Source organism: Zootoca vivipara, chromosome 17, assembly GCF_963506605.1.
Source record: "Zootoca vivipara chromosome 17, rZooViv1.1, whole genome shotgun sequence".
Taxonomy (NCBI): domain Eukaryota; kingdom Metazoa; phylum Chordata; class Lepidosauria; order Squamata; family Lacertidae; genus Zootoca; species Zootoca vivipara.
This window is the reverse complement of record NC_083292.1, coordinates 39,645,521-39,714,651: the sequence shown is the minus strand read 5'-3', so window position 1 is coordinate 39,714,651 and position 69,131 is coordinate 39,645,521. Positions and strand designations below refer to the sequence as shown.

Sequence of the window (69,131 nt, the reverse complement as noted above, 5' to 3'; positions counted from 1 at the left end):
AACAGCCCAAACCCTCCTCTATCCTCCTGGACACTGGTACAGATGGGGGGAAGGGGGGAGAGAGAAGGGGGAGGAAAGGGGGGCCTAGGGGAGCTCTTGCTCTGGGGATGCTCCCCCTCAAACCTAGAGCCATTGCAAAAAGGTGGCATGCACTGGAAAGTATGCTAACAATAAGGGCATCCCAGAGATCTTCTGGGCTGTCCACTGCTGGAAGCAGGAAGCTGGACTTGAGATGACTACCTGTTCTGATTAAGCAGGTCTCTCCTTCTTCTCTTATTGGCATGATTTTTAGGAACGGAACACCCATGTATAGGTGCAGTATGCCCCTGAAATTCAAGTGCCAGGGGGCAGCTCAGGCCGCCTGCCCTGCTTGAGGGCTGCCCTGGAGGCATCTGTCTGGCCTCTGTGAGGAGTCAAAATGCTAGACATGGCAATCTGAGCTGGCAGGACTGCTGGCCTGGAATGGGATATAATCATGGAATTGGAAGGGACCCAGAGGGTCATCTAGTTCAACCCCCTGCAATGATGTTCTCAGGCATGTGGTTGCGATGGCGTGAAAAGTGCTGTTGTGCATGGGCTATGATGGCATAGATTGAAACTGGTTTTCTCCAATCAGAAGTGGCCTAGATCAAGCAGTAGATTTTGGGGGGGGGGGCACTCATTTACACCAGCTGACCAGGAGACCCCTAGAGCCTGCCCCACCAGGGTAGAGGGAGCATGGTCAACCCAGATTCTCCTGCGCCACCTTCGGTGAACAGAGTAAGCAGTTCAGATGGCTTTAAAAGGGGATTCAGCAAACACATGGAGGAAGACAGATTTGTCCTTTGCTATTACAGCCAGGAGAGGGATGCGGGTGGCGCTGTGGTCTAAACCACAGAGCCTAGGGCTTCCTGATCAGAAGGTTGGTGGTTCGAATCCCCGCGACAGGGTGAGCTCCCATTGCTCAGTCCCAGCTCCTGCCCACCTAGCAGATTAAAAGCACGTCAAAGTGCAAGTAGATAAATAGGTACCACTCCAGCGGGAAGGTAAACGGCGTTTCTGTGCACCAGAAGCGGCTTAGTCATGCTGGCCACATGACCCGGAAGCTGTCTGCAGACAAACAGCAGCTCCCTCAGCCTATAGAGCGAGATAAGTGTTGCAACCCCAGAGTTGTCCGCGACTGGACCTAATGGTCAGGGGTCCCTTTACCTTTACCTTTATTACAGCCAGGAGGGCTGAATACCTCTAAATGCCAATTGCCAGGAAGGAAGAGCAGCCGAAGGTTGTGTGTGAGCTTTTCCCAGGCATCTGGTTGGCCTCTGATCTAGCCTATCTTTTCCTAAGCCTGATCCATTTTGTGCAGGAGATCTTCTCACTGTCTTTGTGGCCACATGCCCAGGGAGGCCCAAAACAGCCACAGGGAGCTGTTTTGGTTTTATGTCTCCAGACCAATATATTGGGTTCTCCCATATCTGTGTATTACCCCCCCCCCTCCGCCGCCGCCACCCAAGACCCAAAGGCTTTACCCTTTCTTTGCAGAAAAGGTGCAGACAAGTCTTCTAATCTTTGAGATATACAACAGGCAGGTCGGCATCCTACCTTCCAAGGTGGTTTTCAGATTAGAGGCCTAGGGAGTTGTGCAAGCATGAAATGCCACAGAGACATCCTTATACAAGGAGAGGGCAGGGAATACTGGGAACAATACTTGGACATATTTTCTAAAAGAAAAATAGATGTCCGGACTTGTAAAAGTCACACTAACTGTGCCACCAATTTTTTTTTAAAAAAACAATATGTAAGTTTTTAAGCACCCCACAACTCTTCCACCATCTAGACTGAGAGAAGAACTCTGGAGGACCCAGAAACTTGCTCCTAATTTTCTAAAGTATTGCCTTAACGTAGATTTTTGATTTCGTCTGGCTGATTTTTGTTGTTGTTGTTCTTTGTGTGACTGGCTGCCTTGAAAACCTACCTCAGGAACCACAGAATCTGCCTCTGTACTGAGTCAGCCATTGGGGTCCGTGTAGCTCAGCAATGTCAACATTGCCCAACAGTGATTCTCTAGGGATTCTGAGAGGGTGCCTTCCCAGTCCATTCTGGAGATGCCAAGAATTGAACCTTCTGCAAGCTAAGCAAGTTGTCCACTGTAGACATGAGATCCTTGCCCTGACAACAAAGCAAGCCTCCAGTCCTCACGGCTCTGAACAAAGGGCACAGGAGGAAGCTCCCTTCTACTGCATCAACCCCATGGTCCATTAGTTCAGTATGGTCAGCACGAATTGACACTTTTCTGTATTTGGGTAAATTTTTTATTGTTCTAATTCTACTAGAGTTTAATTACTTTATAATTATCTTTTAATCTTTTTTTATTTTGTCTATGCTTTAATCTGTGCAAGCCACCTTGAGACCCTGTCTGGGGGAAAGCTGGATTGTTGTTGTTGTCGTCGTCGTCGTCGTCATTTGGCAGTGGCTCTCCAGGGTTTAAGGCAGGGGTCTCTTTCAGCCTTTCCAGATCCCTGAAGCATAAGGCGGGCTGCTTTTTGAAAGCAAGCCTCTTTGCATATGCTCAGAGGCACTCTCTTTGTGTGTAATATACATATATATATATCCTGGTGCTGGGGGTGGCGGAAGGTTCCAGGGTGAGCGCAGGAGCCGGTTACGCCCCAAGTCTCGTGCCTGTGCGAATGGATAGAATAGAATCGTATGCATATGAGAGAGAAGAGGTGGGCAGAGGTTTGGCTGCTCGCACAGCCTTTTCTCCCCCTCCCTCCGTCCCTCTTTCTTTCTCTCTGCCTCCCTCCATAGCGAGCGAGAGGGGGGTGGGTTGCTCCAGCCTCCTTCCCTCCGGTCCATTTCCTGCCCGTCCTCCCCAAGGTAGGGCTTTCTTCTAATTGTGATCAGGCCAGCTGTGTTTCAGCACCGAGGACAGCTCCATAGCCGAACAATGGGGCAGTGCGATGGAGGCGGCTTAGGGATGCTCAACAAATTCCTAGCCGGCAGCAAAGGAGAGGAAAACTTTAGGCAAGTCAGTTGCGTTTAATGTAGGGTGGGGTAGAAAGAGAGGGGTGCGCTTTCTCCCTCTTCCTGGCGTGGGTCTGGCTGTCCATGTCCTGGCTTCCTCCAGGGACTGAAGGGAAATGGGCCTTGTGTTGAAGCTTGCTTATTTATTTATTTATTTATTTAAATTATTTCTAGTCCACCTTTTTCTTCAAGGGGCTTGAGGTGGTGCACATGGCTTTATGCCTACATAGCATAGTTAAACTCGCTGCCACAGGGAACAGTGCCCCTTGGTTCCAAATTATCAGAAAACCGCAGGAGAGGAAAGTGTTATTGTGCTCTAATTCTGCTTGTGGGCTTCCCCCATGGGGCATCTGCTTGGCCAGTGTGAGAACAGGGATTCTGGACTAGATGGGCTGTTAGGCTGACCCAGCCAGCTCTTCTTACATTTCTCATTTATTCTCCACAGCAACCCTGTGAGGTAGCTTTGGCTGAGAAGCAAGGACTGGCCCAAGGTCACACCCAGTGAGCTTCATGGCCAAGTGTGGATCTGAACCCTGTTCTTTCCCAGGTCCTAGTCCAGCTCTCTCACCACTACCCACAGTGGCTCTTTGGCCTCATCTTCCATGAATTTGTCCAGTCTTCATTAAAAACCATCCAAGATGGTGGCCATGAATGTCTTGTGCAGAAGTTCCAGAGTATCTGCTGTGTTAAAAAAGTACTTTCTTCTATCCATCTTTTATCACATTGTGGATCAAGTTTGCACTGTCTATGCACAGATTCACCTATTTGGTTCTGGATTTCTACGGTGGGTTCTTTTTCCCTGCAGTGTATTTGAATGCCCCCATTGTCTTATAATATACAGACACAGGCAGGATGCCTGTAAGGACGGAAGAGGCTGAGCGTCATTGTAAACCCTGAGCACGGTGATGGAAGCCACCCACTGGTAGGGTGGAATGCAGGGAGCCCAACAGCAGGAGGCGCCAGAGCTAATGGAAGGCAGGGCCAACTCATTCTGGTTCTGTCTTCATCCTCCTCCCTGCTCAATTCTAAAGAGGCAACACTGAGATCAAGGAGGAGGAAGATGGCAGCCAGTGTCACCACCCGCTGGACGGGTTGCAAGAAGACAGACAGGTGGTGACTGGTAGACAACAGACATGAGTTTGGCAGGGCACAGTCCCATTCACCCTAATGAACCAGCCTCCAGGGTCTGAGCGTTCTTTATATGCTAATGAAATGCTGTTATCCAAATGGTCTGAAATTTTGGGCAGAGCACCCAGGCGCCGTGCGTTAGAACTGTGCCAAATCTCAGAGACACATTTATCAAGATTTTTAAAAGCTTTGCGTGTACGTTTTTCCTATCGAAAGCATCCAAAAAATCTGGGAGGGAAAGAGCTTGAATACAGGAAATCTGTTATGCATCAAATTTGTAAACTGTAGAGAAATTGAATGGGGAGACACTCCTCTTCACTCATTGTACTGGTGGCGCAATGGGTCAGTGTGTCTCTCTGTTAAGCAGAAGGTTGGTGGTTCTAGCCCATCCAGGGATGGCTGTGGTCAGGATTCCTGCATTGCAGTGGGTTGGACTAGATAACTCTTCGGGTCCCTTCCAACTCTACAGTTCTGTGATTCTATGATACTTGAACTCAGGGCCATCAAACGAAGAAGAAGTAATGCTTTTCAATACCCGTTGCTGGAAGCCACAGCAGGCGAGAGTACTCTTGCACTCAGATTCTGCTTGTAGGCTTCCCAGAAGAGGCATTTAGGGGGCCCCTGTGAGAATAGGATGCTGGCCTAGATGGGCCCTTGGCCTGATCCAGTGGGCTCTCCTTGTCCTCTTATGTTCTTAGCAATTTTAGGAGAGACAGGACTCACACAAGGGAGAGACCTCTTCACAAAGTGCATAGTCTAAACTTTGGAATTCTCTCCCACAAGTTGTAGGGTGGTCTACCAACCTGGATGGCTTTAAAGCAGGATTAGACACATCGATAGGGGAATAGGCTACCTGTGGCTATTGGCCATGCTGCCTATGTTCCACCTCCACAACCAGTGGCTGTAAATGCTTCTGAGTGCTGGTTGCTGGGAAGTGCAGGTGGGGAGAGCTGCTTTTGCACTCAGGTCCCATTTGTGGGCTTCTCACTGGGGCATCTGGTTGGCCACTGTGAGAACAAAGTGCTGCACTAGATGTGCCTTTTGGCCTCATCCAGCAGACAGGCCCTTCTGATGTTCTTAAGGTTTTAAAACCTCTGTGTAAGCCAATTAATTTTTCACTAAGGGCTGTGCGGGTGAGCTGCGCTTAGTAGATCTGATGGGCAGGTGTGTGTTCCGTGTGTGTGTGTGTGTGTGTGTGTGTGTGTGTAACTGTATTTATATCTGTCTTCCTGGACCAGTCCATCCCCAACTTGATGCCCGCCAGCCCCTCAGCCAGCTAAATGCCTGCCAATTTCCAGTTTAAACATCAGCACTGAAAATAAGTTCTGGGGCCAGGATGTCTCCAATGAAACCCTGATTTTAATCACTCCTTTGCTCATCCCATGAGCAGGAGTAATTAGCAGTCGTGAGCTGGATTGGATGCATGCATTTTGGGCTCCCTTGACACATTTGAATGACAGACATTATCCTTTGTTTAACCTATGCTGCAGTAGCAAAGGATTGTATCCATTGCTAGGCCTACTCAGAGCACATCCATTGAAATTCATGGGCAAGACTAACTCATTAATTTCAGTGGGTCTACTCTGATGATAATTTAGTACAACTCATTGGCATTCATGGGCATGACTAACGTTGATCCACTTATTTCAGTGTCCGTCTACTTTGCACATTGTTTAGCTGGATACCAACCCAAAGAGTTTTGGGTTAATTTACCTGGTGTCAGATTCTTGTTGATTATTATCGGAGGACGTTTGTGACAATCTTTCTATAAGATCCGAGGACAAAAAGGGGTTTTTCCAGCCCCTTTCTATAAGCTGGAGAGGGGAAGAGAAACAACATCTCTTTTTTGAGGATTCCCATTTGGCAAATAAAATAAAAATGGGGAAAGCATCCTGAGGGTTATCTTCAGGAAGTTCCCCAAAACATCAAGGGATGTTTCCAATCTTTGGGTTTCTGGGGTGGCTAGCTTAGATGGCTTTCAAATAAGATTGCACAAAGTCATGGACGAAAGGCTAGTGAATGCTGCTAACCACAGTAACTATGCTCTGGCACCACGGTGAGAGCCAGTTGTTGTTTCCATCCATCTGTCTTGAGAGACAATGGAGTGTGCCTCTGGGGGTGAAGTCAAACCGCTGAAGAATCACAATGGCTGCAGAGACCAGGTGTGATGGCCTGGGACTCAGGCTTGGGTTTGGAGCCAGAGGAATCGCAGCCTGTACTGGACCCTCTGCCTGGGACATCGGCTGAACTTAGTCTGGGGCCTATTCCTGAAGAGCCTCAGTCTGCTCAGGTTCCCCTGCAACAAGCACCAGCTGGGCTGAGTCAGGGGCCTGATCCTGTCCTGGCTCCAGGTGCTGAGAATACCTCATTGCCAACAGCTGTTCCACTACCGGCTGGGTCAGGAGATGGGTCCAGTAACCCTCCAGTGTCTCCTGAGCTGCAGAGACTCAGGGCTGAGAGACCTGAGTACTCGCAGGAGGAGTGCTCGTCTTCAGAGATCAGGACTGGCCATTACCTCATCAGAGATAAAAGGCGGTCAGACCCAGGTTGTGGGAGCAACATTGCTGCTTGCCAGATCCTGCTCCTGACCTCACCTAGTTTCCTGCCCTGCACCCTGCCTCAGCTTCATTGGACTGACCCCTTGTTGATTCATTAGACTTTGGACCGGCCCTGGACCTCGCCTCTCAGATTACCCTTGGACCAGCAAACCCATAACCCCTGTCTCCTGCGTTGTTTTTGCTGCGTTAGTCTCACCAGTGATCCCTCGGGGGGGGGCAAGCCTGGGCAGTGTGCATGGAGGTCCTGGGCTGCCCAGATGACGAGACACCAGCCGGTCTCACTGATGTGGTCCAAAGGAAGGCAGAGCAATACATTTGGTTTTATACAAACTTTTATACAACTTGGCTGCAGGAGTTTCCAGGAGGGAACGCACAAGACAGCACTGAACCGTCTTAGGGACTCCACTCCAGATTTGTGTAGGGTTTATTCCTTAGCCTGCTTCCAAATACTAGTTGCTGAGAACTGCAGGAGGGGGAGAGGGCTCTTGTGTTCGAATCCTGCTTGCAGGTATCCCACAGGGATCTGGGTGGCCACTGTGAGAACGGGATGCTGGACTAGATGGGCCACTGGCCTGATCCAGAAAACCCTTCCTTGGTTCTTATGACTACAGGGAGCGAATTAGACGGGGAAGTCCTATGTCATACACGAGGCATGAAAATAACTTGTGGATTTCACTACTGCAAGATGTATACAGAGGGGCTTCACAGACGTCTTTCCCCTGGTCTCTCAATCTGAACCATTGAGTTGTTGTTTAAATGGAACTGTTTGATTGCCTGTTTTTTTATTCTGTCCATGTTCTGACAGAGGGGTTGGGAACTAGATCCAGCCAGTTCTTCACCCCTCCTGCCTTCTGCCTGGATGGGGCCACCCACCTGTCAATCATTATGACACCAGGGGACCGCTTGAAAAGGCAGCTTGCAACATGAGAAGATTTACGTAATAACAAAAGTATAACAAAAGTAGTCATAAGCACTAAATAAAAAAAACGTATCAAAACAAACACAGGGAAATTACACAATCCCCACGTGAGTCATAATAAAATCTAAAAAACACAGTGAAACCCGATAGGATTCGGAGGGAGACCAAAAGAAACCAGCAGAGCTGGGGGAATATTATGTTTCTTATTGTTTATTTGTTTTTTGCATTGTTCTTGGAACTGTTTTGTATCACTTTAATAAAAAAATCCCAATAAAGGTTATTACCAAACAAATTTTGACCAAACTGCGGGAGGCAGTGCAAGACAGGAGTGCCTGGCATGCTATGGTCCATGGGGTCACGAAGAGTCGGACATGACTAAATGACTAAACAACAACAACAACCAAACAAATAAGATCTGAAAATTGTTGTGTCCGACTCTTCGTGACCCCATGGACCATAGCACGCCAGGCACTCCTGTCTTGCACTGCCTCCCGCAGTTTGGTCAAACTCATGTTCGTAGCTTCGAGAACACTGTCCAACCATCTCGTCCTCTGTCCTTCATGGATCAATGCCTTGTTGTGGCGAAGGGGCTTGAATAACTCAGAGAAGCTATGAGCTATGCCATGCAGGGCCACCCAAGGTGGAAAGGTCATAGTGGAGAGTTTTGACTAAACATGATCCACCTGGAGAAGGAACTGGCAAGCCACTCCAGTATCCCTGCCAAGAAAACTCCATGGACAAAGACAACAGGCATATCTGAAAATTAAGAGGCAACAAATGAGTATCAATAACAGGAACATTAACACCTCCAAAATTAAATCTCGACCCGGACAACAGCCCCTAAGCAATATCCCATCCCAGTATCCCACAGAAATAAGGTGGGCCCTGGGAGGGAGGCGTTATTTGCCCCCGGGTGGTTCTGCAAAGTTTCCAGGTCACTCTTTGAAAGCAGGCAAAGAGCTGCTTTCTCAGCGCTTGCGATTTTTTTGCATGGCTCCCCTCTCAGCCCGAGCGCTGTTCTCCTCTCTCCCGAGCCGGTAATTTGTTGCCGGTCCCTTACTCTGACATGATTATTAGTCAGGGGGGGGAAGGAGGAGGGGCTGCCAGGGCTCTGTGTGCTGCTGGAGGTTTTGTTGGTAAAGAAAAAGATTTGAAACAGAGCTCAAGATCCATTAAAGGAAGGGACCGTCAAACCCGAAAAAGCAGCCGAAATCGCGCTCTTGAGGTGGGGCTGGGGGGGAGGGAAGGAAGGAAATTTTAAAGGGGTGGGAGGGAGGGAAAGAGCCGGCAGGGTGCGAAAATGAATCAATAAGCGAGGAAAAGAGAGGGGGGAAGGAGGAGGAGAAGAAGAAGGGGAGGAAATCACAAGAAACCCCAGAATCTCAACCGCGCCACGGAAAGTTAATCAATAAACTAATTAACTGCTTGCAAGCTTTGTAATTGTTTGATCAGAAGAATTAGAATGAGGGTCTGGGGGCTGCCCACGACCCTTGGATAAGGCCGGATCGTAGAACTCTTTGCATTTTTTAAAAAAAGAATTATTATTTTATTTTTATCTTTTAAATAGGAATTTTATTGTATTTTTTGGCACGCGGGGGAAAAAAGGAAGGGAAATCTCTGTCCCTCTCTTTCTCGTCCCCCCACCACACTTCCTCATCCTTTTTTGTTTGCTTGTTTTTAAAGAAAATAATAATAATTGAAGGATTTGGGAGAGAAGCGAGGCAGACGGAAATGCCGTTCAATTAAAGCGAGATTGGAGGGAAATTTTGTCTCCCAAACTGCTGCCGGCTTTTGATCTCTTTGTTTCCACACACACACACGACGAAGACGACCAAGTCCAGCTTGGGATTTTCTGCTCTTTTTTCCTTTCCTTTTTTCTTTGTTTTGTTCCGGCGCGATTCCCCCCTTTTCTTTCTCTCCCCCCCCCTTTTTGGTTAACATTCTGAATTCGAGGCTCGCTCCTGCTCGCTCCTTTTTGGACCAATGAAGGAACCAGACGCCATCAAACTTTTCATTGGACAAATCCCCCGGAATTTAGAGGAGAAGGACCTTAAGCCTATCTTCGAGCAGTTCGGCAAAATCTACGAGTTGACAGTCATTAAGGATAAATACACCGGCATGCATAAAGGTAAGGCGCTCGTTCCGCGCAACCACGAAGCGCTGCGCCCCGGTACCGTCGCGCGTTGGATGCGCTGGTGGCAGCGGTGGGATTGAATAGGCGAAGTACAACAAAGCCGGAGGGGACAGTACTTGGGGGGGGGGAGAGAGAGAGAGAGAAGAAAGAGGAAGAGAAGAAGAAATTCTGAGCTCAAAGTATCGCCTGGAATTGTACTACCGGGGGTGGGGGTGGGGCACAGAAAAGACAGCTTTAAGCGAGGAGATAAATTCGTCTTTCAGAAAGCACCGCCCGGCTCGTCACTGGCGAGCGTTACGCGTGGAGTTTGTAGGCTTAGGGAGGGCTGTCAGAGCAAGGCATTTGAGGGTAAGCGGTTTTTCCAGGAGGAGGGGGGCGGGAGATGGTAACAGATGGCCGGAGGTAGAGAGCCAGTAGATTTCTTCCCCCTCCCCTCGCGTCCCCCCTCCAAAAGGGCACCATGAATAGGACTCTGGATGTCTAAGCATCCCACAGGATGGGGTTAGACTCGCTTGCCTGTGTCAATGGGATGGAGGGTGGGCATCTAGGTTCTGATTTCTTGAAGTCATGTGGAGAAAGGTTCGGAAGCCAGAGGGCTCTAAGTTAGCAGGGGAGCAGGAATCGTTTAGCGGGGAGGGTATTTTGAGCAGATTTCCACTGGCTTTGAGCTTGTGTGTGTGAGAGAGAGGGGGGGGGAGAGAGGGAGAGGGAGGCGGGGGCAAAAGATAGCAGACCCTTTCTCCAGTTCATTTCCTCTTTTATGTTTTCTTTTTGGAGTTGAAAAGAGGGAGGGGTCAAGCCACCTTTTTCAGAAGGGGCTTCAGTGCCGCCTCTCCTCTTAAAGTGTAGCTAAATAAATCCACAGTGTTATTTTTATACCTGTGACAGTAGAGCTTCTGAATTTTTGTAACCTAATTGCTTATCAAGTTTTGCCCTTTCTTTAAAAAAAAGGAAATTAAAATAAAAGCCACCTTTTTGAAGAGGAAACAAATGTGTAATTTTAGCTGAAGCTCAGTGCTGGGTGACACAATTGCAGCGCCTGGAATGATTTCCAGGTTTAAACATGCCTGTACAACAGAACTCTGGAGACCTCTTGGTTTTCAGGACAAGAAAGCTTTCATCTTTCTTGGGTGGTTTTTATTATTTTTGCCGGATCATTCCCCCTCCAAATTCCCCAGCAAAACTGCCCCTCCTTGTGGCTGCCTCCCCTTCCCAGGCCTTTATTTCTCAGCTGTGTAAGAGAGTAGCCAGCTCTGAAATTATTTTGTTTAAATTGTCTTTAAAACCACATTTCAAGACGCATCAAACTTTTGTAGGTGAGTGGCAGGAAAAGTTGCCATATAGGATTATTATTATTATTATTCCCTGTGATGCCGGCTCGTAAACACTGCTTTGCCCTCAAGTGCCACTTTAGAGCGAAGAGAAAGCAGAGCAAAATCCATTTAGCAGACCCTGAAGTAACACAAGGAAGGGAATGGAGTATAATTAAGAACATTAAGAGGTTTGGGGTTTGGGGGGTGTCTTTTTTAAAGTGGCAAAAATTCATGAGGTCCAGCTTCCCTTAATTTTGAGATTTCATCAGCATCCAAATTTTGGCAACTGATAGAGCAGGAGGCAAGAGGCGTCTCGTATGTGTCTGGGCTTACTGATCCAAAACGCTGATTAATGGACGTAGTTTGGCAGGTATTTGTGGCACCGTTCTGTGAAAAATTGTTTTGGCTTCGTAAACTGCTGGGAGAGGGGGCAATAAGAAAACGAAGTGACATTTGCTGAGCCCATTTGAAGCTGCTCTTGTCTCTGAAGTCTAGGAAAACAGAACTGATCACCCATCAGGCCATCCGGGAACACAATTACTAGGTGTGAGGCTATTGGGTTGGTTGGTTGGTTGGTTTCTATTGGTTTTACTGCAAATGGTATTTGGTAGGTATCGCGCAGACGAGGAAGTTGCCAGCTTTTTGCGATCAACCTTTGTTTCTGTGACTCGGACAAGGGTTCAGTTTACAAGGGGACCAGCCATGAAAAAAATATCTCTCCCCCCTCACCTGCCACCCCAAGTTCCAATGAATTGAGCTGCTATTAAAGGCAGAGGAGCAAGGGCAGAAAAAGGAATTGGTAAGCTTTGTGAGAAGGGAAATGAGTCGAGATTGAGGCCTGGAGTCTGAGTATGTTGGAATTTGTAGGGTGTAGTATATTTCTCACCCCACCCCACCCCCAAAATAATAATAAACAGGATGTTTGAGCAGGAGTTAAAGTTTCATGTTTGGTGGTATTGCACATTTGGTGTTGCAAAACACTGGCAATAAAATAAGATCAATTAACAAACTAATCCCATCAGATTTTCCATGCAGGGCTTGGGGGCTGAGGACAAACCTCCAGGTCTGGAAAAACACAAGCATATTCTAAATCTGCAATATGATGCAGTTTGAATATTATTATTTTTGGTTAGAATTCATTGAGTAGCTTCAGTTTCACAGGAGCTGAACAAGGGGAAAGGTTGGGTGTTCTGCAGATCAGTGTGTGGTTGTTTCCCACCACCACCACATCTGACCAGCCTTCTCAGGGGGTCCACACCCAGCAGCCAGTGCAGCAACAGGCAAGGAGGATGGGAGTTGTAGTCCAGCAAGATTTGGAGGGCAGCACATTGCTACCCTTGCTCAGAGGATCAGGCTTGTCCTCATGGAGGGGCACCGTTATGACTGGCTGCTAGCTGCAATGGCTATGCCAACGGAGGCAGGATGCTCGTCCTCGGTTTCCTGGGCACATTCTGTGTTCCTGGCCCTGGCCCCAGGCAAATCGTTGTCCCTCCTTCCTCCCCCAGTACTTTTTCTTCATGTTTGTGGATGCCTTGAACCACCTGTGCTGTGGTGGTAAGCTAGGGTTCTAGAACTCCATTCAGCCAATGGGTGCGACATTGGGACTATTCTCTGTTTCTCAGCCTAACCTCCCTTGCAAGGTTGTTGCGAGGGTAAAGCAGGGAGAGGGAGAACCATGTATGTTGCCTTGAGCTCTTTGGAGGAAAGGTGGGTAATGAATGTAATCAATGCATAACAATTAGCTGGTGTGAGTTTGTAGCAGAGTCCAAGAACCCTCGACCCTGCCAAGGAATCTTTAGAAGGGAAATCTCTCCATGGGAAAACAAATGCACCTCATTGCTTTAGCGCACATGAGTGCTAAGGTGTTAGGTTCCTGTTTCACACACCCTGCATCTAGAAAGGCTGATCCTAACCCACCACCATCCTAATCTAAAGAGCTAAACACCTCTGTGGCTTTTAAATCGATAGAAAACAGGATTTCATCAGAGCTGGTGTATCAAACCAGGTGGGAAAGACCCTTCAGCAGGCTTCCTCAACCTCGGCCCTCCAGATGTTTTTGGCCTACAACTCCCATGATCCCTAGCTAGCAGGACCAGTGGTCCGGGATAATGGGAATTGTAGTCTCAAAATATCTGGAGGGCCGAGGTTGAGGAAGCCTGGCCTTCAGTATAACTAAGGTTTTTGAGGTTTAAAGAGCAGCAAAGGGTTGCTTGCAAATGTGCTTTTGAAACAGCGCGTGCTGCGCTTCGAAGTCCCGACCGTTGGGGCGCAGCAGCATCTGATGTCGAAGTGATGTCAGATGATTGACAGGTGATTGGTCCCACCCACCTGTCAAATTTGGCCTGGCATGGCTGGGGAGAGAAAGATCTGGTCTGACGGCATAGAAGTAAGAAGTATATATAATATCCACCTAACAACCACAAAGCTTTGGCAATGAGCTTGCCCTTCTTCTTCCTTGCTCACCAATTCCAAAAGCCTAATTGCCAGAGATGAAGGAAGTCCAACGAGTTATTGTTCACATAACCCAGAACTGAATGGTCTCTCCCTTTCCATTATACGGGGGGGGGGGGGGACACAGGGAGGTTTGAATCCATTCTACAGTACCTGTATACTTACCTGGGAACAAGCCCTGTTGAATGCAGTGAGACTTCCTTTTGAATCAACCTGTGTGGGATGGTTCTCCCAGCTGACATTCCTAAACTGTGCTCACTCTGAAGCAAGCTTCACCAGGACCTGAGAGGCTTGCTTCTGAGTAAACATGCTCACGGGGGTCTCCTTCTGTCTTGCACCCTTAATCTTTAGTCACTGGTGGTTGGTGCCCATGGTGGCGTGGAAGGCAGGGAGGCCCACAGTAGGTGGAACTAGAGCCAACTCATTCTCGATTGCCCCCAACCTCCTCCCTGCTGTGTTCTACTAGGACAAAATTGAAGCTCGGGGCTAAGAAGATGACAGGGAGGGCCAAACCACAGGCTGGTTGAAAGTCAGAAGGCAGGGAGCCTCCAGCATGTTTAGGATCTACCTACCGATCTTGTCCGATCACAAAATGCCGAAATCTACAGCAAAGTCCATTGCACTTATAGAGCGTAGTGGCGTTTGCGGACGAGCCTGAAAGAAATCTGGGAGGGGGTGGGCAGTGAGTTAGGATGAGTCACAGGGCGTGCCTAGAGTTGATTGACAGCCACTTCTAACTTAACGACCACGTTCCTTTCGGTTTCTCATTCTTTTGAAAAGCTTGCGTACCTCCAATCCCTTGGGGTGTTTACTTGACTTACCAACCCCTAGGTAAGTCGGAGCTGGTCCTGACCCAAATGGTCAGATGGAATTGGTCCTGCCCAATGGGGCAGATGGTATGGTCCTGACCCAATGGTCAGATGGAAATGGTCCTGTCCCTTAGAGTGGACAGAAGGATTAACCAAAGCCTAAGCCAACACTCAGAATTAAATTGTATTTTAAATAAAGTTGTGGCCAAAATAATGCCCAAAAACCAAACCTAAAATATTGTGTCAGTTGTGAGTTATTGGGATTTCTTGGGGGCTTTGTCACGCAAACAGCCCCAAGTTCCGGGCACCACAGGGCAGGGAGATGGGACAACAGGGGCTCTGGTAACTTATTCCACCCTGTCTTTATATAACTTGCAATATTTTTAACAATTCAAGGGGCAAAGTCGGCCTCCTTTTCCAGGATGATTTGGGCAGCTGTCCTTCGTGTGCCGAGATAAATCAAAAATAAAATCTGGAATGATTGTGGGGCTTTTATTTCCTTGGTCTGTCTGTTTACACCCCCTAAAATAAGGGAAGGACTCCTTAAAGCACAGCTGATGGTGGTTTTCTTTTAAAAGGAAAGATAGGGCCGGCTTTGCCAAACTGGAGCCCCCCAAGTGTTTTGGACCACAATTCCTATCGGCCACAGCCACCTGTACAACATTGCACGTTTTTTAAGATAACTCTTTGAGAAGGATCTTTGGGAAATGATGAAGGAGGCTTTTATTTCGCTAGTTCAGGTGGCTGCTTGTGGTGTGTGTGTGTGCTGCAGAATCTCAGGGGTGGCTAGCTAATAAGGAAACTCCTGTAGGGGGAGAAGAACCCCACTTGTGCCTGGTCTCCTGCCCCCGCCCTGCCCCGGTAGCCCACCTCTCTCTCATTCTATAAAATTGGTGCAGAAGATTCAACTCTGCTGCTCTTTGTTGCTTAGGTTGAGTTTGGTACAGCAAGATCTGAGGAAGAGGGGCATTGGGGGGGTGGGGGATAGATATGAAATTAATTTTGCCCAGGGCAGTGTGATATCTGGTTCTGCTCAACCCCCAATTTGGGGCTGGGGTGGGGGGAGGGATACGGAAATTGCCAAATCAGAGCGAACAGGAACAGCTGCCAAATTTAATCTCTTAATTGCCCCAACGGGAATGGCTCATTATAATGTAGGAGCATATTAACTAACTAAGCAAACAAGGAGAGACAGGTAGATGGGCTTGAAGATAGACAGGCCTCCCCCTTCTCTCTTGGCCTGGGAGAGTTTCAAGGACCGCTGCTGGATCAAGCCCAAGGGAGGCCCATTTAGACCCAACACACTGTTTCCGTTGCAACGGACTGCTGGATCCTTCCGGTAAGCCAAAAGGATCCTACCCCCATTGCCTGTTCCGGCACAACTAGCATTTTATTCGTTCGCTTATTTGCCAATTTATAATCCACTTTCTCAAGGTGGCTTACAACATGTCGAAAACACTAGGTAGCCACGTTTATAAATATCCATAAAAAATAATTTGGAAATGTCAATAGAACCTCGGTGGATGGTGGGAAAGAGAAGCTCGTCTTGGGAAGGCCTGTCTAAGCAGTATTCAGTTTTCAAAAGACAGCTGAAAGAAGTCAGGAGTGGTTCCATCTGAACCTCTAGAGGCAGGGAGTTCCACAGGGCAGAGCCCGCTGCATTAAAGAGTCAGTTAAGGCCAGCTGAACCCCTGGGGCCTGGGGGAGAACCACCAGAAGTGGCCCATCAGACGATCTTGTCAATCGAGGTAGAATCAGGCAGTCCCCTAGTAACTTTAGAACCAAGTTTCTTAGGGCTTTGTGAACTATTTGTTTATTTATTTCTTAAGATTTATGTACCACTTGGTTGAAAAAAGAAAAAGACCCAAAACATTGTTCCCAAAGGCCTAGCCTGGACCATCTGCCAAAAAATGGAATCTGATTAGATGTTTGGGAGCCCTGCTCTGCAAAAAAAAACCAAAAAAAGAACCACGCCCCCCCCCCAAACCGCAACAAGCTAATGCTTTTCTAGGCTGCATCAACAGAAGCGGACCATTTGGATCCCTTCCAGTCGGGATTCAGGCCTCATCATGGGACTGAAACCGCCTTGGTCGCGCTGGTTGATGATCTCCAGCGGGCTAGAGATAAAGGTGAGAGCTGTTTCCCAGTTCTGCTGGATCTCTCAGTGGCTTTTGACACCATTGACCATAACATCCTTCTGGACCGTCTAGAGGGGTTGGGAGCTGGGGGCATTGTTATACAGTGGTTCTGCTCCTTCCTCCTGGGCCGTGTTCAGAAAGTGGTGCTGGGGGATGAGTGTTCAGACCCCTGGGCTCTCACTTGTGGGGTGCCTCAGGGTTCCGTCCTCTCCCCCATGCTTTTTAACATCTATATGAAGCCGCTGGGAGAGATCATCAGGGGGTTTGGGCTGGGTGTTCATCAGTATGCGGTTGATACCCAGCTCTACCTCTCTTTTAAATCAGAACCAGTGAAGGCGGTGAAGGTCCTGTGTGAGTGCCTGGAGGCAGGTGGAGGTTGGATAGTGGCTAACAGGAGGCAGGCAGGTGTGGAGGACTCCCTGGTCCTGAATGGGGTAACTGTGCCCCTGAAGGACCAGCTGCGCAGCCTGGGAGTCATTTTGGGCTCACAGCTGTCCATGGAGGCACAGGTTAATTCTGTGTGCAGGGCAGCTGTTTATCAGCTCCATCTGGTACGCAGGCTGAGACCCTACCTGCCCACGGACTGTCTCGCCAGAGTGGTGCATGCTCTAGTTATCTCTCGCTTGGACTACTGCAATGCGCTCTATGTGGGGCTACCTTTGAAGGTGACCCGGAAACTACAACTAACCCAGAAAACGGCTGCTAGACTGGTGACTGGGAACGGCCGCTGAGACCACATAACACTGGTCCTGAAAGACCTACATTGGCTCCCAGTACGTTTCCGAGCACAATTCAAAGTGTTGGTGCTGACCTTTAAAGCCCTAAACGGCCTCGGTCCAGTATACCTGAAGGAGCGTTTCCACCCCCATCGTTCTGCCCGGACACTGAGGTCCAGCGCCGAGGGCCTTCTGGCGGTTCCCTCGCTACGAGAAGCCAAGTTACAGGGAACCAGGCAGAGGGCCTTCTCGGTAGTGGCACCCACCCTGTGGAACGCCCTCCCACCAGAGGTCAAAGAGAACAACAATTACCAGACCTTTAGAAGGCATCTCAAGGCAGCCCTGTTTAGGGAAGCTTTTAATGTTTGATGGATTTCTGTATTTTAATATTTTGTTGGAAGCCGCCCAGAGTGGCTGGGGGAACCTGGCCAGATGAGCGGGGTATAAATAATAATATTAGTAGTAGTAGTAGTAGTAGTAGTAGTAGTAGTAGTACAGTGTCAGATCAAGGGAACTAATAGTGCCACTATATTCTGCCTTGGTCAGAGCACACCTGGAATCTGTCCAGTTCTGGGTGCCACTATTTAAGGAGGATAGTATTGTCGAGCTGGAAGGTGTGCAGATGAGGGAGACCAAAATGATCAAGGATCTGGAAACCAAGGCTTATGAGGAACGGCTGAGGGAGTTGGGTATGATTAGTGTGGAAAAGAGGAGACTGAGAGGAGATGTGTTAGCCATATTCAGATGTCTCTCACATGGAAGATGTTTTCTCATGCTCGAGGACCCAAATCAATGGATTCAAATTACAAAAGAGGAGGTTTCAACTAAACATCAAGAAGAACTTCCTGGTTGTAGGAGATGTTTGGCAGTGGAACAGTCTCCCTCGGGAGGTGGTGAACTCTCCTTCCATGGAGGTTTTTAACTAGAGGTTGGATGGCCATCTGTCATGGGTGCTCTAGCTGAGACCCCTGCATTGCAGGGGGTTGGACTGGATGACCTTTGGGGTCCCTTTCAACTCTACAGTTCTATGATTCCTCTAGAAAGACCACAGCTCAGTGGGAAAGCATCTCCTTGACAAGACTCCTGTCCAAACCCCAGAGAGCCTCTGCTGGTCAGTGTCAACAGCAGGAAGCTGGCTGGACCCAAGGGTCTGCCTTGGTATGAGGCTGCTTCCTCAGCTGCTGTTACGGTTGACCCCACCAGCAACCCTCAGATCTGAACGGCCGAAAGGGTTGCGTCTGCATGCAGTGGTTTGCTACCCATCAGACAACTGACGTAACACAGAGCTTCAGGGTGTGATTTAGATTGTGCCTGGTTTAAATCTCACCTCGACAGGCTCGCCAGCTTCTTGGACCGGCCTCTTGCTCCTGAGACTTGAAGTAACAGCAAGCAGAGCTGACCCTACATTATTTCCATGCTGCAAAGGGTTTCACTTCCTACTTTCCTGCAAATCAGCCTGCTGAAATGGGTGCAGGAGCAGACTGGCGTGGGCTTTTCATGGTCAGTTGGCATCCCCTTGTCTGAGAGATGGGGGATAGGTTAGGCCCGGTGCAAATGAAGTCCTGGGCCTTGCAGAGCTGAATAAATGAGAGGGGCATCAGTTGGGACAGATTTCTTAGACTGGCGTGACAAAATCAAACTTATGAAAATTCCCTGTAAATGGTACCGGAGGCCAATAGACCTCACCTGGCACACAGAAATCTTTGGAATGCCTCTAGATAATTTGCTGTCGCTCATGGGATAGGGAGAGAAATTCGAGTTCTCATTTAAAGGCAAAAACCTACTAAATTCACACTTTCCAAAACAATGCACGGACTGAAATGCGGCCCTCCTGCAAAACTCGCACCCCTTCGAATTTTGCAATGCAGTTCTCCACCCAAGGGATGTGTACATAAATGCATATACTGTGGTAAAGTGTGCATAAGAATGCATATAATGTACAAATACATGTTGTATTAGGGAGAACTGCTTTGCTAAAATATGTGTCTTACGGTACACTAAAACTGCATGCGAGCATGTGGATATTAGGAGAAAATTGCACTAAAATAACAGTGAATTTTCTTGAGAACCTTTAAAAAAAAAGATTTGCAACCTGAGGTGTAAGTGTGGAGAACTGAACTTCAGATTGGGAAAATGAGAAACTGAAAACTGACACACCTGCCCATCCCTAATCCCAACCCTCCCCAAAATTGTAACATATGGGTAACAAATGGGGTCTGCAACAAAATGTTGCAGCATGGAACACTCCTGCCAAGGCTTCCAGTTGGCCAAGATACCCTATTCTGTTCCCCCCCTTGCTTGTTTTTTCCAAGTTTTTCTGCCCTCCTCAACACACACACTTTTTGATCTCCCCTGCAAGTGTTTTTTTTTAATACATTAAATTTCTTAAGAGTTCCCCGAAGCCTGCAACTACTTCTCTCTTAATGCATGTCACTTGGATAATTAAGGTGGGCCTGTAGTATTGTATCCTCATAGCAAAACTTAAGTTGCTGCTGTGAAGTTTACTGAGATGATCTCTCCGTGAGTTGAACCATGTGAATCTGATTTCATTGAAACCAGAGAGCTCTTACAGGCTGTGGCTGTAGAGGGTTTGTACAGGTGTGTGTGTGTTTCTTCTTTTGTTCAGTTGATCTGGTTTAGGGGACAAATGGACAAAAGTGCAATTTTTTCCTGCTATTTTGCCATGCTCTGTGATTTCATCCGGAACCTCATTCGTCTCCCTCTCTCTGACCTTAGTCCCCCCAAAGAGTATCCTGAGCTGGCTTTGCAAACAGATACGTAGATGCGACCATCATTTAAAAGAGAGGGGGGAAATTGTGTTTTGCAAACAGACAGGCATTCTCAGCAAAATACTCTAGTGTTCAGGGGTAGAAGTGGAAGTTTGCGGTGAAGGCAGGCTGGGATCGAGATGGAGCCTCAGAAGCCAGTACCATAGAATCAGGGAACACACACAGAGAGATAGTGTATATTAGAAGGGTTTCCAGACCTTCAGGTCCCACCTGAAGTTTCCCGGTTCACCTGGCCTCCTCCAGGTGGCAGGTAGAGATGAGAGGGCCTTGAATAATAACAGCAAGAAATTATTAAGGAGACAGTGCCTGCAGCTTGCAAGCTTCAGTATTGCAGGAGCTGTTTGCAAATTTTAGTATAGACACTCAGAGTGCTGGAACTCTCCTCTCCCAATTAACTTCCATCTCCAGGAACCGCCCCTGGATACCACCAGGGCCGCCTCTGTGTCTCAGGTTTGGGCTCTCAAATCTCAGGTTCTAGGATGCTGTTGACCTGGCAAGCCTAATACACGCAAACACACACCTTTTCTGGAGTAAGGTGAAACAGTTTTTCTCACCCCAAAATGAGAAGGATAGGGCCTATGGATTTTGTTTCATGTTTGTTTGTTTATTTCATTAAAAAACGATACTGCTTGATTGTTAAAAGCAACAGCCTCAAAGCAGTTTGCGAAAAGAATAAAGCAGTGAAACACTCATTTTTAAAAAAGAAAAACAGCCTTGGGCATTATTTTCATTTCAAAGGGGTGCTTCCCCCTCCCATACTGAAAGCGAATTGTCCCCGCTTTCAAACACCAATCCCCACTGATTTTTAGGCAGAAATTCACATGCAAATGTGTGTGCTTTTTGGCCTCCCAAGTCTTTCCTCCCCAAATGAAAGCCACCTCTTCCTAGGTGTGAAGCAGTTTCCAAGACTGCAAATTCCTGTTTAGAGTGAGAGATAAAAATATATTCAGCACATCTCAGGTTCTTCGAATGCTCTTGCTCTTAAAAATAGAAAGAAAAAGAAAGCTGGGAATCTGGGGAGTAGGGTTCGTTTTGGGGGCACACACACATATATATTGATGGCCTTTGCCACCTTCCTTTTTAACCATGGGTGGGGCTGGAAAGCGGGGTTCAGCTCTCCAGACACCCCACTCCACTGCCTTGCCTGGTCTTTCCCCACAATGAATTGTATCCAGTGTGAATCCTGTTGTTGTTGTTTAGTTGTTCGTGTCCGACTCTTCGTGACCCCATGGACCATAGCACGCCAGGCACTCCTGTCTTGCACTGCCTCCCGCAGTTTGGTCAAACTCATGTTCGTAGCTTCGAGAACACTGTCCAACCATCTCATCCTCTGTCGTCCCCTTCTCCTAGTGCCCTCAATCTTTCCCAACATCAGGGTCTTTTCCAAGGATTCTTCTCTTCTCATGAGGTGGCCAAAGTATTGGAGCCTGGGTGAATCCTACCCAGGGCAAATCAATGGCATCAGAACTCTGGACCATCTAGTCCAGCCTCCTGTTCTCACAGTGACTGACCAGATGCTTATGGGAAACCTGCAAGCAGGATCCGAGCATTTCCCCCTCCTGCAGTTTCCAGGAACTAGCATTCAGAAGCATTGCTCCCTCCAACTGGGGGGACAGAGCTGAGCTGTCCTGGCTAGGAGCTACCAGCAGACTTTTCCTCCATGAGTTTGCCCAACAACCCTCTTTTAGGCCATCCAAGGTGGTGCTCACTACTGCCTCCTGAGGCAGTGAGTTCCATAGTTTAACTAGGTGCTGTGTGAAATACTTCCTTTTATCTGCCTTCCAACGCACTTCTTTCTTCCAAAGTTACTCCAATGGTTCGGACTAACTTAGGTTCAGTGACCAGGGGTCAGAAAACTTTTTCAGCAGGGGGCTGGTCCACTGTCCCTCAGACCTTGTGGAGGGGCCGGACTATATTTTGAAGAAGAAAAAATGAACGAATCCCTATGCCCCACAAATAACCCAGGGGTGCATTTTAAATAAAAGGACACATTCTACTCATGTAAAAATACGCTGATTCCCGAACCATCCAAGGGCCGGATTGAGAAGGCTATTGGGCCAGATCTGGCCCCCGGCCTTAGTTTGCCTACCCATGGTTCAGTCACTTCAATGCTCAGTCAGATAAAATCTAATGCCTCTTCACTCAACATGGGTGCCCCAGATTTTTTTGTCTGCTTGCTGGCCGTGGGGGGGGGGCATTGCCTCCTTTTTTGTCTTTGTTACATTTGTTTTCGGGTGCATGTAGGTGAGTCTCCTCTTTGGGCTTTAACGTTCCTAAGTGTGATCACTTTTTTCTTCTTTGAAATAGGTTTTGTGGTGCCCACGGCTGTTTCTTAAATTTTCAAACGGGCCTCCCGAAGGTTGGAGAGCTCCTGTTCTATCCTTATAGCAGAGTTACAACAGGCCAAAAATAAAAATAAAATTTGACAGGCAGCTATAGGACCAGTGCACCAGTTGAATTTCTGTCTGCTATGCACCCTCTAAGGGCCCAGCAGGGCTTAAGCATCTGTTTTCTGAATGTCAGGATTCCACCACGGAAAATATGAAGGAGCAATCACAGAGGCCTCACTCTGTGTGTGTACAAAGTGTGTTTTCCCCCTCAGGGCTCCCTTTCAAGTCCCTGTAGCGTCTGAGCACTCATGTTCCAGCAACCGAGGTTTCCACGCCTGCTTGGCGGAGGAAGAAACAGAATAGATTATGCAAAGAGCAGTCCATTTGCATAATTCATGCAAGCGACAAACTCTGCCATTTATCGGCACAGGCTTTTTAAAATTCATTTTCGATATTTGCCAGGGCAACAGTGACCCACAATCCCTCCCTTCGCTGATCTTAATCCCTTGAGCCCGACATGTGCTATGCTTGTCTGTTGGACGGTGTACCTAAAAAAAAAGTCAGGTTGATAAGTTGTTTGCATTTTATTAATTGAAATTTCTTCTTACCCGCGTCTTTGGTGTTAAATATTTATTCCCCCCCCCTCTTTTGGGGGGTGGGGTGGGGAGCATTGCAAGCCCTTCATAGGTGTTCTCTTGAAGAACCTTAAGGCTTCAGTCAGGATCTTAGAGACCTGGGCAGCATTAGAGGAGTGTTGGGGTGTCTTGGGGGGGGGCAGACATTTACTTATTTATTATTTATTTCCCGCCCATCTGGCTGAGTTTCCCCAGCCACTGTGGGCAGCTCCCAATCGAGTATTAAAAACAGTACAGCAATAAAGCCATGGAGCTTAAAAGCGCCAATTCAAAGAGGAGGGCTGCCCACTGCCTCTCTGGATGAGTCCTCGTTCTAGGCGTCCCTCCTTCCCATCAGCCTCTGCAGGAGGGCAGAAGTTTCTGCTACACCTCTGCACTGGGTGCGACTTTTGCCTTCGTTCACTTTTGGTGCGGAGACTCGGAGAAATTCCTGTCCATGGAGGACTGTGCCTGTCGTGTCTCTGTATGATTTGCTGTTTATGGGCAAGATGAAATTTGATGCAGGGACTTCCAGACTTCCAGTTTGCAGCACACTGGTTTGCGGGGACGGGGACCAATCCACCTCTTTTGCCAATGGCCTGGTCACTTGCAGGCAGTTTTTTCCTACTCAGCCCAGGGGAGCAGCAACTGGCGAGGCTGCACAGAGCCACCTTCTCGTCCTGCTTGCACCCCCTCCCCCTCTCCCCCAGGAAAGCTACTGCCGGCGGCTTGTCCGCTCAGCTGACGTGGCGCCGCAAGATGGGTCCGCTGGAGTGTGACGGCTTTTGCTTTTCCGCCTCGCTGCTCCTTGCGACAGGCTCGCTGGCAGGGAATCTAAATATAGAACCCGGCACTGCAGCTTGGAAGAAAAGGAACATATTTTGCTCATGAATTTTTGAAAAAGGGTGGCGGGGGGAGGGAGGGGGGAATGGGGGCGAACAGAATCACTCTGGAGCAAGTTTTTCCGCCTTTCAAACTACGCAGGAACTCCACAGTGGCGAGCTGGGAATGACAGGAAGGAAGGACAAGGATCCCCAGGAAAACGTGATCGCCTGGCCTGGCACTCGGTTCGCCATAGGGCTGTGCTATGTGGGTTTTTGTTCTGTATATAGGTCGGATCTCTTGTGTGTGGCTCCTCTTTGCCTAGCTGCCCGAAATGTTTGCGTCTGTAAAAAAATATTGTCTCTGTGGAATCTAACCAGCGATCTAGTCCTGCCTCCTGTCCCCCCTTCCCCGCAAGCAGGAGCTGAGCTCTGTGCAGGGATCCTGCTTTTTCCAGGCCGTTCTCTGCAATGAATGCACTGGCAAAGCAGCAGGATTGAACCCTGCCCATCGGATGGTGATGTCAGTTGATTGACTGGTGGGTGTGGTTTGGGGAAATGGTCTCATTGGCCAAACTGAACTCCCTCCCCACCCACCCGGTGGACCAAGATTGGCCCATGGGCTGGGAAATTCCCCACCCTGCTAGAGAAGCGGCTCTGGCCCTGTGCTCATTTTGGCCTGCCCTTTTCGACAAATTTCCCTCTCCCCTTCCTAGCACAATAGCCCTGTTTGCACATGCACTCATTAAGTGATGGGCAGGCATGTGTGAATCAGCTCTGCGCATTTCCGCCCTGCCTCAGATATAAGGAGGCTGCATGATCAAGGAAGCCGTTCTTGGTGTAGATTCTCACGCTTGCATCTTGACTTGCTTTGCACAGAAAAGTCCCAGGCAACACCAGCTCTTTGATAGGTCTGCTTTGAGGCACAGTTTGTGGTGTGTGTGTCTGTGCACCTGTGTGCAGATAAACATATGAAGTGTCTTCTGGATCAGTCCAACAGCCCATCCAGTCCAGTATCCTATCCTCACAGTGGCCAACCAGATGTCTGTGGGAAACTCGCAAGCAGGATTCAAGCACAAGAGCAGCTCTTTCCCCTCCTGGGGTTTCCAGGAACCGGTGTCCAGAGGAATCGCTGCCCCAACTGTGGAGGCAAAGCATAACCATCATGGCTAATGGCCATCGATAGTCCTCTCCACCTCTGTGAATTTGTCCAATCCTCTTTTAAGCTGTCTAGCTTGGTGGCCATCGTTGCCTCCTTTGGGAGCCAGTTACATAGTTTCACTATGTGTTACATGAAAACAACTGAAATAAATACAATTTATTTATTTATTTTTAAAAAATGTCCAGTAGTACCTTAGAGCAGTGTTTCCCAACCAGTGTGCCTCCAGATGTTTTGGGACTACAACTCCCATCATTCCTGACCACTGGTCTTGCTAGCTAGGGATGATGGGAGTTGTAGTCCCAAAACATCTGGAGGCACACTGGTTGGGAAACACTGCCTTAGAGATCAACTAAGTTTGTTCTGCGTATAAGCTTTCGTGTGCATGTACACTTCTTCAGATACACTGAAATAGAAGTGGGGTGGGGTGGTGTTTTTTCTCAGAAGGGTAGTAGGAGATGGGTGATTAACTCAATGGGTAGGTAAACCTGTTGACACTGTTAATGACTGCAATTAGTCCTACAGGAAAAAGCAAGGGATAGTATGCAAATGACGGAAAATAACTTTAGCATGGTCTATCCTGAAGTGCATGCAAGGTTGGTGAAAGTTGTGTCAGTGGTCCATGTGTAGGATAGCAAAGTAATCACTGGTGAGGGGAAGACTCAGAGATACCTTCATTAAATGACATCCCTCTTTCTTTGAAAAAAGATTCATGCCTCTGATATGCATAGAAATCCACAGCCTTTTTTCCACTGTGGCGAAGGATTACCATTTAAATAAATAGACTCATTTTCATTGTGGGGAATGAGAGATGCTCCGTTAGGTAAAGTAAATGTAAAGGGACCCCTGACCATTAGGTCCAGTCATGAATGACTTGGGTTGCGGAGCTCATCTCGCTTTACTGGCCGAGGGAGCCAGTGTTTGTCCGCAGACAGCTTCCGGGTCTTGTGTCCAACATGACTAAGCCGCTTCTGGCGAACCAGAGCAGCGCACAGAAACGCCGTTTACCTTCCCGCCGGAGCAGTACCTATTTATCTACTTGCACTTTGACATGCTTTCGAACTGCTGGGTTGGCAGGAGCTGGGACAAACCCGCAAGTAAAACACTGATTGCGGCTTTCCCTCTTTGATCCTCTTTGTCCTGTAATTCAGGAGTTTTCAGTGCAGCAATGACGGTCTCTGCCCATTTGCTATCTCACTGTCACCTGGAGACACACCTGGTTTGCTCTCCAGGTAACGTCAACGATGACTGAATTCATTTACAACATGCACGCACTGTTTAATCATTCGTGTTTCTAAGAATAGAAATAAACCGACAGACGTCATAAAGCCCAAACATAAACCCGAACAGTACCTTATATTTCCTCTGAGTCTTGCCCTCCGATGGTTCCCTTCATGGGCCATCTCTGGGCTCTGGCCTCTGCTCATGACCCACCCGGCTAGTTCTCTGCCCAGCTGGCTTGGCTCCTTAGCATAACTCAATCCAAGGGGTTTCTGTGCAACTTTGGCAAAGTTTAACCAAACCTTGATCCATTATAACTTCATTACATCATAACACATTTAGGGGGATCTGCCCCCTCTCCAAACTCATAGTGCTGTTTGGGGTTTTTAAATTTTTCATTTGGGGTTTTTAAAATAATTGCACAATGCTTAGAAGCTTTTTTAAAAATTAAGAGGTTTATAAATGCTTCTAACTGCATGGTTATTTCGGAGCCAAGGTGCGAGGGTACGGGGGTCTTTAGGTTTCAGAACATCTGCTGGTAATAATTACAAAATTTCTTATTTCGGTATTCTATTTATACCCCACCTTTGCTCCAAGGAGCTCAAAGAGGCCTGCATAGTTCTCCTCTGCCTCCATTTTATCCTCACAACGACCCTGTGAGGTAGGTTCGGCTGAGAGACAATAGCCACCCCAAGGCCTCCCAGTGAGCTTCGTGGTCAAGTGGGGTCTTGAACCCACGTTTCACAGGGCCTAGACTGACACCCACCGCAGCATTTCTGCCCGCCACCCAGTGTCAACTGGTGCCTGTCGGGCCTGGCAGGACGCAAGGCAGAGAACTTGGCAGTGGCTGGAGCCAGAGCCAAGGAGAGGCGGAGCCAACTCATTCCAGTTTTCTCCCTATCCTTCCCCCCTGTGCTAAGTTCTGCCGAGGAGCAACACCAAAATGGGGGAGGAGGAAGCTGGCAGGCAGAGTCGCCCCATGGGTGGGTTGTGTGATATAGGGCAGGCAGGTAAGCCTCAGATAGGTCAGTCAGTTGAGCATGAGATGCTGAATCTCAGGGTCGTGGGTTCGAGCCCCATGTTGGGCAAAAGATTCCTCCATTGCAGGGGGCTGGACTAGATGACCCTCAGGGTCCCTTTCAGCTCACGCTTTTATTCTCTGCAAGGTGGAGGTTGGCTGAGGCTGGTGGGTCACTGTCCCTCTCTCTGACATTCCTGTTATAAATCCGACCCCCCTCAGTTTGGATGAATTTCCAACTTCACGGTGGCCCCAATTATTGTGGTTTCAAAACGTAGATACGTCCTATGCTTTGGGTGAGGACGCCGAGTGGTTGATCCATGTGGAAAATTCTCCTGTGAGAATATCTTCAGGGAAGTTCCTGCCTTTCCGTCTCACGCTCTGCATCAACAGATATATTTTTAGCTTTTTTCTTTTGGGCTGCTGGAAAGATGTTAAGACGATTCGGCCCAGGTGAGAAATCATATCGTTTTGGGCTGTGTGCTTTTATTTAAAAGAATCTATTAAGGTGGAGTTAAAATTTGATTTGGAGTTCAGAGACAGCAGGCGAGGTGGGGTGACTTGAATTTCCACCCCATTATCTAGCAGCCCCAAATTCTTTTTACAGCGGGTCCCAGCGTTCATATCCCAGAGATGAGAAACCTCTTCCTTCCCAGAGGCCGCATTCCATTCTGGGTAGCCTTGCAAGGGCCACACAGCCTCCCTTCTAAGTAGTGAAACTGGTGGCGCTCACATATGAGGCAGATCTGCGCATTTTGCAAAATTGTAAGCAAAAAAAAAGTGTCCGTTGGGAGAAATTCGCCCTAAAACACTGATGAATTTTCAGAAGCACTTTTACAAAATCTGATTGCAAACATGTAGAAAAGGGGAGAATGAGGCTTTATCAGTGGCTACTAGAACTTGGCGAAAATGTTCCTCTTTGACCAGGCCTTTGGCTGATTGACATCCGCTGCCCTTTTAAAATTTGTTGTGGAAGGTGGGGATTATTAGGTTGTTTTAGTTTTTATTAGTATTTTGTGGTTTGTTTGTTTTTATATTGTGATTTTATGTTGAGATCTATGGGTATAGGGTGGTATACAAATTTGGCAAATAATAAAAATGATAGTGCCTGTGATCTGCCCCCACAGTTGGGAGGCATCGGTGTTTCTGAAAACCCAGCTGCTGCAAACCACATGCGTGGGGATGCTCTTGCGTTCGAATCCTGCTTGCAGGCTTCCCATCGGGGCAGCTGGTTGGCCACTGTGAGAACAGGATGCTGGGCTAGATGGGCCATTGGCCTGGTCCTACACGCTCCTCCTGTGTTCGCAGTGGCCAACCAGATGCCTCAAAGAGAAGCCCAAAACCAGGACCCAATCCATCTGAAAGTAGAGGGGGGATGTGGCCGCCATGGCAAGGAGCCACCATGGCCTCGTGAATCTGCCTGATCCTCTTTCAAAAGGCACCCAGTTTGGTGGCCCTCACTGCCTCTAGTCTGAGCATACTCCAGCCGTGCTGTATGGGATACAAAGCTGGTTCCCCATAGGTTTGACTTCCAACTCCCCCAAGAAAAAAGAAGACCTCCTTTGCTCTTTTAAATTGGCAGAGGATAAGCTGTCGGCGTACAAATGACTATAGCACAGAGAGAGAGAGAGAGAGAGAGAGAGAGAGAGCGCAAAGGCTTCGGCAGCGTGCAATAATAATAATAACCCTGGCAGTGGTGCTCACTGCCACAATGGGGGCGTTTTCAAAATGTCCCCGTTTCTTCTCTGAGACGTGGAACGGGACTTCGAGCAGGCGCAATGTCAGCTTTCGGCCTGGTTTCAAAACCCTTTCACGGTTTCTTTTTCTTTTCAAGTTATTACCTTCTAAAATGCGTTTCCCGTTTCTTTGAATGGAAGATTTTGAACTGTCCTGGGCGTGCAGTGGGACAAGGGTGTCCCTTTGAGAGTTAAAAGCTGGGATATATAAATAATATGGGTTGCTTGCTTGTTTGCTTACTTAATGGGTTTGGATCCTACCTTTATCCCGAGCTGGGATTCAAGGCAGCTTACGGCATTTTGAAAGCATGGTTCAAAAATGCAAACAAACGTGTTAATAACAATAGTTAAAACGTTTTAAGAACCAGCAATTAAAATCCAGCTTGACCTGACAGCAGCAGCCTAATGATCAGCCTAGTCCGTGCCTTAATTTCCAAAGGCCTGTCTGGACAGGAAAGTTTTAGCCAGCAGGCAGAAAGATAACAAAGAGGGAGACAGCCTGACACCTTTGGGGAGGGAATTCCACAACCCGGGAGCAGTCACAGAAAAGGCTCTCTTTCTCTTTCTCTCATGTGACCACCACCCATGCCTTGAATACGGATGGGATCAAGAGAAGGTGCTCACCCAAGGATCATAGCACCTGCTGGGCAGGTTTGTTTAGGGAGATAATTTTTTCAGGTATGTTACTTTTGTAGCCCACCTTTCCTTCAAAGAGCTCGAGGTGGAGTACACAGCTCTCCCCACGCTCCTTTCAACCTCACAAGAAGTCTATGGGGTAGGTCAGGCTGAGAAAGGCAGGATCTGGCCCAGGGTCACCCGGTGACCTTCATGGCTGGGTGAGAATTTCAACCCTGGTGCCCCAGGTGATAGTTTGAAACACGTGTCAGAGGATGGCAGAAGATTGTGATGCCCTTTTGCAGTGGCCGCCTTTAACATCTTTGGAGAGGAGCTTTGCTGTCTCATCTTGTTCTGGACACAAGAGTCAAAGGAAGACGCTCACTGCATAGGTTTGTTGAGAAATGGGAGTCTGCAAACGATTGAAAACTATAAAACCCAGGGTTACACCTGTATATATTGTGCAACGCTGCATAAGGTGGTTTTTCAGAGAATTGTATGGTGTTGCTGATTTTGATACTTTATTGCTGCAATAAAAATTAAATTAAAAGCAATAAAAAGAAGTAAACAACGTGTGAGTGTGGCGTTTGCAGTGGCAGCAAAGTGAGGCATCGGAGCCTTGGAGGGGAAGTCAGGAGACGGGAGCTGACAATGCGAAGCCCTCCCAGATTCTGCTGGAATCCAACTCCCAGTGGCCAGCATTCCTAATGGTCTCTGCTTTAACTATTTCTATGTGCGTTTATCCTGCATTTTTATCTTGTGAGCCGCCCTGAGATCTTCAGCTGACGGGCCATATATAAATGAGATTGGTGGATGGATCAGTAGATTTTGGAGCTCACTGACTGGTTGTGCCAACCTCCACTTCTGAGATTGTGGGTTACTTCCATATGGATAAATCAGATACTATGGATAAATCAGATACTATTAGTGTGTGGGTGAATCAATCCACATGGGGCCCGTCTAGTCCCCATGTCCTCTTTTCACAGGGGCCATGCCTCGATGGGAAGCCCCCGAGCAGGCCTTCAGCACAGCCCCTCTTCTTCCCCACCCAGGTTTCCTAGCAAGTGGGATTCAAGAGGCATGCTGTCTCCCCGACAATCACTGAGACATCATGGTTAGGAGTAGCCCCTGGCAGCCGCCTTCTCCTCCTCCTCCACGAATTTGTCTAATTCCCTTTTAAAGCTGGTGGATGCTGCTACCTCTTTCTGGGGCAAATACCACTGTCTGAGGATTACATTCCCACCTCTTTTTCTTCCAGGATGCGCCTTCCTGACTTACTGCGCCCGCGAGTCAGCTCTCAAGGCCCAAAGTGCTCTTCACGAGCAGAAGACGTTACCCGGGGTAAGTTGGACGGCGCCGTTTGCCGCTTCACCTCGACGTCCGTCACCTTCCTGGTCACCTGCCGTAAAAGCTGTTAATGCACAACTCTCTCTCTCTGTCTGTCTGTCTCTCTTGCAATAACCACATGGCCATTTCTCTCTGTTTGGAGCCGGTTGGGGAATGGGCTCTCCCTGAGATTTCGCCCCTGGCCCCCTTGCATTCAGGCTCAGTTGTCTCCCCCGAAAGACCACTCAAACCCTCTCTCTTTCCCTCTCTCTCTCTCACACAGACCTCTTCACTTAGTCAAGGAGAGCTTGTCTGCGGGAGCGCTGTCCTTCGAAATCCTGCCAAGGGTTTGGTTTGGCTGCGGCTTAAGTTATACAGTTAGTTAGTTGCATATTACCTTGTACTGTATATACGTTAGTCTGAATCGCCAATGCCTTTTTGTGGAGCCTGATTCCAGAGGTCCAAGGTTCAAACTGGCAAACACACGTGGCGTCAGAAGTGGGATGGATTTGAACCCGCACCTCTGCCCCCAAGGTCCTTTGAGAAGGCTGTGAAGCCTGTTCCCCCACAGGGAGGTTTAAGAGGCAATGCATATAACAGTCTCAGAAGGGCATTTGACATTTTATCATCTTGCTTTTCCTACTATGAAATCCCTCAAGGCATAATAATAATAATAATAATAATAATAATAATAATAATAAACAGATGGGTGCTAATAACAACATTATATAGGGAATATAGGGAAATGTATTTTAATGTTTTGTTGGAAGCCGACCAGAGTGGCTGGGGGAACCTGGCCAGATGGGCGGGGTATAAATAATAAATTATTATTATTATTATTATTATTATTATTATTATTATTATTATTAATTAAGAGACTATAAAATCAGCAATGCAGTGAGACTCGATCCCTGTTAATTGCTCAGGTGAGTAGTCCAGACTTCATTTTAAGTTTCAAAGAGGGCGGAGGTGGTTCCAGGGGAATATGCCTCGAGAGGAAGTTTCCCAGCTTGGAAGCCTTTCCAGAAAAAAACCCTCTCTTGCTTACCTGTCCTAAGTGGGGAGGGGGCATTTAGAGAAGGTCTTTCTTGGTAAGTAGGTTCGCAAGCAGGAAGGCGGTCCTTTAGGTAAAGGCCACTGGTAAATGTCTGTTGGAAACCAAGGGGCTAGTCTTTAAGATTGCTGCCTAAAGAGGGGAGCTGTAGCTCAGCGGCAGAGTGTGTGCCTGGCATATGGGGTCGGAGGAATGCCTCTGCCGCGTTATAAACCATGTGGAGAGAAGGGCATTTGCCCCCTACTTATGTCTGATAATACTCAGGGTCTTACTTAATTAAACCAATTTGCAATCAGATTTCAGGACAAGCAGGGGAAAGGAGTTGTCCACTCGTTGCATCCTTGAATGAATTTACTTCAGTGGGAGATGGGGGTGGCGACAGCAGAGGCTCGGAAGAGGGGCCAGTCCTTGGCACATGTACAGTCACCCCACTTCTGCATCTGGTTAAGCAGCTTTTTGTAGCAATGTGCAATCTGTCTGAGCTGTTTGACCAGAGGCAACAATGCCTTTTATTTTTAAGTTTTTTTGTAAACTGCAGCGCCTATCCAGAGCAGTTTGCCACAACTTAACAAAAGGAAGAGAAATGTAAAAATATGAAATGCTAAACGTAAAAAAAGGGCAGCCGAAAATATGGACATGTACATGCTGAACACCGACACACACACACACACACACACACACACACACACACACACAAACTTTCAGCAGGATTGTGGATGCACAATGTACTTTGGCAATCACACTGCCCAGCTGCAGAACCCAGCATCCTGATAACCTTACGTTTCTGTTTTGTTTGGAAAATATCAAGTGCCTAGTCCTTATGACTACGGAGAATTGATGCTGCAAAAAGAGTGTCAGACTTGGACCAGGACAGGTGGGCAGTGGAGAAGATATTCCCTCCCCAGACCTGACTCTCACTCTGCCCTCTGGATGTGTCACTAATTCTCGATCTAGCCTACCTCGCAGGGTTGTTATGAGGATGGAATGGGGTAACTCTCATGTTCTCTACCCTGAGCTTATTGGATAAAGGGTGAGATGTTGATGGGATTGTTAAACAGGATAATTTTTGCCGGTGTCCAGCAAAATTTCATGTGCCAGGAAAGGTTTGTCTGGGCAGAACTAGCAGAGATCTCGGGGCAGAGGAGAGGAAGGGCGGGGTTTTAATCACAGGAACCTAGGAAGCTGCCTTAAAATGAATCAGGCCATTGGTCCATCAAACTCAGTATTGTCTACACTGATTGGCAACAGCTCTCCAGAGTTTTGGGCTGGGGACATTCCCATATCTACATGGAGATGCCAGGGACTTGAACCCAAGACCCTCTGCATGAAAAGCGACGCTTCCCCTTAGATTGTAAACCTGCAGACAGGACCCAATTTTATGTTTACAGTAATTTCTTGGCAGCACCTAGTGACTTAAGGCACCTTTATAAATAATAAACAGTGATTCTTATTCCGTAGGGAAAGATGTTTACCCTGCTTTTCTGTACATCCCCCGAGGCAGCTAAGAATAATAAAACTCATCAAGATATTGGGTCATTAGGCTTTTTTTCATTATTATTTTAAAAAGCCCAAATAACTAAGGAGACTGAAAATGAAAGCAGTTATCCAGTGAAGCCTCATCAAACACACCTGATAAAACATTAACAATAAGTAATGGGTCATTTTTATTTTTTTAAAAAGCAAGGATTCCGGCAAACGGAAGTGCTTCTTCCCACAGCGCTAGGAACGGGCAAATTGGTCAATTTCATTTTCTCTCACTTTGCCAGGGTTAAGTTCAGTTCTCCAAATTTCCACTGCCAGTTTATGATTTTCTTTAAAAGCCCTCATGAACATTCAACTGCATTTCAATGCAAATTTCTCCAGTCATGGATGCTTTAGCTAAGATTCCTGCATTGCAGGGGGTTGGACTGGATGACCCTTGGGGTCCCTTCCAACTCAACAGTTCTATGATTCTATGGTGCATTTGGATACGTTGTTTTCACACACAAACCCTACGGATGCATACATGTTATTCATACACGACTGGAGAACTGCATTGCAAAATTCAGAGAAGCACAAATTTCCAAGGCCATGGCTGCACTTCAGTTCCCGCATTATTTCGAAAAGGGTGAATTAGGTTGCCTTCGTGTGCAAACTGGCCCCAATATCTCCCTCTATCTCCCCCATCCATCACCTTAATCAGAGAAACACCCCTTCCAAAAAAAAGAAAGCAAAAAAAAAACCCCACCCCAGTATCCTTAAGGATCTCACTTCCATTTTGTTGCCCCCCCCCAAAAAAATAGCCCCTTCTCCATCCTCTTTTTCTCCTTTCCCCCTCCATGGCCAAATGCACAACAGCAGAATTAAAATGGCACGAGGAATGGTGGGAGACCTAAAGCCTTCTTTCCTTTCCTTTCCTTGCTTCCCTTGTGGGTGTGCAGAGCAGATGTTTCTGACTGGAAGGCCCCCTCTTTGTCTGTGGGGAACAGGGTTTTGTTTTGTACCCTCCTTCTGCCCCCTCCAGCCCCCCACCACCACCTGCTTTCACTTTCCAGAGTTTGTTCTTCAGTAAAATGCTGCTTGTTGCTATTGATTTTTATTTTATTTTGGGGGAGTGGGGATTAGGGACAGACAGTGTGCCGGACAGAAATGTCTGCTCCTCACCTCAGAACGCCTCGTTTTTCCAGTTTTGCTCATTGGATATGGGAAGTTGCGAAGGAGAAATAGGGTTCTGAGCAGACTATAGGAAGCTGCCTTGCACTGTATAGTTGAGTATTGTCTACACTGACTGGCAGCAGCTGTCCAGGTTTTCAGGCAGCGGACATCCCCGGCCCTACCTGGAGATGCAGGCAGAATGAATGTGGGGGCGTCTTCATGCAAAACAGGTTCTCTATCACCTGAGTTACCCCCCTTCCCTTAAAAATGAAGTTAAGATTCCAGTCCTCCTGATTCCGTTTCCTCCTTTTTCCAATCTTTCGTACAGTTTGCTACATTTCTGTCGTTCTTTGAAACAGCTCCTCCAATTTTTTGTCAGAGAGATACATTTTTTGATGCAATTTTGCCCTTACGTACAGAATTATTATTTTTTTAAAAGCAATTACCATTTTCACTAATGCAGGGGAGGCGCTCTGCACGTGCACAAGGGTACCCTCGCTCCGTCACAGTCTTCAGGCCTGAACTCTCATCAGCGGGCTTTTCTCTTTAGCAGCCTTTTGTTCTTTGAGCGTTGACAAAACAGCAGGTGTTTTATGCATTTGTGGGTTCCAGCTCTGTCTCGGCACACCTTTCCTTATTTATTTGTGGGGGAGGAGGACCACAGACACTTGCTTTTCCACCTCCCTCCCACCTGGTTTCCTAGCACCTGCTTAGCGAGGGAGGAGGTAGAACAGCAACACATTCAAAGGGCAGGTGTTACGCCCGATGTCGGAATAAGAGCTACAGCTGCTACCTTTAGTTACAGGTAGGTAGCCGTTTTGGTCTGCCGTAGTCGAAACAAAATAATAAAAAAATCCTTCCAGTATCACCTTAGATACCAACTAAGTTTGTCTGCTGCTACCTTTGTTCTGGCGGGGCCTGAGGCCCTGACCATAGCAGTCACCTGCCTCTTGCTTTTCGTCTGTGCCCATCCTTTCAGCTACGGTTCCAGGTGTGTGAGTGCCGCTGAAGGTAATGAGCTTTGGTTCCCATTCTGTGATGAGTTTATCACATTCACACTTTGCAAAATAATGCAGAACCATCCTTCAAAATCTATTATTATTATTATTATTATTATTATTATTATTATTATTATTATTATTATTATTATAGTTTACATACCACCCTTCATCTGTAGATCTCAGGGCAGTTCACAACATAAAATTACAACATAAAGGTAAAGGTAAAGGGACCCCTGACCATTAGGTCCAGTCATGACCGACTCTGGGGTTGCGCGCTCATCTCGCATTATTGGCCGAGGGAGCCGGCGTACAGCTTCTGGGTCATGTGGCCAGCATGACAAAGCCGCTTCTGGTGAACCTGAGCAGCACACGGAAACGCCGCTTACCTTCCCACTGTAGCGGTTCCTATTTATCTACTTGCATTTTGACCATAGCTGCCAAGTTATCCCTTTTTTTAAGGGATTTTCCCTTATGCTGAATAGGCTTCCTCGCGAGAAAAGGGAAAACTTGGCAGCTATGATTTTGACATGCTTTCTAACTGCTAGGTTGGCAGGAGCTGGGACCAAGCAACGGGAGCTCACCCCGCCACAGGGATTCGAACCGCTGACCTTCTGATCAGCAAGCCCTAGGCTCAGTGGTTTAACCCACAGTGCTACCTGGGTCCCGCTTTTACAACATAAAAGCACAAAATTCATAATAAAAATAAGAACAGGACAAAATAATCCCCTCCCTCGACACATTTAAAAGGGTGAATTCTACAATGCAGTTTTCTAGCCAAGCAGCATTTACACAAAAATGCATCTGTTATTAAAAAATGGATGCATCAGTGAAAATATTGAATATATTATTAAAATGTGTTACATGTGGGGAAATGGCTCACAGAACGGTGTACAGTGGTCAGAGCTCCCTTCAAAAATGTGTTTATTGGGAGGAAATCGCACTCTGGTGAATTTTCACGAGGATTTTCTTCAATGCAAATTGCTGCAGAAATGGGAAGAGGTGGATTGAAGATAGGACAAGTGAGAAACAGAAACTTGAAACTGACGGATTCATTCCACCCCAAACATTTGTATACTGGGATTCCACAGGGAAAGGCGCGGACCGTGGTAGAGGCTTCAGTTTGTAGCTTTCAACGCAGCAAGTTTTCTAGTCCCCGTGGTGCCCTCAAGTCATTGCTGGACTCCCAGCTTCCATCAGCACCACCTGATTTGACCAGTGGTTGGGGAAGATGGAAGCATACCCTCCAACTCCCAGATTGAAAAATCTGGGATCAGCGGCGGCGCGGCACCAGAAGTCACTTCTACGCATGTCCAGACATGTGTAGAAGCGACTTCCGGTGCCGGGATGCCAGTTTCTGCATGTCTGGGCACCAGAAATTGCTTCTGTGCATGTCCAGACATGCGCAGACAGCCGGGAGCCGGGGCATGGCCGCCGGCAGGAGCTTTACGGGATATTTACGGGATATAATCAATTTGGGATAACAGCGGGAAACGGTAACAAAATATGGAGGATTCCCGCGAAAAACGGGAGACTTGGTAGCTATGGATGGGAGTTGTAGTCCGACAAAAATTGGAGGGCATAGCATTGGCTAGCTGTATTCGGGCCCTTCCACCGGAGAGGAGAGACTGCTGACCCACAGGTCAGAAGCAGTCTCCGGAGCTTCTCCATCTGCCCCACAGGTTTGTGTGTGTAGGTGGCTGTGGCCATATTTATCTTGGCCATGTTTCCTCCCCACCTCACCCCTAATTCCCTGGAGGGTTGGCTAAGAGGGCAGAGCAGCCCTCGGGCACCCCTTTCCGTGAAGAAGCCTTCTGTCTCAGACCTGAAATCTTCATCTAGTCCAGTTTCCTGTTCCCCATAGTTGGCCTCTGGGAAGCCCAAAAGCAAGGTGTGTTTGGCAACAGCTCTTCCTAACTTTTTGTTTCTCCGACGATGACTGCAGTCCCCGCTCCACGGTCAGAGGCAGCAATGCTTCTGAATACCCCTTGGTGGAAACCACAGGAGGGGAGAGGGCTGCTTTCGCACTCGGGTCCTGCTCAGGCTGCCCACTGGGGCACCTGGTTGGCCCCCTGTGAAATTTGCGATTTTCTGGATTGTGATGCTGTTCTCCAATACACACAGAGAGAGAGGCACAAAATATGGTTATTCTTAGCAGGGAGCGTGCACAGAAATGCAGCTGCGAGTGACGATGCTCTACGTGAAGGGAGACCGCCTGCAAAATGGAAATGTATACATTAAGCAAAACTGCGTTCTGAAAAGGGCATGTGGGGAGAAATGAAAATGCTGACTTTTTAAATTTTTAAAAAAGCTCCAAATGAGGCAGAAAGGTGGCGAAGCAAACTTCAGATGGGGGGGGGTGACAAATGGATAGAAACTGAAATTGACAAGAGTCGCCCCCTCTGCTGCTCACAGTACATAGATTTCAGGATGAAGCCATGCAAATGATAACCAGTGGCAGAATTTAAGGGTGGGGATTATTTCCTTCTGTGGAACTGTAGAAATATATATATATCTGGCACCCTGGTCTGGCTTTCTTGCTTTCCCTCTCCCTCCTGGTCCTCCCTTTTGTTCAGGGACTTATCTGGAAACATCTGTTATAAATATCTCCCACTTTGCTCCTGGTACGGCGTCACCTGGCTGCTCGGTTGCTAGGAAACCGGCGGCTCGAGAAAGCACCGTTGCCAGGTAAACACGGTCCGGGGCGGCTCATGGCGGGGAAGAAGGGGGGGAGAGGAGGGATGGAAAAGGGGGGCAGGTGCGCTGAGCTGTGGGTGGCTGAGCTAACAATGGCAGGAGGGTCCGCCGGGATAAGCAGTGGTGATGTGTCTGCTTTCCGCGTTGTGGGAATAACATCCACATCCCAGGAGGGTTTTGCGTCTAGGTTGATATCAGTGTCTGCTCCCCCCCCCAATCTCTCCACCCCTCTCAGGCCTCTTTGTGGTTAGCAGTTTTGCAGGAGGGGAGAATTCTGGGGGCTGCCGCTTCTCCATGCAGGGTGGGGAGTGAAGCTGAACATTGGGAAGATTTCAGGACATGCAAAGAAAGTGCTTCTTTAGTTAAGCTGTGGAACTCACTCCCACAAGAGTCAGTGGCGGCCATCAACTTGGAGGAATAGACAAGTTAATGAAGGATCAGGGCTCCCAACGGCTGCGAGCAACAATGGCTCTCCTCTGGCTCCATGATCAGAGGCAGCGAAGCTTCGAAATACGAGGGGAGGGGAGAGGGGGCTCTTGTGCTCAGGCCCTGCTTGTGAGTTCCCCCTCGGGGCATTGGATTGGCCGCTCTGAGAAAAGGATGCTGGACTAGATGGGCCCCCTTTGGCCTGATCCAGCTGCCTCTTATGTTCTTGGAGGAGCACCCCAATGGGAAAAGCTGCCTCAGAGTCTAAATTCTCTCCAGCAACATGTTCTCCCCGTGGCTGACCAGATGTCCCCTTGAGGAAGACGTGAGCACCATAGCAACTCTCCCCTCCTGCAGTTCCCAACAATTGGTATTCAGAAGCATTTACTGCCTCCGACAGCAGAAGTTAGATAGGTCTGTCATGGTTAGTAGACATTGAGATCCCTCTTCTCCTCCGTTAATTGCCTGGTCCTCTTTTCAAACCATCCAGCTGGGTGGCCATTCCTGCCTCCAGTGGGAGGGAGTTCCGCAGTTCAACTAAAGAAGCACTTCCTTTTGTCAGCCCTGAATCTTCCAGCATCCAGCTCCATCGATGTCCCCGAGATCCAGTGTTATGAGACAAAGACAAAAACTTTTCTCTGCTCGTTTTTTCTCCACTACCCATAATTTTATAATCTTCTGTCATGTTGGTTCGATCACTTCAGCTCCTCATTGACTAACAACTAGGTTTGGGCAATATCTGGTTTTCAGTATCGCGATATATTGCCAGCTAAACATCACGGTATCTCGTTATATCCACAATATCTGCAAAAAGGATGGAGCTATGTAGAGGCATCGTCTGGCTCCATGTTTCCCCCCCATATTGTGATTTTTGCATGATATTGCCAGGTCAAAAATTATGAAATCAGTATCACAATATGGAATTGAAACTGCTTTCAGGCGATATATCACCCAGCTCTAACACACTTCATGATTTGCAATATATTGCCGGGTCAAAAACTATGGAACCGATATCATGATATGGACTTCGAACCGGTTTTGGATGCTAAATCGATAGATCTCTCAGCCCCACTGCCAACAGGTCTCCTAGGGCTAGTGAGAGGCAGACAATGACCAATGCACAACTAACAACCCAGCTTCAATTTTCCCCCAGGGCAGAATCACAAAGCAACCCTTCCAGCAATACATTAGCGAAAACCTTTCTGTTGCCCTCGGAAACTCTTGATTGGACCTCCTCATTAGGAACCACCAAACTGGCTTTGAAATGTCACTTTGGGTGAAATTTGGCTCTGATTTGGTGGGTGAAATTGTCTCCCTTGTCAAGGCCTGGGCTCAGCCCTCGGTGGCCCCGATTCACCTTGAACAGCGCTCTCCACGCAAGGAGTCGCTCCCTGCGAGGAAGGAAGGCGGCGGGTGAGATTTTTGCTCTCGTTTCCTGTCTCTTCACTCCGAAGGAAGGGCACTGGCACTCGCCTGAGATCAGAAGGCATTTATCTGGGTGGCAACTGCTCTAAGCCGGCTTCGCGGTCCCCTCCCCACCCCCACTGCAACACGCTTTGCCTCGGCTTCGCCAGGCCTAAATCCAGGGATTATCCAGCCCAATCCCAAATCTCCTTAGATCCCAGAATGCTGTGCACGGCCGGCGCATTACCAGGGGCTGCGGAGGTGGGGGATGAGCAGCCTGCTGTTTGTTTAGTATCGGTGGCCGAGGGAGGGCGATACGCCATTCAAGGTAAATGGCTCTGGAGATGGAGAGGGGGAGAGGTGGCAGGTCACTTCTCTGGAAATATCCAGGGATCAAGCGATCCCAGAGCTTAAAGACCCAGCCCGGTCGATTTGTAGCCTCCGTGCAAAAAAAAGGAAGCTGTGAGGTTTGCTATTCTTTAGGGGGGGGGACAGAGGAGGGTCCGGGAAGAAATAATTCGAATATCTGTGAGGCTGCCCTTAGTCCTGGCCATCTGGCCTTGCAGTGCCAGACTCTGACTGGCAGCAGATTTCTAGGCTCAGGCCTCCCCACCCACCTCTCTTATTTTTGAGATCCCTTCATGTGGTGATCCCAAGGATCACTAAGCAAGGTCCCCAATGTGTCTGCCTTTCTGCTTCGGAGACGTACTCCAACCCTGCACTCCCTCCGGCTAACCATTTGGGATTTCTCTCTGGAGCAAGAAGCGGACCTGTTTATTTGCAACAGAGCTATAATGAGGAACGGGTGGATCTGTCGATGTCGGCTTCTCTCGGCTTCTCACTTTCCCAACTTTGCCCTCACTTCTCCCGGTTTCCACATCAGTTTGCAAATCGTGGCTTCTTGTGAGAATTCACCAGCATATCCGTGTGAACTTATTCTAATACACACATTTGGGGAGGGGGATGCAACTTTGCCCAAGACATGCATTTTTTTCATAGGCATCCCCTCCTCTGATGCAACACATTTTCCCATGTTCTTTTCAGCAATGTGTGTGCATTTGTGCACATTTTGTCCTATTATATGCATTCTTGAACACATTGCCTGGCTGGAGATCTTTGCACTTCAAAATCTGGTGAAGTGTGAATTTTGAAGTTGGCAGGCAGGAAGGGGAGGTGCTCTTGGGCCCTGATCCTGTTTCCACGTTTCCCAAAGGCATCTGGTTGGGCACCGTGGAGGCAGAGCACAGCCATCGTGCCTAATAGCTGCTGATAGCCTTATCCTCAGTGAATTTGTCTAATCCTCTTTTAAAACATTAATATTATTATTATTATTATTATTAGGTACGCGGGTGGCGCTGTGAGTTAAACCACAGAGCCTAGGGCTTGCCGATCAGAAGGTTGGTGGTTCGAATCCCCGTGATGGGGTGAGCTCCCGTTGCTCGGTCCCTGCTCCTGCCAACCTAGCAGTTTGAAAGCACATCAAAGTGCAAGTAGATAAATAGGTACCGCTACAGCGGGAAGGTAAATGGCGTTTCCGTGTGCTGCTCTGGTTTCGCCAGAAGTGGCTTAGTCATGCTAGCCACATGACCTGGAAGCTGTACGCCGGCTCCCTCGGCCAATAACGTGATATGAGCGCCGCTACCCCAGTCGGCCACAACTGGACCTAATGGTCAGGGGACCCTTTACCACCTTCTTCTTCTTCTTCCTATTATTATTATTATTATTATTATTTCTATATTGCTATATATTTCAAAGTGGTTTACAACACATCAAATAAAATAATCCAAAATAAATTCAAAGTTTCTAGGGAAATATTTCAGATGCTTCTCCAAGTGCTTTCCCCGTATTTATTCACCTCCTTAATTTATATAGCCGCCCGACAGCAGAAGTACTCCAGGAATGTCATGTGGCATAGCGTTTAGAGTGTTGGACTAGGACCTGCGAGGTCCGGGTTCAAATCCTCACTCAGTCAGGAAGCTCAGTGGGTGATCGTGGAGTCAGTCATAGCCTCTTAACCAGGCATAGGCAAACCCGGCCCTCCAGATGTTTGGGACTACAACTCCCATCACCCGTAGCTAACAGGACCGGTGGTCAGGGATGATGGGAGCTGTAGTCCCAAAACATCTTGAGAGCTATTTAGTCCTTGGAGAGAAAGGTTGGGGTGGATGAGTGGATGGCCATCACTTCCCTCCTGCAGCAGTGAGTTCCATAGTTTGAGCTGCTTCACAGTACCCTTTCCTGGAAGCCGCAGGAGCAGAGGATGCTCTCGCACTCGGGACCCGCTTGCAGGTTCCCCGCAGCCATCTGGTTGGCAGCCGTGACAACAGGAGGCTGGACCATACGGACCATTTGCTGTTCCAACGTCGTTACATTGGCCGTGTCCATTAATATCGATGGATCTACTGTGAGTGGGATTCAGTTAGAAACAGCCCAATGCCCTCTGTGCATGTGCAGAAGCATTTTGCCCTTGGATTTGTTTCTTACACTTTTGGACAGGGTTTTTTGGGGGGAGAACCTCAGAATAAAGTCCTACTTATTTTCTTTGGGGGGGGGGTACTTTATGGCCAAGGAAGGGTTTACACCCATGGCAGAGAAGTGGTTTCCCTTTGGATCTCAACAGGCTCCACCTCCTTGACCATTGGACATGCTGGCCAGGGTGGGGTGGGGGTGGCAGTTGGTGTCCGATAGCATCAGGAGTGCTGTAGGTTCCCCTTGGACAAAAGGAACTCTGTGCTTGCCCAGAGGCACTTAGTGTGTGTCTTGCTACCTGCCCCAAATCTCCCTCTGCTTCGCTTCTGGGAATAAAGGCTGAAATAACACACACGTCTTGCTAGAAAGGGAGCGTGTCGCATGCCAGCTACAGATGGCCAAAGAAAATTAAACCTGTGTCTCGATGTGGGTAATCCGCGCCTTAATCTCCCCCACGGAGGCACCGGCAGGATCAGGAGGGGGGGCTCCAAGCAGCAGAGACAACTGTCGGGGGGGGGGGACTTTCGTTTTCTTTCCTTCCCTGCAGGTTTGGCTCTATAAATCTGGAGCCTGCCCTGTCCAGGAACCAGAATTGGGGACTTGCAGGGACCATCAGTGCCCACTTTGAAATGCCTGCTGAAAACCTTTATGTTGCACTAGGCCAACACCGGCAGCCAAGAATGCACCCTTCCGAAATGATGTATGCTTTAAACTTCTTCTTTTTTAGGGTGTCTAGTTTATGGTTTTTTTGTTTTATAGCTGTAAACTGCTTTGGTACATTTTGGGGGGCATTTGGTGCTTTTTTTTTGGACACAACGCTCAAAAACACGTGTTTCGGAGCACCATGCAAGATCGCTTAATCCGGCCCTGAGTAGGCACCTAATTTATTCAAAAGCATGTCTTTCACTGCCTCCCGCAGTTTGGTCAGACTCATGTTGGTGGCTTTGAGAACACTGTCCAGCCATCTCATCCTCTGTCATCCCCTTCTCCTTGTGCCCTCCATCTTTCCCAACATCAGGGTCTTTTCCAGGGAGTCTTCTCTTCTCATCGGTATACGGTACCTTCCTGTATTCTTCTATTCACACAGACACACGCTCGCCTCTCCTGAGTACCAAACAGAGCTTCAGAATCGTTGCCATTTCCCTGAGACCCTCGTGGCTCTCAGCTCCTGCCGTCTTTTGCCGAGACCCCTGGCTGCTTCCCTTGCCAGCGAGGGGGTGAGAGCGTAGGTGTGAAACGCAGCCAGGGCCCGTTTTATTTGCCCATCGCATCTGGCCCAACTGCAAGCTGGGAGGCCACCTCCCAGGAATCTGCCTTCAACTGCTGGTTCCCCCAGCAAAGGCTTTGCAAAGTCTCCGATTGCGGGGGACATTTCCTGATCCTGCTTTTAACCGCACCAGGGACTGAACCTGGGACCTTCTGGACGCGAGTTGCCATTTGTTGGGCTCCCAAGAGTCTTTTCCGATGCCAGAGCCCCCTTAGGAGGAAGTGGGAGATGCGAGCGATGACCCAGAGGGTGCCCAGGTGGCCCTGAGGATATAAGCTCCCTTTCCGCAGGCACTAGGAACTGGCCACACACATCGGGGACCTCCTTACTCAGTCATTAAGGCACCTCTCATCCACCCCAGAGCTGGCTGCATGCAAACCCCTCAGCTCAGCTTCCGTTTTCCCTAACCTGGGGCTGTCGCGCTTAGCCACAGCACCATGCCATTCCCCAAATCAGCAAAATAAACCCAGGGCTGTGGAATAGCATCTCCCATGGGGCTGGGGATTATTCTATAGGGCCCACACTTCTGCCACGCCGTGTCATCTGCACACACAGGACTGGGGGGGGGGAGCTGACTTTGCCTGATCAAAACCTGTGTGGCGTATCAGCGCAAATAAAAACCAACTGGGGTTTTTGTGCCGGGGGGGGGGGGGCGATGCTTAGGAGCAAATTTATATTTTGCACGCTGATCTTCCTCGCGGTCTCCTGATTTTTGTGAAACACAAACAAACCGACCCACGCACACACATCATCTTCTGCAAATAGCTTGCTCGTTCACCTTTTGTTATGAACATTTCCTTCCTCCCCACCCCCACCCCCCAAAACACACACCTTTCCTTCCCATCCCCTTTCTCTCCTTCCCTTTGCCAAAGTCTCCAGGTCATTGTTTATAGAGATAAGTTGTGATGTCAGCGCATGTTCCTATGGCAACCCGATGGGTAAATTAGAGATGAGTGGGTGGTTGTCATGGAGTATATTCTTCTGTTGCCATCGTTACCAAGCACCTGCTCCCTTTCTTTCTTTCTTTCTTTCTTTCTTTCTTTCTTTCTTTCTTTCTTTCTTTCTTTCTTTCTCTCTCTCTCTCTCTCTCTCTCTCTCTCCCCCCCCCTTTTTCACTCCTGTCCCCCCTCCACTCGTGATTTCAATAGCATAAATGACTGGCGGGTGGGTGGGGGGAGGTGGTATCAACAATTTCCTGATGATGTCGGTGGTGATTACCCTTTCTGGAATCTTCTACATCTGAGGGAACAGTGTCGGGAATGAATACACGGCACAGAAACCTTTGCCTCGGTAAAAACCGGGATACGATCCTGTGTTGGGTTGAATTGGAAGTAAAGGGCCAAGATTCGTGTGTGTGTGTGTGTGTGTGTGTGTGTGTGTGTGTGTGTGTGTGTACGCTGTGAATGCTAATGGAAAAGGTGTGGTTCATTCCAAAAAACAAACAAACCATGCACATTGATGAGTTCATATCTGACACCACCCCTTAGAGCCAGTCCCTCTCTTGAAATGTAGCTTGCAGCTGAAATAAATGCTAATTTTTCACCAGTCAGCCTCAGTTTTTATCAGCTTCACACACACACCCCTCCGTTGTTCAGCTTTCAAATGGGAGCTGCTTTGGGCAAGGACTTCTCCTCTTGTATTGAAATAAATGCATATTCTTCCTGAGCTTGCTTTCTTTCTTTCTTTCCCTGCCACTATTTCCCTTTCTGATGTCCTGTTTTAGCTTCCCTTTCTTATGTCCTGTTTCCCTCTTTCCCATTATTTGTTACAACCTCTACGGGTCCAACGTCAGCCCTACCCAGAGTAGACCCATTGAAATTGAATAATGATTTCTGGTTCCCCATAATGGTTTAAAATCAATGGACAAGACGGAGCCTATCTTTAGACAGGGAGGTCACTAGAAATGAAAGGACCTTAGACAGGCCACATTCACACCCTACATTTAAAGCGCTTTGATACCACTTTAAACAGTTGGGGTGTCTCCCAAGGAGTTCTGGGAAATGTAGTTTGTTAGGCGTGGTGCTGAGAGTTGCTAGGAGACTCCCCCTCCCCATTTCCCCTCGCAGAACTGCAATTCTCAGAATGGTTTAACAGTCAATTCCTCTTCACGGGGATTTCAGGAAACCAATTCAGGAAACCAATTCAGCTCCAAGAGGGGAATAGGGGTGAATCTTCAATCGCAGGCATCCCCAAATTCGGCTCTTCAGTTGTTTTGGGACTACAATTCCCATCATCCCTAACCACTGGTCCTGTTGGCTAGGGATGATGGGAGTTGTAGTCCCAAAACATCTGGAGGGATGAGTTTGGGGGTGCCTGCCCTATTGCCTCTCAGTGCCCTCAACAAACTACATCTCCCAGGATTCTTTGGGGGAAGCCATGGCTGTTCTTAAAGTAGCATCATAGTGCTTTAAATGTATGGTCAATTAATTAATTTCCATGGGCCTGTTTTGAGCAGAACTTGAGTTGCATGCTATCCTATATAGAACTACTGTTATTAAGTAGTAGTAATTATCAGTGAATCAAGCAGTTAGCTGGCTGGGGGGCTAATGGGAGTTTCAGTCCAAAACATCTTTATTATTTTCAACGGTGATGATGGTGAAAATAATAAAGATGTTTTGGACTGAAACTCCCGTCAGCCGTCAGCCAGCTAAGTCAGTACAGAAAAATATAGTTTTTAAATACTCTCTGGCACATCCCATGAGCAGGAGTAATTAGCAATCGAGCGATGGATTAGATGTGTCCCTTTGGGCCCCCGTAACATGTTTGAAGGATGGACAGAGAAATCCTTCCTTAACCCGGACTGCCAAAATAATGAGTTGCTTGCTCTTAAAAGGCCTCATTTGCTACTTCTTTAATTCTCACAACAATCCTGCAAGGTAGGTAAACCGGAGAAGGAGGGTGTCAGGGCCGTCTTAAGCATATCTGGCGCCCTGGCGCGAAGATCCCTCCAGCACCCGCCCCCCCGCCCCGTTTCCCAGCACGGCTGTCTGGCGGGCGCTGTGTGCAGCGCAGCACCGCCCTGGCGCCCTGCACCACCCAGCCTTGCCATAGGGCCGGCCCTGGAGGGGGTTAGCCACACCACCGCCCAGGGCCACCTAGCCCCTCCTCTCCATACAGTTGCATCCAGCTAAGGTCTGCCCGGACTAAACCCATTTAAATGAATGGCTATGCCTAAGCTGGTCCCATTCATTCCAATGGGTCTACACAACCCATTGGCTGCAAATCCTAAAGCTAGGCAGTATAACCCTTGCATTAAAATTGTGACATTGAAAGGTTTGTAACCCACAAACGGTCTCCTGGCAGAGATGAATATTCTCTTTAGGGGTGGGGAATCTTGTAGGCCTGAGTTGAATAAATGTTACACACACACACACACACACAACACACACACACACACACACACACACACACACACGAGGCATTTTATTTTCTCCCCTGCTCCACCTCATCAAAGTCCCAATGAAAGGACCCTCCACCTGCCTCTCTCTCTCTCTAATTCCCGGTGGTGACTCTATCCTCCAGTTCTGATTTTTAGTGGCAGGACCACAGCTGGGGACGGGGTGGGGGGGTGGGAGAGATGAGAATAAGAAATAAAAACTGGGAGTGGTGCATTATTGGTGAGGAATAATAATAATACTGGTCAGTTTCCCCTCCCATCCCCAACTACTTGGCTGCGCCGGTTGCTGTGGCAACGAGAGGCAAAGGAGGCGATGAGGAAGAAAGGTACCCGGCCTCGGGCGCCATGGCAACCACATCCCAATCCCTGCCAGCAGCTTTAGGGGGTGGTTTGTGGGGAGGAGAGGGGTGTTCGGTCCTCCGCCCCAGTGCAAAGGGAACCATCTTATAAGGCCAGAGCTGATGTTGTCCCTGAAACACAGCGGCCTGCGGCTCCCTCTCACAGATTTGGGGTTGCCAAAATCCAGCTTCTGTAAATCTGAGACTGTCCCTGGAGAGTCCAACCAAATGTTTCAAGCCTCCGTGGGGAGGGAAAGGCACTCTGCTCATGATCAGAGGGCCTGCCCTTTGCTGATGGTCAGTAGTTGTCAAGGAATGATTGTCTAATTTAGGGCCCTTACATTGGTGATCCATGAACAAGAATTAAAACACGGGTTTCTGTGTCTCGGCCCTGCTCAGACTCATGGCGACATATCTGGGCGCATGTCATAAAATCTCCCTACATTGCGTTAGCTGGCTGTGGTTGTATACCCAGCACACCCCACTTTTGCTGCAGGCTGTCCCTCTTTGATCGTCAGAGCCCCCGTCTGCAGTACATTAGTGATAGCCATCGATCAGCGGGTCAATTAGCAGAGCGTTCATTACGCTGATCGCTCGGTTTGGAGCACACACACACACCCAACTTCAGCGCCGGAGGGCGAGGAGGGGGGTGAGAGAGGTCAGTGGGATCTAGTGGTGGAACAGTGAAGAGAGGTATTATTATTATTATTATTATTATTATTATTATTATTATTATTATAGTTTTATTTAGCCTTTCCTTCCATCTCCACCACAAAGCCAGTGTGCCTAGAGTGCTGGGTTCGAATTGCCCCAGAGCCAGGAAGCTCACTTGGGCCAGTCACTGCCTCTCAACCTAGCCTACCTCTCAAGGTTGTTTTGTGGGGATAAAATGAGTGGGGAGGACCACGCACACACCACCTTGAGCTCCTTGGAAGAAAGGGTGAGAAATAAACGCAATCAATAAATGAAATTGTTCTCGTTGCAGCAACGGGGTGGGAAGGAATTAGCCACTGCATACGAGACTAAAGCTGGTTTAGTCACACAATCCCTCTTTGCAAGGATCTGTTCTTTTTGGGGGGTGGGGAGGGCTGGCGTGGGCATTTCTGTTCCTCACCAATCGTCTCTCTTACTGCACCTTGCGAGTGAGGAACTTGGCAGCCTCTCCTACTTGCACCTTTCGCTATCGATTCTTATTTATATTTATAGTTGAATTCAATACGCTGCTGGGTCTTTGGCCATCAAGGTACACTCCGAGCATCTTGAAATCAATAATTAAAAAACCCTATTAACCGTTCCATAATAAGAAGGTAAGAAGGTTCCCCCTTTATGATCTTTAGAGAAGCAAGCACACCTGGGACTTCGAGAAATTCTGCACCACAGATTTATTTATACCAGTTACAGCTTCCTTCCCCCACAAAGCGGAAAATCCAGGGAACTGTAATTGGTGGCTCTAAGCAAACCATGCGTTTAAAGTACATTGCTCCCTCAAAAGACTCCTGGGAACTGTAGTTTGCCCCTAACAGACCTAGAATCTCCAGCACCCATAACAAACTACGGTTCCCAATTTCTTGGGGGTGTTTATAATAGCTTCCCTTTCTTCCCACCATCCTTTGTCCTCGGTATCTGGTTTTCACAGGTAGACCCTTTCTCAGCCGGAGGGGGGGGGAGATATACTTTTCAGATATTTGCCAGCTAGTAGCTATTAGCAGACCCATAGATTAGTCTAATGCTCTCCTAGAGGATTCCAAGGCAGTGTTCCTTGTGGCAGGCAGTTCCATAAGAATGTGTTGGGTGAAGAAATCATATCCTTTGGTTCTCTTCTTAATTCCCTACCCATCAGTTTTGTCAGGTGACTCCGAGTTCTAGTGTTATGGGTGAGGATGGGAATGAATATGCCCGTTTCAGTTTCTCTCCATTTCCCCAATCTTAAATCCTGTTCTCCACATTTCTGCTGCAATTTGTGGATTAGAAAAATAAAAATAAACCCCACGAACATTTCAGTGTGAATTCTCCCCTGCACATTTTCTTATGCATTTTTGCCTAACAGGCACCTTTTTTTTGCAATGAGATTTCCCTCTATATAATGTATTTTTGTATGCTGTTTCCAACAATATAGGCAGCTTCTTCCACACTTTGCCCCAGTATGTATGTATGTTTGTTGGTAAACAATATCCTGCTGGAGAACTGCAGGGCAAAATTCAGGGAGTGAAAATTTCAAAGGATGGCCACTTTTTTTGGTTCATGTATTGTTTTGGAACGTGCAAATTAAGTAGAATTCGCCTTTAGATGTGACCTCAATTGAATTTCTCTCTCAGATCCATCCACATTTAAAAAGCCCCAAATACTTTCATCTCTCCTGGGAGAGGAGATCCTCTGCCCCCATTTTCCTCTTCCCTCTCCATGTTTATTCCAGATCCACGAAATCCTCTTATTTTATTTTATTTTATTTTCTGAGATTGAGCTGCTAGAGCATGAAAAATGAGTGTTATATCACGGACATCCTCACGGCAGCTTGGGCAAAAGCACCATGGCAGCTCACGAGAAAGCACACCTGCCCCTGAGCTCGGTTTCGCCTGCAGAAGGCAAAGATGCGTTCTGAACGAACAGCTGCAAACCTCGGTGAGATCAACCTCCGCCAAGAAGGAGTCCCATAATCTGGCGCCACTTCTCCCTGCGCCCTATTTTTGGTCCAGGATTACCTCATTAGGAGAAGCCGCCCGCACCTGCGGCACACACAGTGTCACCAATTTATCTTATTTCACAGGGAGGGGGAAGCGCACTTTGTGAGAAATAACTCACATTCTGACTTTGGGGGGATTTTTTTAAGGAAAAAGAAAAACCCAATGTTGTGGCCCGAGTTTGGCTTCGAAGCATCAAGGACTGAAAAGGATTCACTCTACATGAGGCCATGTGGGTAGAAGCTGGGATGCTGCGTCCTGGACCAGCTGAATTTTCTGAACTGCTTCCAAGGGCAGCACCATGCACAGGGCATTGTAGCAGTCAAGAGCATGAGACCTAACTCCTTAACTTTCAGAAAACATGACCACAATCAGCATCCAAGTGTCCCGACAGCACAATCCTATCTGCGTTCACTCAGAAGTAAATCTCACTGTGCTTGTTGCCAGGATCATGCATATCATTGCCATAAAAGTGTAGAGTTGGAAGGGACCCCGAGGGTCATCTAGTCCACCCCCCTGCAATGCAGGAGTCATCACTCTTAAGGATTTTTATGGATGATGTGTTTATTGTGGGGTGGCTATTAGCTTGTTTTGAATCCCAAACATTTAATGTTTTCAAACTGTTCTTGCTCTTGTGTATTATTTGCTGGTTTATATTAGGAAGCTTCCTCAGACCTCTTGTCCATCAATCTCAGTATTGTCGTCACTGACTGGCAGTGCCTGGGTGGCTGATAGACACAAAGATCCCTTGCTCTGGCAAGGGAGTGAGGTGCAGCTGAAGCTCTCAAGCTGGTCTGTCTGACAGATTTGCATGTGGGAAGCCAGCCAGAGGAAACAAGTAAACAGAGGCTAGCTACGTCTTTCCTTTTCTTTGCTGGGGTTCCTGCTTCATGCCGGTAGCTTGAACGTTCAACCTCCTTGCACTGCGTTTGATACAGGGCTGCCTGAAGCCCTGAAGAGCTGCTGCCTGTCAGTGCAGGCAATATTGAGCAAGATGGCCCAGTAGAATGTCGCTTCCCGTGCTGCTATCTAAGTCATTCCTTTTTTGGAACCATGAGAACTAGAATCTTTGATTTTTAAGGAAAGAGCTGTGGCTCAGTGGCAGGGCACCCATTTAGCATGCATTAGATCTGGGAGTGGCCCTTGAGTCTGAAACCCTGGAGAGCAGCTGCCAGTCAGAGTGGTCAATACTGAGCTTGATGGCCCACTAGATGGATGGTGAGCTTGCCACCACCGCAGCAGTTTCAGGGAGGCAAGATGGAGCCTTGTCGACAAGCCTTTGCCAGCGAAATCCCCCTTTCTCTCTTTCTTCTTTGCGCCCTTTCCCTGCTTCCGTCGACAACCGGGCCTTTTGAGGGCCTCGTCCGCCTCCGCAAGGCCTGCGTTCCTTTAATGTGATTACAAATGCTTTTACAGAAAAAAGGCCCCAGCTGCCTGCTGGGATAATCTAGCTCTTTCTAATCCTGGAGGCTGGGGAGAGTGCTCTCCATCGGGGACTTAACCCTCCCAAGGCTGCCTGGGGCTTGCTGTGTGTGTGTGCGTGTGTGCAATTTCCTTTGTAAAACAAGAGACAGTGTGGCATAGTGGTTAGAGTGTCAGGCTAAGACCTGGGAGACCAGGCCTCAAATCCTTACTCGGCTGTGAAGCTCACTAGGTGCGACCTTGGGCTATCTCTTCCAGTCTAACCTACCCCGCAGGGTCGTTGTGGGGAGAGGGAGAGCTGTGCATCTTTTTATTTCTTTATATGACCCATAGCACATATAAGGTGCCCGTGTGCTGTGGCAGTTGGGGTTTGGGACTAGGATCGGGGGGGGGCAGGGTTCTGACCCTCACGCAAAGGCCGCACCGACATCGCACCTTTAAAGCATTATTATATAATCTTAAAACAGTCGTGGAAGAATCCCAGGAACTGTAGTTTAAGGGCGCTATTCCCCTCCCGGAGGAACAACAATTTGCAAAGTGGTTTAGCAACCAGCCCGTCTTCCCAGGGAACTCTGGGGAAATTGTAACTCTAGGTGGGGTCTCTCAGCACCCACCGCAAACTGCAGCTCCCAGAATTCCCTGGGGAAAGCCATGGCTGTTTAAAAATGGCACGGCATGTGTGTGGCCTCGGCCATGAAGCTCTGTGAATGCGACCCTGGGCTCTTAGCCTAACGCTACCTTGCAGGGTTGTCGCAAGGATACAATGGGGAGATGGTGTGTGGGGGGGTGATGAATACCCCCTTGAACTCCTTGGACCAAAGGAGCGATACAAAAATGGAATGAAACGGCAATGTTTTTAACATTGTCTCCTTCTCGTTCCAGATGAACCGACCGATCCAGGTGAAGCCAGCAGACAGCGAAAGCAGAGGAGGTAAAGTCGCCCTCGGGGGTTCTGGGGTGCTGGGCGGTTCAGAGAGCAGATTGCCTGCTCAGCTGGTGTCTTTTGAGGAGCTGGCCTCAAATTTCTGGACAGGTTTGATTCCCTTAATAATACAATATAGCCTTCTCCACCTTGAAAACCACCACCCTCCCATATGTTTTGGACTACGACTCCCATCAGTGCCAGCCAGCTGGGAGTCGTAGTCCATAACTTCTGGAGGGCTCTATTTTGGCAAAGGTGGTGGAGAGCTAATAAGTTTCAAAAAAAAACAACCCAGGTTTTTTCGGGCTGTGTGTGTTATGTATATTATTTATTTTGTGGAATTTATATACTGCTTGATTGTAAAAAAAACAAACAAACCCTAAAAGACGTCATTGCCACTAAGAGAAACAGCAACAGTCTAAGGCGTCTGAAAAGTTAAAAATAGACTGGAAACAAATTAAAACTTGTGCCAGCTTTCTGAACAGAGGTGAGCATGTTTATAGCGCAGTCTGGGCTCCCCCAAGATGGCCTTTATCTGAGCAACCTCCTTTCTCCTTCCAGAAGACAGGAAGCTCTTTGTGGGAATGCTGGGTAAGCAGCAGACAGACGAGGACGTCCGGAAAATGTTCGAGCCGTTCGGGAACATCGACGAGTGCACGGTACTGCGGGGTCCCGACGGCACCAGCAAAGGTGAGTGGAGAAGGGGGGCAGCCGCCCTCCGCTGCCATCGGAAGGTTGCCCCTGAGCAGGTGCCCTCGAACTACAACTCCCATCACCACCAGCTTGGCCCAAGGGCTAGGGTTGGGAGTCGCAGTCCAAGAACATCTGGAGAGAGTTGCTGCTCTGGGAAGTGACTAAGGGGCCCCTTCAGGGGCACTGTTACATAAGAACATTTTGTGCGCATGCTAGGAGTGGGCACATCACTTATTGCCGCCTGATGCCAGACAGGAAGTGTCACCTCCACCATTGGAGAAGCATCAGTAGTGATTTCCAGCGAGATTTCGCCGGAAATCGGCACTGATATTGGCACCTCTTCTCTGCCAATGCCAGAGGTGGAAGAGTGCCCACCCAGTGCTGCCTTGGGAGTTCCTTCCACCCAAGGCGGCTGCTTCCCCTTGCCTCATGGGTGTGCCGGGCCTGATTCATGCAGCCTATTTTAAAAAGCGATGAGGCACAGCGAGCTAACGTTGGCCCGATCTTACGTCCTTGCAGAGCGTTGATCATCGGAAAGGTGGCTCTTGGCATCCTCCTGCATCTAGGAGGCAGGAGACAGACATACCAGACAGCCAATTGGACCCTGTTTCAGTGGGTCCTCCTCCACGCCCCCAGCTCCATGCTCCACATGGAGCCTTTCAGAGGTTTAAAGCGGGTGAGCTGGATTCATGATGTCACGGGTTCCAGCCAGTCAGAGCTAGGCGCAGCTCAAAGCACACACAATTGGTTTTGCAATCCTGAGCGCAACCCGGGAGAGACAAGGGGGCCTTGGTGGAGGGGGCGGCTGGCGAAAGGCTACTATGAGAAGATGTAGCGATGGCCAGCTTTAAAAGAGAATTAGACCAGTTCGTGGAGGCGATGCCTCTGCGGTCAAGAGTTAGCAGTGCTTCCAAATGCCAGTTGCTGGAAACCATAGGAGCGCACAGGGCTCCTGTGGTCAGTCTCCTGCTTGTGGCGCATCAGATTGGCCACTGTGAGTACAGGGTGCAGGCCTAGAAGGGCCACTGACCTCATCTAGCGGGCAAGCTCTTCCTGTTTCTGTCTCCGAGTCTTTCCCTTTCTCTCCCCTCTGCCAGGCTGTGCCTTTGTGAAGTTCCAAACACACGCAGAAGCACAAGCTGCCATCAATACGTTGCACGGAAGCCGCACGTTACCGGTGAGACCCACAACTTCTGCCTTGGTGGGGGGCAGGGAGAGCCAAGGGCTGTGGGGGGGGCAGAGGAGGAGGAGGTTGTCTTGCTAAATCCCTCCTGCCTTCCATTAAGTCCTTTCATTTTGAGGCTCCGCCTTCAGCAAGTGAGGGAGCAGGGAGAGGGAAGAAATCTTCCACGGGCTCTGCTTCCTCCTAGTGGACAAACGTCCTCTGTTGTGCTTTCCCAAAAGAGTAGTCCAAAAGACTTGCCGGCTGCACATTTGTCAACTTTTTTTAAAAAAAAAAAAAAAAGCAAGGCATATTTGCCCGAGGGTGCAGAAAAGAGATCTGACAATTTTCTTTGTGAATTAAATAGATTTTTGGGGGGGGGGGGTTGCCAACTTTTCAAGCTATCCTCCGATGCTATGCATTCACACATGACCTAAGACAGGGGTCCCCAAACTAAGGCCCGGGGCCAGATGTGGCCCAATCACCTTCTAAATCCAGCCCGTGGACGGTCTGGGAATCAGCATGTTTTTACATGAGTAGAATGTGTCCTTTTATTTAAAATGCATCTCTGGGTTATTTGTGGGGCATAGGAATTCGCTCATATTTTTTTCAAAATATAGTCCGGCCCCCCACAAGGTCTGAGGGACAGTGGACCGGCCCCCTGCTGAAAAAGTTTGCTGACCCCTGACCTAAGATGGCAGCGATCAGGGGGTGTCAAATAGAGCACAAATCAATCAGTTTGGGTTCTTCTCCGTTTCTAATCTTTCCAATCTTAACTACAATTCTCCGCATTTCTGCACCAGTATATATATATATATTCATTTTCTCTTTAATATACAAATTTTTGTACACAATTTCCCCTTGTGCACCCATATTTCCAAACAAATTTCCCTAACAATAATGCATTTTTAATGCTACTTTCATTAACATATGCATTTAACTGACACTTTCCCCTAATAATATGCATTTTTGAGAAAAGCCCTACCCCAATCTTTGTTAGCACTGTCTCCTCTCCTCCATTCCCCTCCCCCAATGCCTTTTGGACCAGCTCTAGACCTTCTCCCAAGCTGGTGCTGTCTAGAAGTTAACATGATTTCCATCATCCCTGGCTGTTGACTGTCCTGTCTAAGGACTGACATGAGCTGCTGTCTGACAACACGTAGCAAATCAACTACAGTTGTACCTTGGAAGTCAAACAGCCTAGTTTTCAAACGTTTTGGCTCCCAAACAATCAAAACCCGGAAGTGAATGTTCCGATTTTTGACTATTCTTTTGGAAGCTGAATGTCCGATGGGGCTTCCGAGGCTTCTGATTGGCTGCAGGAGCTTCCTGCAGCCAATCAGAAGCCGCAATTTAATTTTCAAACGTTTTGGAAGTCGAAAGGACTTCCAGAATGGATTCCGTTCGACTCCAAGATACGACTGTATATTAAAACATCTGAGATTAAAGTATGTCATGAGCAAAGCCCATTAACCAGAGCATAACAGTTAAAAGAAGAATTTGGGGATTGAAGAAAGGAGATCAGGAGAAAACGCTCATCTAAACGGGTGTCTTCAAGTGCCGTCAGTATTGGCATTCCACCGACCCTTGAAAATGTATTTTAATTATGGATGTCTTAATGCAATTACAGGTCACTGTGTTTCTATAATTGGGTTTACACTTATTTGACTGTGGCCTTTTATGTGTTTGTGACTTGCCATGGCCTTTCTGCATGAAATGAGAGGCAGCATATAAATTACGATCATTTCCTTATTTGTTATTTTATTAGTTCCTTACATTTATATAGGGGTGTTAGGGGAAGTGTAGGGACATGGTTGGGGGGCACGCCATGTTCCTTATGGGGTAGTTTGTCCACCTTTGGCTCCCACCCTGCACCCAGCTCTCACCTGTGGCTCCCGGAAGCTGTCGGCATTAGACAGCAGCCACATCCCGGGAAATGGCACTGACTGGCTGGCCAAACCAGGCGAGGGCAGCCAATGGGTCTCAAACCCTCAGTGAGTAAGGGCTTCTTCCCCTTGCATGCAAAGACAGGCTCTGGCACATGGAGTGCAAGAGACCAAGAGTGGGTCCAACGGTCAAGAAGGAGATGCCCTTGTGTGCTGGAGAGGGAAGTGAGGGGCAGGTGGGGCTCGTCCCACTGGAAAGGTAGACCATCTAAGAGAAGGAAAACCTCTGCTGCCTTGCGGGATATCTGCAGGAGAAGAAAATGCTCAAAAGTAAACAAATCTGGAGTGGAGTCCCTAAGGCACTTGGGTGGCGCCTTGGACACCTCCTTCTGGCAACTCCTGCAGCCAAGCTGGAGCCAAATGTCTTGCTCTGCTTTCCTTTGTTGAGGCTGGGGGGGGGGGTCTTGTCATCTGGGCAGCTCAGGATCTCAGCGGGTGCCAAAAACATTTATATTCCACCAAGGTGTTGCTGTAAAAAGTTCTCCCCACCCCTTTTTCTCCTCCCAACAGCCCTGTGGTGTAGGTTAGGCTGGGAGAGAGTGACTGGCCCGTGTCTGAGCGGGGATATGAAACCTGTTAACTCCCAGGTTGTAGCCCACACTGACTCTCTGGAGGGCGCCAGCTTGGGAAAGGCTGTCTGAGCTTCAGCAAAGTTACTGTGTTTGGGGGCCCTCAATTTCCTCCTCTCCCTTCCAGGGCGCCTCATCCAGCCTCGTGGTGAAATTTGCCGACACGGAGAAGGAGAGGGGGCTCCGCCGGATGCAGCAAGTGGCAAACCAGCTGGGGATGTTCAGCCCCATCGCCCTCCAGTTTGGGGTGTACAGTGCCTACACCCAAGCAGTAAGAGGCTCCACTTCGCTAGAGGAGCCTGGAGTTGTGGGGAGGGGGGTGGTGCCAGCTGTTTTTTTGGGGGGTGGGGAAGGTTCCCAGCTCAGTACATAAACAGGGACACTGATGTGTGAATATGCGCACACTTTTCCTTAAGATCGTCTTACCGCATCTAGAAAGCTAGTATATCAGGGTGTAAACTAGGCTATGCCCTTATCCTTCATATGCTAGCTATCTAAAAGGAAGGGATTTCCATTAACACCCCCCTGGAAAAGCTGCATTATAGATAACTAGCATGCCAAGAGGAAGGAAGGACAAGAACTATTCACCCTGATATGCTAATCTTCTACATGCAGGGATTTTTATTTTATTTTTAAAGGAGGAGCCTTACCTTATGTGCAGTAGTGTAGTGGCAAATTTAGAAGTGTAGGTTCCACTCCACGTTCCCTCACAACTGCTCACCTTCTAAGATTTTGCAGCCCATTTCGAGCACTCCTCCAGAGAAAGGGAAGGAAGAAGGAGGAAGCAGAGTTTTCAGATAGCCTAGAGCAGCCACATCCAACTCACAAGAGACTGTGATCTACTCCCAGTACTGTATAAAAATTCTGGAAGTGATCTACCCATGAAGGTGGGGAGCTAAAGTTGTGGACCTTTTTCTAGAGGGAGGGGAATCCTTGGCATCTGATGGGAGGGCGTTCTACAGGGTGGGCGCCACCACCAAGAAGGCCCTCTGCCTGGTTCCCTGTAACCTCACTTCTCGCAGTGAGGGAACCGCCAGAAGACCCTCGGAGCTGGACCTCCGTGTCCGGGCAGAATGATGGAGGTAGAGACGCTCCTTCAGGTATACTGGACCGAGGTTGTTTAGGGCTTTAAAGGTCAGCACCAACACTTTGAATTGTGCTCGGAAACGTACTGGGAGCCAATGTAGATCTCTCAGGACTGGTGTAATGTGGTCTCGGCGGCCGCCCCCAGTCCCCAGTCTGCCTGCTGTAGTTTCCGAGTCACCTTCAAAGGCAGCCCCACGTAGAGCGCATTGCAGTAGTCCAAGTGGGAGATAACCAGGGCAAGACAGTACCCTGACGTCTGCTTGGAAGGAGATGCAGGACAGTCACATAACAGGGTGCTGATGGGGCTCCAATGGAGCAGACTCTGTGGACATCCATGATGCTTTATATTTACGTATATTGATCTCTCTCTCTCTCTCCTGCCCCCCCTCCCCGCTGCTCCGCCCTCAGCTAATGCAGCAACAGGCAGCCCTTGTTGCCACACACTCCGCCTACCTCAACCCCATGGCGACGATGGCCGCCGTCCAGATGCAGCAGATGGCCACCATCAACCCCAACGGCCTCATTGCCACCCCCATCACCCCCATCACAACCTCCTCAGGTAAGGGGGGGCCAGCCAGGAAGTGGTGGGTGGGCTCTGCCTTCCTCGCAGGGCACACAAACAGAACAATCAGTGACCAACCAGGGTTTTCTGGAAACGTCCGTCTCGTCCAGGCGCTGGCAGGAGTCCGAAATGTTTCCTACTCCCAATGTGTGTGTTTTTTTCTGGGGGGAAAGGTGGGGGGGGGATTCAACACGAAGTTTGTTTGTTTGTTGCGGTCCGAGTCACAGTGGCTAAATGTAAGACGTGATGAATAAACTCAAGCAGACAATGATCTGGATTGGAAATGGCCACAACTTTACTGATTACAGATATAGGTGGGTTTTTGGCTCAGGCATAGCCATTCCAGCCCCCCCAGACAAAAAAGTATATTAATTATTTAATTTTTAAAAGGCAAGGGAATTCAGTTCCCCTGACTTCCGCCCCCATATGCACTCTCAACCTTCTTGCTATTAAGAAGGAAAGTTCAAATTGGGGGGGGGTAGTCAGAGTTCATCTTTAGATGGGGCTGCGAGAAGAGACGTAGGCACAGTTCAACCAGAGTCCAATATATGAGAGGTTCCCGGTTCCCTTCTTTTTTTCAAATCCAGCTTCCGGTCCTTATGATGCCCTTGAAACTTGGTGAGCGGTGAAATTCTACCCGGAATAGATTATGCAAAGCAGCCGAAAATATACACGATGTATTATGCAAAGCCTGGCACCGTTTATTCCCACCAAGGGGTCCCCGTTTTGTTCTTAACATTTGCTTAGCATGCGGATCTGACAGCCTGAGCTGAGTAGAGGAGTAAAAAGGGCAGACCTATGGGATTTATGGACACTGCATCAGGGGGGGGGGGGGCCTGGTGAGATTTTTGCTGCCCCGCCAACCTTTCTCTGCCTTCTGCCCACAGGGACCAGCACGCCACCTGCCATTGCTGCCACGCCAGTGTCTGCCATCCCGGCCACCCTCAGCGTCAACGGCTACAGCCCTGTTCCCACGCAGAGCACGGGGCAGCCGGCCTCCGAGGCCATTTACACAAATGGCGTCCACCCATACCCAGGTATCTGAGGCTCCTCGGAATCTTCTTCTCCCTCTGCTCACACAAACCCCTCCCCTGTTTTTCAGTCTTTCTTTCCTGGACACCCAAGTCCTTGAGACCACATAGATTCCTCCCCCCCCCCCGACACACACACAACCCCCAATGCACCACTGTAATCCTATAAAGCTTGCTCCAGTCTCAAATTTTGTCTGAGCTTGCTGCTTGCTGTTCCTTTCTTATAAAAAATTCATTTTTGGTTGATCAGAAACATATAATTCAATCAGAAACGGGGGACGGGACTACTTCAAAAATTCAGCATAAACTTCTTTTTTTAAGGAGGTATAAATCTGAGTTTTTGCAGTCACAACCCCTGGGAAGAATGATTGCACTTGGTCTTGGTTTAGGGAGCATGGCCCTATGGGTGGCTGTTAGCCGGGACTAGTGCTGGATTTACGTATAAACTAAACAAGCTATTGCTTAGGGCCCCACTCTCTTGGGGGGCCCCCAAAATTTTTTAAGGGAAATAAAAACTGGATGTACATTTCCAAAATATAAGATTAAAAACAAATAAAATAAAACCTACATACAGCAACAGTGTTTTGTGTTGTGTAGGCTCCTATTTTGTTATGTGCAAATGCCTTTAGATACCTGTTAGGTCCATGAATTGCCATAGAGCATATATTCAGCACAAAAACAGTCACAGTTTGTTGTTGACAAAGGACAGCTGGACATAGAAAGGGCCCCATTACCTTCAGGAGCTGAGGGCCGCATCAAACCTAAATCCGCCCCTGGCCATGACAGACCTCCCATGTTCTGAAGCAGACTACCTTTTGGAATACTAGCTTGTTTGTTCACTTGCATGCAGCCTTTCTGCGATGGCAACAAAGACAGCTGGGGGGGGCACCCAATTAATAATAATGACGATAATGTAGTAAAAGCAGAGAATGTGGAATAACATGGAAGTAAACAAAATGCACCGGATGAGAGAATGGAGGAATAAAGGCCTAGACACATTTTGCACAAGAGTCGGAGCACCAATCAAACAGAAGGAAAGCAGTTTTTAAATGAATAAAACCCCACGCCTCCATGTGTCCTTTTCACCAGGGCTGCTCTGGTATGCTTATTAGCTGTGAGAGTATCTAGAGATGGAGCCTCCATGTACAGGAGCAGGATTCTGTGGGCAGACAAGTTAGGAGGGAAATTGCTTCATCATGTCCTACTTGGGAGCTTTCTGGGTTCCAGATCTGATGGATTCCGGAGCTTGAGGAATCTGAAATAACATTGGCTGTGTTTACACGTAACACTCAGCTGACGTTTGCTTTAACCGTGGTTTGCCTAACAAGCCTCAAGTTGTCCCCCCCCCCCCACGGCACTGTGCATTTCTGCAGAGTGTGGCTCCCCGCCCACCCCGCCCCAGCTTTAGAGCCTGGGACCAAGCGGCCCAAATAAAGGATGGTTGGATTCCGACACAACACTAAACCGCAGCTTTAAAAAACCATGGTTTGTAAGCCAGCATCAAACCATGGCTGCACAATGTGGTTGGTTCTTAGGAAACAAACCATGACCGGTATGGCGAGTTGGATATTTTTTTGCTTTGTGTATACTTGTATACCCGAAGGAGTGTCTCCACCCCCATCGTTCAGCCCAGACACTGAGATCCAGCGCCGAGGGCCTTCTAGCGGTTCCCTCATTGTGAGAAGTGAGGTTACAGGGAACCAGGCAGAGGGCCTTCTCGGTAGTGGCTCCCGCCCTGTGGAACACCCTCTCATCAGGTGTCAAGGAAATAAGTGGCTATCCTATTTTTAAAAGACATCTGAAGGCAGCCCTGTTTAGGGAAGTTTTTAATATTTAATGCTGCATTGTTTTAATACTTGATTGGGAGCCGCCCAGAGTGGCTGGGGAGACTCAGCCAGGTGGGTGGGGTACAAATAAATTATTATTAGTAGTAATAGTAGTAGTAGTGGTAGTGTGAAGCAGGCCATTATCGTCTCATAAGTATGTACTCTTTCCTCTTCGCATCCTGACACAGCACAGAGCCCAGCAGCCCCCGTGGACCCATTGCAACAGGCGTACGCCGGGATGCAACACTATACAGGTAGGAGGTGGAGAATGGGAATCTCTAGGATTCTGGGCCAATATATCTCCTTGCCTAGACTCCATTGTCTGGGCAATATGGAGAGCATGGCACCCTCTCTTGTGCCAAGGCCTCATTGCCCAGGCAAAGCCCGAGACCTGGTCCCTGCTCTCTGTGTTCTATGGCTATAAGATGGCACTAGGGATGTTTGCTCAATCGCTTTCCCAGAATGCCGCATCTATTACGTCTGGGATGGGGAACGTCTCTGGCACTCCACAGGCCAGTGGCTCTCAGGGCCTGGGGGATTTGTGGTCCAGCGATCTCCGGGAGAGTCCAGAGAGGAGGGAGAAATTCAGCTTGGTTCGCAGGGGGCGGCATGAAGCTCCCTCATGCCTACTTCTTGGAATAATGACTGAGAAACACAGCTGTCCTTCGTAGTTTGCACCGCTTCAGATTTTACCATGCAGTTCTCCAAACTAAAAAAAAAGCACAATAGAGGAAAGTGCTTGTTTTTAAATATATTTTTAAATATATTTGTTTTTAAATATATACACCGTATTTTTCCATCTATAAGACGCCCCCATGTATAAGACGCCCCCTATTTTGGGAGACTCAGATTTAAGAAAATGGGAAATGTAATTTCTCAGTCTTTTTTAGGGAAGAAACCTAGTCTTATACACGGAAAAATACGGTACTGTATATGCATGTGTTGGTGAAAACCACATACAAAAATGCTCCCAAGAATGGGGTAAATTGCTGGTTTTTCAAAAGTGTGTATTAGGCATACCTGTATGTGAAAATGCATACCTTAGGATAAAATGCAAGCAAGCAAAAAAATGGTTCATAAATACACAAGATTGGAAAAGCTGATAGTTTTGTCCATTCCTAGAAGGGCACGATGCCCACTCTGCGCCTTAAGCCTTTCTGCCTGGGCAATGCCAGCAATGTGTTCTTCCCTGGGTCAGACAACACCGCAGGCCTGTCGCTCTCTCGCTCTCTCTCTCTCTCTCTCTCTCTCTGCCCCTGTTGCTCGGCCGATGCCACCTTAGGCTTTTCTCTGCCCGCTTCCCCCCACAGCCGCCTACCCTGCCGCCTACGGACTGGTGAGCCCGGCCTTCCCGCAACAGCCAGCCACCATCATTGCCCAGCAGCCACCTCCACAACAGCAGCAGCAGCAGCAGCAGCAGCGGGAAGGTAGGTGGGTCACCGAGCCCCTTTTCCCGCCCACCCACCAGCTGCGGTTGATTTGTAGACCTTATTCCTATCTGGAATCCCATCCGCCGCTTCCTCTGCGGAAGTCCTGAGGCGCCAGCAATGGCTCGCTTTCCCCGCAGATTCAGCCACGGCGCAGGCAGAGGTCTCTTTAGCCCCCACCGGAGGTCAAGGAGATAAACAACTACCTGACATTTAGAAAACACCTAAAGGCAGCCCTGTTTAGGGAAGTTTTTAACCTGTGATATTTTAATGTATTTTGGTATTTGTTGGAAGCCGCCCAGAGTGGCAGGGGAAACCCAGCCAGATGGGCGGGGTATAAATAAATTAATAGTAATAATAATAATAATAATCTGAGGGGACTCAAGCACATCACTTGCTCCTTCCCCGAGTTTTGGCTTGTGCCACAGGTCCTTGTCGAACACTAAACCACCCTGGCTCAACACAGCATTGGGGACAAGCCTGTTCGGCTGTGGAACAGGCTCCGCGGGACAGCGGTGGAGTCTCCTTCCTCAGAGATTTCGAAGCAGAGGTTGGATGGCCATCTGTCAGGGTTGGTTTAGTGGCAGGGGGTTGGACTAGATGACCACTGGGGTTCCCTCCCAACTCCACAATTCTAAAAACCAGGTGCTTTGAGATTCCAGAATCAAAGAGGACATTTTGGTGGAAGATAATTTTCAGAAGCGCCGGGGGCAGCCTCCCCCAATCTGGTGTGGTCCCCCCCCTCGATGTTTTGAACTACAACACCCATCAGCCGTGCTGGCTGGGAGTTGTAGTCCAAAACTTCTGGTGGGCACTAGGTTGAGGAATGCTGATCTAGGGCATACTGGTTTTTTTAAGTGGGCAGGGAGGCTTCCACACCTTTAAGACCTAGGTAGAAGACATGATTTTCATCAGGTGTGGATGGTTGCGGAGGCTACACCTGCTGGAATTCCCTGTTTTGAAGGTGCAGAGAACCCCACCCATTTCTCTTCCGCCCCTATCTGGCCACTGCAGAAGTATCCACAGCTAAATGGGAATGGCAAGGACTGGGGTGACTCTTCTGAGCGGCCCGACACAGGCACAGCATCTCTCTAGAGTCAGGCCCCACCTGCGCTATTTATTTAAAGCGATCTCAGACCACGTGAAGCAGTCATGGTTTCTCAAAGAATCGTGGGAACTCTAGTGCTGGTAGTTGTTACGAGGTCCCTGTTCCCCTCCCAGAACTACAATTCCCAGAGATTCTTAAAACAAACTGATAATCGTAGCTCTGTTGGGAGAAAAGGTGCCGCCTGACAACTCTCAGCACACTGAACAAACTACAGTTCCCAGGATTCTTTGTGGGGAAGCCATTACAGTTTTAAGCAGTGTGATACTGCTTTAAATGTACCGTGCAGACAGGGCCTCATTCCTGGCATTGCATTTTCACTTGTCGAATTTGGTGGGGGGCGTGGTTGGGGGTGAAAGGGAACCGTAAGGCGAAAGCTTTGAGCTCCGACCTCCTTGAGAACGGCTGTTCAGGGTTAAGCCTTGAAAATTGCATAAGAGTAACATGGCTCTGTGGGTTAAGCCACTGAGCCTAGGGCTTGCTGATCAGAAGGTCAGCGGTTCGAATCCCTGTGGCGGGGTGAGCTCCCGTTGCTCGGTCCCAGCTCCTGCCCACCTAGCAGTTCGAAAGCACGTCAAAATGCAAGTAGATAAATAGGAACCGCTACAGCGGGAAGGTAAACGGCGTTTCCATGTGCTGCTCTGGTTCGCCAGAAGTGGCTTTGTCTTGCTGGCCACATGACCTGGAAACTATACGCCGGCTCCCTCGGCCAATAATGCGAGATGAGTGCAGCAACCCCAGATTCAGTCACGACTGGACCTAATGGTCAGGGGTCCCTTTACCTTTTTAACATGGAAGCCTGGAACGCTCTTTGGGACTCCCCTGTTCAAAGAGGCAACTTGGCATGAGTCTGGTTCGACAACGCTAATCTAAATGTTACAGGGGATGTTCCCTCTGTGTTCCAGCATGTTCTCAAGCAGCAATTCTCTCTCTCTCTCTCCTCCCTCCCTGCCTTCCTTTATCCCAAAACATGGCTGTCCTCTCCCAGGCCCCGAGGGCTGTAACATCTTCATCTACCACCTGCCGCAGGAGTTCACAGACTCCGAGATCTTGCAGATGTTCCTCCCCTTCGGAAACGTCATCTCCGCCAAAGTCTTTGTGGACCGGGCCACCAATCAGAGCAAATGTTTCGGTAGGGATAGCCCAGCGGGGTTCTGGGGGAAGAGAATAGGGTCCCGCAAATCATGGGGGAACACAGTCCTCAGGGGCTAAAAGTTAAAACCAGCGGCCTTCTCGCACACGGCACGCAGAGAGAGAAGCATCCCACCAGCCTTCTCCGCCTCCCTCATAGGGACTATCAACTTAAACCTTTGGCTTTAGAAACCAAACAAAGCAAGAGGTGGATTCTACAGAGGGTGGGACGGTCTCCGTCTGCATGCTGTGAGGTCACAGCAGGCCCTCGCCCACCCCACCCTCCCTTCTCCTTGTCCATTTCCCCTCCACCTTTGCAGGATTCGTAAGTTTTGACAATCCCGCCAGCGCCCAGGCTGCCATCCAGGCCATGAACGGTTTCCAGATTGGGATGAAGCGCCTCAAAGTCCAGCTCAAGAGGCCCAAAGACGCCAACCGCCCCTACTGAGCCAGCTGTCCATCAGGTGGGTGCCCACACCTTCCAAGGCAAGGGAGCTTAGGAGACACCGCTGGGGCTGGCGGGCATATCGGGCATCGTTAGTCTGCCGAGGGTTGGAGGGAGGGTGCCACAGCGCCACAACACCTGACCCCCCCACCCCACCCCAGAATGCATTTACTGGCTGGTTGCAAGGATCTGAGAGGGAAATCACAACGTAAAATCTCTTCCGGGAAAGCTTATGTTCCTTAACCGCTGACCCATCAACCCCAATGCCTTCCTGGTGGAGTAGCTTCTGCCCGTTCTTTGAGGGACATGTTGATGCCAGGCCTTGGGGGGGGGGGCTCGTGCAGCAACCAACAGACACAGAGAGCACAAAAGGCAAAATATTTAGATCTCTCTCTCTCTCTCTGTGTAAACAATTGGCACCAGTTGCTGCAAGCCCATGTTGCAACCCGCTGGCAAGTTTTGGCTGGGGGAGTGGGGGGTTTGCCGGAGTCCACAGAAGACCACCAAGCCCTGAGCCCGGGGGGGGGGGGGAGAGGAACCTGCGACTCTCCAGAGACGGCTGGGCTACAACTTCCATCACCATCCCTGTCCATTGGGGCCACGCTGGCCGCTGGGGCTGTTGGGAGTTGGAGTCCAGCAACATCTGAGGGTGGGGGCCACAGATTGCCCCTTCGCTGTGCTGTGTGTTCTGGCCGACATTATTCTGCACGGTGTCCTCCCAGCCACTAGGGGGCGATACAGTCCTGGTCATATTTTTGGGGTGGTGGTCGAAGATGTTTCAAGCTGGAGGGGGAAGAGAAGGCAATATTTGAATCTACCGGTATGTTCAACCCAATTCTAAATACGAGGAGAGTACGGTGACATTTAGCCAGGCTTAGCAAGTCCGAGCAGAGTTGGCAAGATCTCAGATTAGGCATTTGTGCTCCTGCATTTGAGAGTGAGGGGGCCTGGACACATGCAGCGGGGGCCCTGGGGGGGGGGGCAGGAGCAGAAACAGCTAACAGTGCTGAGGAGGCTGCCACCAGAGCCACCATCTTTATTTACCCAGAATGCCTCTGGTGATCCTTCTCTTCGTCTTGCTGTGGCTGAGCTCTGCACCTTTGCAAAGGTTTACAATTTTCAGGAAAGAGGTCGGTCGGTATCGGCCGCGGGGAACCTCCCCGGAGGCTGCTGGGCCTGCTGCTGCTGTGTTTCTGCATGAGTCACTGGTCTGGACATGCAGAGAGACATAGGCACCAGGTCTAGGGGTGACAGGGCACCCACAGAAAAAAAGGAATTGTGGGTGCTTAGCACCCACAGTGCAGGGCTGTGATGTGACTTCTGGTAGAAACCGGAAGTTGCGTCACAGCCCTGCACCTCCCAGACAACGTCGGAGACCCTGCCAGCGCCGTGACATCATGTTGTCACGTGACGTCACCATTGGGCACCCATAACCTGGTGCTCAAGTCAGCGCCCCTACAGAGACCATGGGCAGCCTCCTCTAAAGGCAGCTGCTTCAACTGCACCAAGAGCAATTGGGCAGTCCGATCCCAGCCATTGCGGACGTATATTTGCGGGCGGAGGCTCAATGGAGACCGGCATGTGAGGAGGGTTGGGGGAGAGAGGACAGGACTCCCTAGTGTCTAGCTGTGGCATGGCAACCTGTCACCCCATGCCTTTGCTCTCGTTCGCATTTCCCCACCTACAGACAAATCTCTCTGGGTGTGAAGCTTCTTCGTCAGGCGTGGTGGTGGTTGCCCTTTTGTGCAGGGCATCGCCCCAAGTGACCCTTCTGGGTTGTTGTTTTTAAATCAAGGACAATCTTGTGTGCGTGTGTGTTTTCTCCTCCTGGTATGTTTAAATTTCAGGGGTCAGTTCTGGGATGTTGCCTCCTCCACCCCCCACCCCTCAATCAGTTATGGCCCACTTTCCATTCTGGAGTGTTACAAACTCATTCTCTATAACCCAAGGAGTTGGCAAAAGTTCAACAGAGGCTTTGGTAAGCTGGATTGCAGACAGCCATGTTGGCCTAGTTGCCCAGGGCAAGCAAGGATCATCTCCAGCTGATCAGCCGGAAAAGCATTTTTGTTTAATTTAAAAAAGTTTCACCATCTCAGCTATGCCTTTCAGAGAGAAGATGTGGTTGAGTTTCAGAATACGGTCAGAAATGAGTTTGGACAGGTGGGGGTCGTTTTTTCGTTTGTTTTCTTAAGGGAACAAACGAAGATGAATAACATTTGTAGATCAGTTTGACAGGCACCTTGAGGAAGTTGAGAAAGGTGCAATGGAGATGAACATTATTTTTTTAAATAGAGGATTTGTATAATTAGTCATATTGGATTGGGCCTCACCACCAGTCTCACTTAAGGATTTATCATTGTAAATCAGTTGTGGGTTGTGCAGGGGGGGATTTAAGCCAAGGGGGAAAGTCTAATCTTTTCGTAGGGCCTGCAAGACAAAGCTGTTCCGCTTGGCCTTTGGACTGACTCAGTCTGACCCCGGTGTTACCCTACAGCTAAGGTTTTATCCTACAGATATTTAAATGAGGTTCCACTTGTAGATTCCCATTTTAAAAATGAATTTTAACATTGTATTTAATCTGTACTTTAATTGAATTGTTTCTTTTATGCTTGTTTTGATATTTTTGTTGTTAGCCGCCCTGAGCCTGGTCTTGACTGGGAAGGGCGGGGTATAAATAAAATTATTATTATTATTATTAATCTTAATCTCCCTTGTAGTGACTAGGACTTGCGCATGACCCCAGCATGAACAAGCGCAGACCCAAAACACCCCCCCCAACAGCTCAACAGAACCCCCTGGCAGCCCCCCCCCGCCATTGCCATGAAAGGGCAATAATACCAGTCCTATGTAGAATTGTACAAATTGAGTATATTCCAGTGTGCAGTGGGGGGGGGGGAGAGAACAGATATTTCTGGAGCCCCGACTTGAGTACAGAAAATATATATAGAAAGTGCTCTCCAAGGGGCTAGCAAACCTTGTTCCCCATCTTTTTTCACAGGCGATCCTGAGAGATAGAGAGTGGGGAGGGGCTGGCCAGCCCTCCATTGGGTTCCCTCCAACTAAGTCCTACTCAGAGCAGATCCATTTGAATGAATGGGCCCAAGTGAGTCGTGTCCATTAATTTCAATGGGTCTGCGCTGAGTAGGGCCGACATTGGACACAACCCAGACCACCTCGTGGGTCTGCATGGGTGAGACTTCCCACAGCAGGGCGTAGCAGTTAAGGGTTGGATGAGGACCTGAGGGACCAGGGTTCCAGTCACCACTCAGGCACACCCCCAGCATTCATTTAAGCGCCATAATACCCCTTTAAACCTTTGTGGCTTCCCCCAAAGCCTTCTGGGAGCTGTAGTTGGTTGCGGGTGCTGAGAGTTGCCAGCTCTTCCCCTCACAGGGCTACAGTTCCCAGGGGGGGTTAAGAACCGATTCCTCTTCCCAGGGAACTCTGGGAATCGTAGCTCCAAGAATGGGGGGTAGGTGCCACCCAATAACTCTCAGCACCCTGAACAAACTTCAGCTCCCAGAATGCTCTGGGGGGAGCCATGACTGCTTAAAGTGGCACGACAGGGCTTTGAACGCATTGCGTGAAGGTAGCCTTGTTGGGTGACCTTGGGTCGGTCGCTGTCTCTCAGCCCAAGCCACCTCCGC

At 48.7% G+C, this 69,131-nt stretch overlaps 1 protein-coding gene across 19 annotated transcripts; it reads left to right on the top strand.

Annotated features, from left to right (window-relative positions):
- Positions 1–9,550: 9,550 nt before the first annotated feature.
- Positions 9,551–65,487, top strand: CELF3 (CUGBP Elav-like family member 3). Of its 19 annotated transcripts, none has more exons than XM_035097974.2 (12): positions 9,551–9,733; positions 30,728–30,810; positions 52,462–52,510; positions 53,066–53,191; positions 54,292–54,371; positions 56,999–57,139; positions 58,366–58,516; positions 59,407–59,556; positions 61,565–61,630; positions 62,687–62,803; positions 64,897–64,979; positions 65,359–65,487. In XM_035097974.2, the coding sequence occupies exons 1-12, from the start codon at positions 9,589–9,591 to the stop codon at positions 65,485–65,487; spliced, it is 1,320 nt and encodes a 439-aa protein (XP_034953865.1). In that variant the 5' UTR covers positions 9,551–9,588. The 19 variants fall into 19 exon arrangements, with proteins under 19 accessions (XP_034953865.1, XP_034953862.1, XP_034953857.1 ...); XM_035097971.2 differs by having other exon boundaries at positions 56,999–57,142; XM_035097966.2 differs by having other exon boundaries at positions 56,999–57,142; positions 64,897–65,040; positions 65,360–65,487.
- The last annotated feature ends 3,644 nt before the right edge of the window (positions 65,488–69,131 follow it).

What these genes read in the sequence shown, in the direction of transcription:
- CELF3 (XM_035097965.2), top strand. Translation starts at nt 9,589, where the DNA reads ATGAAGGAACCAGACGCCATCAAACTTTTCATTGGACAAATCCCCCGG. An exon ending in CCCCATCACAACCTCCTCAG is followed by an intron (nt 58,517 to 59,406) that starts GTAAGGGGGGGC and finishes TTCTGCCCACAG; the next exon opens with GGACCAGCACGCCACCTGCC. An exon ending in CAATCAGAGCAAATGTTTCG is followed by an intron (nt 65,041 to 65,359) that starts GTAGGGATAGCC and finishes CCACCTTTGCAG; the next exon opens with GATTCGTAAGTTTTGACAAT.